Here is a 72,089-nt window from a genome sequence, read left to right on the forward strand (position 1 = left end):
GAACAATTCTAAAAGTGCAACAAACCCTAAGGAAATCTTTTACAACTCATACATCCTAAACCATCGCGGTTAGGTTAAGCTCGGGACGATTGCATCTCATACTATGCATTATAGCATCTTTGCCAGTTCTTTAAACATTGTCCTTACCGGACGATGATGGTATTTCAGAATTTGGAGTTATCACGTATCGAAGCTTTTGCCTGCATAATCTTGCAGTCAAGAAAGGCAAGTTCATCGCTTGCTCATGTCATTTGATTATTTGTATCAAACTATATGCAAAGTACTATACTTATCACTCATGCATTGAAAAGCAAAGTATTATTTTACAATTATGAATATGACTATGTGGTGGGCAATGGAACCATGGTATGTGTTGATATGGTGGAGGTTCCATTGCATGGGTTATATCACCCTAGGATTAATTACCAATGCCGTCCAGTGATTCTAGCGCCGTACAAACCGCGTTGACCATGAGATCTATAATGGCTCTGGGGAAGCCAGCCGTATCTTTTCCCTTCTGCACGCCAACGGATCGGAGAGCCGGTGGGGTGCTGGAGGCACTGCCGCAATAGGTTGGGATAGCCTTTTAAATCCCCATCCATTAGTGATGATAAGCTCTACGATCTATGAGGGATTGTCCGGAGTACACCATGAGTAAAGCCGTATTATCGGGGGAAGTCTACTGGAGGTGTACGGTTGGACAAAAGGGTGGGTTTGCAGTCGCGGAGAAGGCGGTGTGGGCTTGGATCTTACACCTGGCCTCACACCAAAGGAAGTGTGGACGGGAAAGCTTGCACCTGGTTGGCAACAAGGATAAGGTCTCTTATGGGAAAAGTAACGCACCTCTGCAGAGGATACTGAATTGTGACTGTCACTCCCTGTTCCGGGAAGGGAACTGCGAACGCGGCAGGAAAGGAACTCCATGAAGTTCTGGTCAACCTATGAAGACTGACGGGCATAGTTTTCAGAATAAAATAAACCTTTTGAAGAAATGTTTATGAAAACTTGCATTGGCCTATGACTTTCTGGTCTATGGCTGTAGCTAGTGCATGATACACCTATTTCCTAATATGAACTTGCTGAGTAGGCTCGTACTCATTCTATCTCGTTTGAACCCCCTTCTTAGATCAAGGCACCGAAGGAGAAACTACCGTGGAACTCAAAGACAGAGGAGTCAACTGCAACAAGATGAAGAATCCAATCAAAGAAGTCAATGGAGTCAACTTCTGCATCAGCTATGATGGAAACCTAGACTAGTAATAGAAGGGAACCTTTCCCTAATCCTAGCACCTAAGTAGCCAGAATTCTATAGCAAGCCAAGTAGCTCTTAAACTTGAGTTAGCAATAAGATAGACTACGAGTCGTTCTTCTGGAGCTTTATTTGAAGTTTTACCTCACTGTAAAGTAGGAGGTTGTGTTGATCTTATGTAAACAGCTCGTGTGTACTTCTATAGACATACCTTGGACTCGCATATGTTTCTGTTGTACCACTCGAGAGATGTAATATGAGTGGAACGGTGTTTCACTTGTGTTATGTCAACGACTTGTGTACTACACCATGCAGTGGTACGCTGGGTCATCACAGCTGGTATCAGAGCAAATGCTTTGACCCTAGGATTAAAACCCTTTAAAGGAGACCTATAGGTTTGGTAGTGTCTATAGGAAGTGTTTTAGCTAAGCCAACTATGCTAAACCAACTATTCTTTTGACTTAAGATGGGTATTCACTTGAGAATAATCCTGACACACTTGAGTCAATCTTTCTTATCAATCTTTCTTAAGTGAAGTTAGTTAGTTATCTTGCTTCATTCCAAATAACTAGAACACCATTGAAGCTTAAGATAATGGGTGGTAGTAGACCACAGTTGGTATACAATACATGGTAGTCCAAAGAGAGGATACAACCATAAGGAAGATATCCTATTGGAAGAAGTATACCAATGCCAGTTATAGTTAAGTAAGAGTCATTAGAAATGTCAAATGACTGATGTTAAGTAAGGGGGATAAGTTATATAAGGTAGTAAATGTCTATGATGAGTCAATCATAGGAGGTAAGGAAGAGTGATAGGAGTTATACAAGTTTACTTTTCATGATAAAGTTGGTACTCATATATGATTCACTTGAGAATCATGGTATGATGGAGTAGAACATCATAAATACGATAACAAAAGGATGATAAGGAGTAGGATTTAGGGAATCGTTTGAAAGCTTAGGCCTTAAAATCCTAATAACTGTACCAAGTATGTTAGAACCATAGTCCCTAATTTAAAGAAGACTTATTTAGAGCAGATCACATAGAGAAATCCTAGAGTTATAGATGGTATATTCTAAACAATCATGTGTTTAGAGTAGACATGCTAGAACTAATTCTATTTTAGGAAGTAGTCCTCAATAGCACATATATATGGTATACTATTTTGTTAGTACTTCCAAAGAAAACTAGGTTAACTTTAACTATCCCAAGCCATTTTGTTTCAAGTTTGTCTCATTGCAAATGTGCAATTAAGATAAATGTTGAGACAAATAGTAGAAATTCACGTATTGTGCTAAGTATCACAACCTAAACCTATCCTATGTGGTGTTATATATTACACATCTGATCCTGATGTTTAGGGATGTCTTACCCAATTATTATATTCAGGCATATAAGGATGTGTATTATAAACACAAAGCTGAATTTTCTTGGATTTTCTTGAATCTTCATTGATTGACTAGATCCATACATGAAGTTTGACTTTGATATGCAAATGCATGTTGCAATATCAAGCTCTTACTTGATGTTATAGGTCTAGAGGGTAAAGGTATTCGTGTGAGGAAGTGACGAATTCTGAAGATTGAAGACAAGATGAAGGTTCACTAGAAGAAGGAAGTAAAGTTGTGGGAAGTAACCACAATGCTCCGAAGGAAGGACCAATTGAAACTCATTTTTATCCTTAATCAAGGAGTACTTCAATATGGAAGTACCATGAAAGTGAGAAAAATAGTGAATATGGAGCAGTAGAAGTAGAACTGTATTCATTATAGAAGAAGGGAATGCAAGTGAAGTCACTTACAATACTAATTTCATAGTATCAACAAGTGGTTTTCTTGCAAAACAAACCCTAGAAGAAGGAAAATAGACAAGTGAAGTCGTAGCTGGTATAATAAGACCGCAGCGGATATAGGATAATCATGAAGAGAAAGTATGTGAAGTGAGGTATATCTTAACTAAAACTAGGTAAGTAGCCACAGCTGGTAGGTAGATATTGACTAGAACCATAGCATAGCCACAACTGGTATCCAATAAGCCACATCTGGTACTAGATAGTCTACAGCTGGTAACATATAGCCCACAGTCTGAACATTTCTTTACCCTAAAAGAAAGGGGAATTCCGCAGCTAGTATTTCACAGCTGGTATCTCGTGGTTGGTAAATATTTAGTCGGAGGATTCATAATGGATACCCACAACTGTGTGGATACACCGCAACGAATTCTTCGTGAGACTTTAGCAAGGTACAAAATATAAACCAGGCTTAAACCAACTACCTAACCTTGGAGTTTAATGATTAGAAGAAAGGAAGTTGGAAGATCATTAGTAAACTCCAAGGGGGAGAGGAAGGCTGAATGAGAAGTATTAAGATATAATATTTGGAGTATGATGGACCAAGAAGAAGGTCTGAACTGAGAGGAAGTCCGATCCTATTTTCATAAGATTGGTGGAAGTATCCATATAATAGTACTCTCAGGAGGTTGTCAGACCAAAAGCCGAGGTTCATATCTCGAGGAAGTAAGGGTTAGACCTTAACTTGAGTAGGTAATTGTAATTACTCAAAACCAAGAGAACTTAAGTAAGTATTAGAAAATGAAGTTGGAGGAAGAAGATATTGGAGGACAATTAAAGCCTAAGGAAACAAAAAGGGTTTGACCATACCAAAACTAATTATTATTAGAAAGATTCCTTTCATGGAACCTAAAGAAACCAAAAAGAAGATAACTAACAGAAACTAGAAGCCATGATTGGATGGACTAAATGAGTCTAATCCATTCGTAGGACTAAACCACCAGGACCATGTCTATTGTAAATACCTTACGAAGTACCATTACTTTCGTTATGGTAGTAAGGGAAAAACAATACCCTACTTTGAATAAATCCTTTAGACTTAAGGTTTGAATATCGCAGCTGGTAAATCGTAGTGCCAGATTACACCGCAGCTGGTAGAACCAAGCTTTGAGTACTCAAATAGGAAGATTTCACCACAACCATTAGTAAAGGCCATTAAAACAATAAGATGTCCTAATCATTCCACTATATCTAGTGTGATCACCATGGAGTTGAAGGATGGTGATCTATTCAAGACATTTCAACATTCCGAAACATGAGAGCGTTCGAACTTCGGGACGAAGTTCAGTTTAAGGGGGAGAGGCTGTAATATCCCAGGTTTAGAGGCTATAAAATAAGAGAACACCAAAGTGTGCATTGCATTCATGCATAGAAAATCCGGGGAATTTTCGCGCTTCAAATAAAACTTACCACAGTAACTAAAGTTTCACTTGACTTGCTGGAATTGAAGTAGATCATCAAGTCAAGCGCTATAAACTTCACTGTGATCTTTGCTAAAACCTTATTTTGGGTAGAGATGATTTGATCTATGCAGTAGATCAAATGGAAATAGAATTACAACAACACATTCTTTAAGAATCGAAGCCTAACTTATTAACACTTAAAAGTTAGCAACTACCTTTGTGTGTAAATTAATTCACTTCTAAACTTATTACCAACTAAGGTAAACCACAGGGTCCAAAGTGCATAAAAGCCACACATTCTTATTTAAATCATAACTTATTAAGTATATGGAATATCATAAAACTAAATCCATTTACATTACGATTTATAGTTCAAACTATTTGAATCAAACTGACTATGAGTATTTTGAAACTCATATGATCATGCCTTGGTGAAATCAAAACCAACTATCCAAATTTGAGGAATAATCCTCAACCTTGATCTTTTGATCAATATTATAATATAAATCCAATCAATATGATATAGTGACTCATCCACAATAATAAAACCATCCACAAGATATTTAGTAACAAATGCCACTTGGCTATCCAAAGATAAATCATATAAGAGGATAAGGATCATGCCACATAGGATGAAAATATCTACATGACTTGCACTCCAAGTCTTGCCATCTCATGCTCAAAGGATTGCTATGGATGAGGGCATGACAACAAGCACCTTACTCATCAAACCAAAACAAGAGTCACCCACCTATGTGTCATGCTACTAGAGCTTGCCCAAGCCTATAAATAGAGCCACACCCTTCATCCATATGATCATCTTGTAGCATGATGCAAGGAAACCAAACACTTGAGACCTTCCATATGAATTAGCTAGGATCAAGATGAAGAAGCTAGGTGGTGGAGGCATACCACAAGAAGAAGGTTTATCTGATTTCCTGAAGAACAAGCTACAGAAAATACTAAGGTAGAATCCCTAGGCAAACCATATATTTAGAGGATCATATCATCATCTCTTGAGTAGGACATTAGGAAACCAATTCCATAATCATCAAAATTTGGTATTAATTAGAAACCCTAAGAATCTAAGTGAGTGTGATGATAGGAATGATAAAGAGTAATTAGTGAGGAATAAGTGGATATTTTCTAATGCATGATTATACCTTGTAGATATAGATGATCAGTTAAACCCATGTTATTAATAGATCTCATCTATCACATAAAATAATAAGTATATCACTAGTAGTTAATCCCAAACCAATCCTCATGCCTTGTGTAGAGGAGTAATCCTAGTCAATTAAACATAACCTAACTTATGCTCATATCCTAATCCTAGTTGTGTATCACCTTGGTAATCACTACTAAAATCCTAGACCACATTTGAGTTTCAATCCAAGTATCACTTTGGATTATAATTATAACCCTGCCATGCCTCATGCCTATTTTATACTTCAATTAGTAAAGCATCATTAAAGCTCTAAACCTTTCACATAGAATTCACTCCACATAAAATATTAAGTCCCAACTTGTGTATCATGGATCACAAGTATAAACCAATCCATATACACTTATAAACTAAATGCCATTTGGTGAGTAGAATGAAACCAATACCCTATTTTACTTTGCTATCCAAATACCTTGTTTAATGAACCAAATGAAATAGTAGTTTATAAAATAGAATCACCACAAGAGCAATTGAATTAACTATGAGGATTATAGGATTCATCCTAAATAATTTAAGTCAAAGCTTGATTGATGATTATAGAGGTTATATAACCATCTTCTTAAACCCTAGAAATAATTCTTCACATAAAATCATAAACCAATCCCATTTCCTTTACCATTTGCTAAACCCTAGCCATAATTAAAATAAATATGAACAATCAATGTTATCAAGCACATTAGCAAACCTAAACATGAGTTCACCTGCACATGTTATTAATTTTCAAACCATTTGAATATATTTGGTTTCTAAATGAAAGTATTTGAGACAAACACTTAACCCATATCTACTTGAAATTGAGAATACTTCTCACAACAACACAAATTTGATCTAAGGTTAAATATTTGTTTGAACACAACAACACAGTGAGTATTATCATAAAATGATATTGATATTCAAATAGTTTTGAACCTGCAAAACAAAATAGAAATCAGATCTGAATTCAAATAGAAATATCAAACATAAAATAAAAACAGAAAATAGAAATTTGAAATAAGAAAGAGAGGGAACTTACCTGTCCAGGCCGTAGACAGTCCAGCAGCAGCCCAAGACCCACTCCAACTCCACGGCCCAGTCCAGCCCATGGCCTCGTACCGCTTCGTCGCTGGCGTGAAACAAAACGATGGCGTCGTCTTCCTCCACGGCGTCGACAGCGCACCGAGACGCCCTGGCCACCTCACCGTTGGAGATAGGGATGACCCTGGACATCGCAGACCATCTCAGAGCCACGCCCAACTCTTCTCGCATCCGAGCATATCCAGAAGCAAAAGATCGTCGCCCATATAAACCCTCCAGGCACCGCCACCTCCCGACCGTCGTCGTCGTCGTGTCGAGGCCTCAGAGCTTCCCTCGGCCTATAAATAGGGAGGGAAGAACCTCCGTGATGTCCTTGTTCATCTCCGCCCCTTCATTCACTCTCGGGCCCTCTCTATCTCTCGATTCCATCTGCTCCAGTTCGCCGGTGTCGAGGAAGAACACGGCGGTACAGACCACCCCAGCCTCCGGCGCATGGTCCAGGAGGAGCGCCTGGACTCAAGGAGCACCCTGGAGGAGCAGAGCATCAAGGGGAGCAAGGAAGCGGCTCAATTTCGGCGTTCCCTTCTACGGCACATCGCCGGGAAATCGCCAATCGCCGTCATCTCCGACCACCTCAAGCCCCGTCGAGGGTCTCGTCGTCTTCCTGGTGAGCACACGCATCTCCAGCATCTACTCTTGCTTCCTAGAACCCTCTGTAGCTCGAGATTCATCATTCACCGGAGTGCGCCGCCGCAGCACATGGATGCCGGTGATGCTCCGGTGAGCTATTCGAGTAGACGACCTCACCATCGGGCTCAGTAGGTCATGGGGGTCCAGAAACATATAGTAGATCATCCCGGGGAGCCCTAAATCGGCGTCGCCGTCGCGTTCTGCCTCGCCGGCGTCAAGCCGCCGGTGATGTCGATGTGGTAGTGGGACCGTTGACCACTTTGACTCGGTCAACTGCCAACGAGGCAGCTGACCTGGACCAGACCCCACATGTCTGTCTCTCAGACTAGAAACGAATCGGTATGTTTAGCCTTTTTGTTTAATTTCAAATTCCAGAAAATTACTGAAACTTTGCAAAATCATAGAAATTTCATTTCAACTCAGAAAAATGCAAATAATATATCAAAATGCTCACAAAAATAAACTCTACTCAAATAAAATATAAAACAAAAAGGTGTGTCAAAATAAAAATTTATTTATTTTTAACCTTATAAATTATGTCATTTCAATTATTTAAAATACAATTTGCATTCAATAATTAGTGAAGTTATACAAATTAAATTTTAACTATTCAGTAACTAAGTAAAATGTCAAAATTAATTTTATTTACCATAATTGCATTAACTTAAATACTAGTGGTAATTCATAAACCCTAATTTGCAAGTTACCATTTACCATTTTCTTTAAATAGCAATAAAGCAAGAAAATATTAAAAGCCAATATCATTTTGGTAGCTCAACAATTATTTACTTAAACATTCTTTAGTTAACAAGTTAATTATTTTAAATCCTAATAACAATTATTAAACCCTGATTCTTAATTAAACTTAAATAAGAATTACCCTAATTATTAATTCTTGTGGAAAATTAATAAAATGTTAAACCATTACTAATTTTGATTCAAAGTAATTAGTAACCACAATTCTATTACCAATTATCATTTTAGGAGTTGTACCATAACTTAGAAACCCTAGTTTCAATTTAGTAAGACTTTGATTCCATTATTTCATGTGATTATCTCAAAATTGTTACACTTCCAAAACCCTAAAGATTTAAGCCATGTGATCCTAGTCACTTCAACTTTACTTGTAGAACCTTGATAAGTAACCAATGAATGCATAATCATGATCCATCAACATAAAACCAATTCACATGAGATTATCATTTCATGTTCCTATTCTTAATTAAAACCTATATGATTCACTAGTATCACCTAGGTATAAACTCTAGCCTGTTAATTGGATTAGTACCATTGATCACCACTCCATTATACCACACCATTAGGATTAACCTCAACCATCAAACCCTAGTAGAACTATAATGATAAACCCTAGTACCAACCTTGTGTAGCAATTCACATCACATGCTCCTATTCAACTAAACCCTACTTAGTAATTGATAAGCAACTTAGCTTAGAAGCAATTAGATACTACTTAGTAAAGCAATTGTGAAACCATAGTAAACCCTAATAGCTAATTTATAGAACCATCTTAAATAACCATCCTTTGATATGATGTATATGGGAAACCATAGTTATAACCTTACCAATACTTGGTGTATAGAAACCCATTCTATTTAAGGACCCAATTAGTTTCTATTAGTATAACTAAATGAACTCAATAGTAAACCCTAGAGTTACATAGCACCTATATATAGTAGTTCATATTCTTATTTAACCTGTTCTTCAAAAGTTATTCTTTTGAAGTACAAATGTCAATCAAACCATAAAAGCCATAATTCTTATTTGAAATACTTATTAGTTCTTAAACAACATGTTCTTCAAAAGTTATTCTTTTGAAGTATAATATAAGTAATCATCAACCATGTCCTGTAGAACTTAAAATTGACAACTGTTCATTACATATTATTCCACCACTATTCTTTATGAGTATGATTGTTATGATGTCTTATATCACTTGGTTATGATGCTAATATAACCCAACTCTAATAAGAACCTTGTTTGAGAACAATTCTAAAAGTGCAACAAACCCTAAGGAAATCTTTTACAACTCATACATCCTAAACCATCGCGGTTAGGTTAAGCTCGGGACGATTGCATCTCATACTATGCATTATAGCATCTTTGCCAGTTCTTTAAACATTGTCCTTACCGGACGATGATGGTATTTCAGAATTTGGAGTTATCACGTATCGAAGCTTTTGCCTGCATAATCTTGCAGTCAAGAAAGGCAAGTTCATCGCTTGCTCATGTCATTTGATTATTTGTATCAAACTATATGCAAAGTACTATACTTATCACTCATGCATTGAAAAGCAAAGTATTATTTTACAATTATGAATATGACTATGTGGTGGGCAATGGAACCATGGTATGTGTTGATATGGTGGAGGTTCCATTGCATGGGTTATATCACCCTAGGATTAATTACCAATGCCGTCCAGTGATTCTAGCGCCGTACAAACCGCGTTGACCATGAGATCTATAATGGCTCTGGGGAAGCCAGCCGTATCTTTTCCCTTCTGCACGCCAACGGATCGGAGAGCCGGTGGGGTGCTGGAGGCACTGCCGCAATAGGTTGGGATAGCCTTTTAAATCCCCATCCATTAGTGATGATAAGCTCTACGATCTATGAGGGATTGTCCGGAGTACACCATGAGTAAAGCCGTATTATCGGGGGAAGTCTACTGGAGGTGTACGGTTGGACAAAAGGGTGGGTTTGCAGTCGCGGAGAAGGCGGTGTGGGCTTGGATCTTACACCTGGCCTCACACCAAAGGAAGTGTGGACGGGAAAGCTTGCACCTGGTTGGCAACAAGGATAAGGTCTCTTATGGGAAAAGTAACGCACCTCTGCAGAGGATACTGAATTGTGACTGTCACTCCCTGTTCCGGGAAGGGAACTGCGAACGCGGCAGGAAAGGAACTCCATGAAGTTCTGGTCAACCTGTGAAGACTGATGGGCATAGTTTTCAGAATAAAATAAACCTTTTGAAGAAATGTTTATGAAAACTTGCATTGGCCTATGACTTTCTGGTCTATGGCTGTAGCTAGTGCATGATACACCTATTTCCTAATATGAACTTGTTGAGTACGCTCGTACTCATTCTATCTCGTTTGAACCCCCTTCTTAGATCAAGGCACCGAAGGAGAAACTACCGTGGAACTCAAAGACAGAGGAGTCAACTGCAACAAGATGAAGAATCCAATCAAAGAAGTCAATGGAGTCAACTTCTGCATCAGCTATGATGGAAACCTAGACTAGTAATAGAAGGGAACCTTTCCCTAATCCTAGCACCTAAGTAGCCAGAATTCTATAGCAAGCCAAGTAGCTCTTAAACTTGAGTTAGCAATAAGATAGACTACGAGTCGTTCTTCTGGAGCTTTATTTGAAGTTTTACCTCACTGTAAAGTAGGAGGTTGTGTTGATCTTATGTAAACAGCTCGTGTGTACTTCTATAGACATACCTTGGACTCGCATATGTTTCTGTTGTACCACTCTGAGAGATGTAATATGAGTGGAACGGTGTTTCACTTGTGTTATGTCAACGACTTGTGTACTACACCATGCAGTGGTACGCTGGGTCATCACAGATCTGCTCAGCGTAAGGCAGTTCGGGAGTCCTCTATTGTCGTGGTTTATAATTGTCACGGTTCCCAAAGTTGTTCTGATTACCGTCATGTCGATCATCTCGCCTGTCATCATACTGATCGTCCTGCCGATCAGAATACCCTGCGGCTACCAAGTTGTTGTCATCATAGCTGCAGTTCTTCCTCCTCTTGTTGCGATCCCTTCGACCACCCGAGTCATGCTTCGGCTGGTGATACGCGTACAGCACGCGTCCGTTGGGAACCCCAAGAGGAAGGTGTGATGCGTACAACGGCAAGTTTTCCCTCAGTATGAAACCAAGGTTTAATCGAACCAGTAGGAGCCAAGAAGCACGTTGAAGGTTGATGGCGGCGAGATGTAGTGCGGCGCAACACCAGGGATTCCGGCGCCAACGTGGAACCTGCACAACACAAACCAAGTACTTTGCCCCAACGAAACAGCGAGGTTGTCAATCTCACCGGCTTGCTGTAACAAAGGATTAGATGTATAGTGTGGATGATGATTGTTTGCGAGAAAACGGTAGAAAAGTATTGCGATGATTGTATTTCAGTAAAGAGAATTGGACCGGGGTCCACAGTTCACTAGAGGTGTCTCTCCCATAAGATAAACAGCATGTTGGGTGAACAAATTACAGTTGGGCAATTGACAAATAAAGAGGGCATGACCATGCACATACATATTATGATGAGTATAGTGAGATTTAATTGGGCATTACGACAAAGTACATAGACCGCTATCCAGCATGCATCTATGCCTAAAAAGTCCACCTTCAGGTTATCATCCGAACCCCCTCCAGTATTAAGTTGCTAACAACAGACAATTGCATTAAGTATTGCGCGTAATGTAATCAGTAACTACATCCTCGAACATAGCACCAATGTTTTATCCCTAGTGGCAACAGCATATCCATAATCTTAGAGATTTCTGTCACTTCCCCAGATTCACGGAGACATGAACCCACTATCGAGCATAAATACTCCCTCTTGGAGTTACAAGCATCTACTTGGCCAGAGCATCAACTAGTAACGGAGAGCATGCAAGATCATAAACAACACATAGATATAGATTGATAATCAGCATAACAAGTATTCTCTATTCATCGGATCCCAACAAACGCAACATATAGAATTACAGATAGATGATCTTGATCATGTTAGGCAGCTCACAAGACCCGACAATTAAGCACAATGGGGAGAAGACAACCATCTAGCTACTGCTATGGACCCATAGTCCAGGGGTAGACTACTCACACATCACTCCGGAGGCGACCATGGCGGCGTAGAGTCCTCCGGGAGATGATTCCCCTCTCCGGCAGGGTGCCGGAGGCGATCTCCTGAATCCCCCGAGATGGGATTGGCGACGGCGGCGTCTCTGTAAGGTTTTCCGTATCATCGCTCTCGGTACTGGGGATTTCGCGACGAAGGCTATTTGTAGGCGGAAGGGCAGGTCAGGGGCCACACGAGGGGCCCACACTATAGGCCGGCGCGGCCAGGGCTTGGGTCGCGCCGCCCTATAGTCTGGCCACCTCGTGGCCCCACTTCGTCTCCTCTTCGGTCTTCTGGAAGCTTCGTGGCAAAATAGGACCCTGGGCGTTGATTTCGTCCAATTCCGAGAATATTTCTTTACTAGGATTTCTGAAACCAAAAACAGCAGAAAACTGCAACTGGCACTTCGGCATCTTGTTAATAGGTTAGTTCCAGAAAATGCACGAATATGACATAAAGTGTGCATAAAACATGTAGATATCATCAATAATGTGGCATGGAACATAAGAAATTATCGATACGTCGGAGACGTATCAGCATCCCCAAGCTTAGTTCCTGCTCGTCCCGAGCAGGTAAACGATAAACAAAGATAATTTCTGGAGTGACATGCCATCATAACCTTGATCATACTATTTGTAAGCATATGTAGTGAATGCAGCGATCAAAACAATGTATATGACATGAGTAAACAAATGAATCATATAGCAAAGACTTTTCATGAATAGTACTTTCAAGACAAGCATCAATAAGTCTTGCATAAGAGTTAACTCATAAAGCAATAAATTCATAGTAAAGGCATTGAAGCAACACAAAGGAAGATTAAGTTTCGGCGGTTGCTTTCAACTTGTAACATGTATATCTCATGAATATTGTCAACATAGAGTAATATAACAAGTGCAATATGCAAGTATGTAGGAATCAATGCACAGTTCACACAAGTGTTTGCTTCTTGAGGTGGAGAGAAATAGGTGAACTGACTCAACATAAAAGTAAAAGAATGGTCCTTCGAAGAGGAAAGCATCGATTGCTATATTTGTGCTAGAGCTTTGATTTTGAAAACAAGAAACAATTTTGTCAACGGTAGTAATAAAGCATATGTATCATGTAAATTATATCTTACAAGTTGCAAGCCTCATGCATAGTATACTAATAGTGCCCGCACCTTGTCCTAATTAGCTTGGACTACCGGGATCATCGCAATGCACATGTTTTAACCAAGTGTCACAAAGGGGTACCTCTATGCCGCCTGTACAAAGGTCTAAGGAGAAAGCTCGCATCGGATTTCTCGCTATTGATTATTCTCAACTTAGACATCCATACCGGGACAACATAGACAACAGATAATGGACTCCTCTTTTATGCATAAGCATGTAGCAACAATTAATTTTCTCATTTGAGATTGAGGATATATGTCCAAAACTGAAACTTCCACCATGGATCATGGCTTTAGTTAGCGGCCCAATGTTCTTCTCTAACAATATGCATGCTCTAACCATAAGGTGGTAGATCTCCCTTACTTCAGACAAGACGAACATGCATAGCAACTCACATGATATTCAACAAAGAGTAGTTGATGGCGTCCCCAGTGAACATGGTTATCGCACAACAAGCAACTTAATAAGAGATAAAGTGCATAAGTACATATTCAATACCACAATAGTTTTTAAGCTATTTTTCCCATGAGCTATATATTGTAAAGGTGGAGAATGGAAATTTAAAGGTAGCACTCAAGCAATTTACTTTGGAATGGCGGAGAAATACCATGTAGTAGGTAGGTATGGTGGACACAAATGGCATAGTGGTTGGCTCAAGTATTTGGATGCATGAGAAGTATTCCCTCTCGATACAAGGTTTAGGCTAGCAAGGCTATTTGAAACAAACACAAGGATGAACCGGTGCAGAAAAACTCACATAAAAGACATATTGAAAGCATTATAAGACTCTACACCGTCTTCCTTGTTGTTCAAACTCAATACTAGAAATTATCTAGACCTTAGAGAGACCAATTATGCAAACCAAATTTTAGCATGCTCTATGTATTTCTTCATTAATGGGTGCAAAGTATATGATGCAAGAGCTTAGACATGAGCACAACAATTGCCAAGTATCACATTATCCAAGACATTTTAGCAAATTACTACATGTATCATTTTCCAATTCCAACCATATAACAATTTAACGAAGAAGAAACTTCGCCATGAATATTATGAGTAAAGCCTAAGGACATACTTGTCCATATGCTACAGCGGAGCGTGTCTCTCTCCCACACAAAGAATGCTAGGATCCAACTTTATTCAAACAAAAAACAAAAATAAAAACAAACAGACGCTCCAAGCAAAGCACATAAGATGTGATGGAATAAAAATATAGTTTCAGGGGAGGAACCTGATAATGTTGTCGATGAAGAAGGGGATGCCTTGGGCATCCCCAAGCTTAGACGCTTGAGTCTTCTTGATATATGCAGGGGTGAACCACCGGGGCATCCCCAAGCTTAGAGCTTTCACTCTCCTTGATCATGTTGTATCATCTCCCTCTCTTGATCCTTGAAAACTTCCTCCACACCAAACTTAGAACAACTCATTAGAGGGTTAGTGCACAATCAAAATATACTTGTTCAGAGGTGACATAATCATTCTTAACACTTCTGGACATTGCACAAAGCTACTGAAAGTCAATGGAATCGAAATATCCATCGAACATAATAAAACTGGCAATGCGAAATAAAAGGCAGAATCTGTCAAAACAGAACAGTTCGTATTGACGAATTTTATCGAGGCACCATACTTGCTCAAATGAAAATGCTCAAATTGAATGAAAGTTGCGTACATATCTGAGGATCACTCACGTAAATTGGCATAATTTTCTGAGTTACCTACAGAGAATTTTGCCCAGATTCGTGACAGCAAAGAAATCTGTTTCTGCGCAGTAATCCAAATCTAGTATGAACTTTTCTATCAACGACTTTACTTGGCACAACAAAACACTAAACTAAGATAAGGAGAGGTTGCTACAGTAGTAAACAACTTCCAAGACACAAAATAAAAACAAAGTACTGTAGTAAAAACATGGGTTGTCTCCCATAAGCGCGTTTCTTTAACGCCTTTCAGCTAGGCGCAGAAAGTGTGTATCAAGTATTATCAAGAGACGAAGTGTCAACATCATAATTTGTTATAATAATAGAATCAAAAGGTAACTTCATTCTCTTTCTAGGGAAGTGTTCCATAACTTTCTTGGGAGGAAATTGATATTTTATATTACCTTCCTTCATATCAATGATAGCACCAACAGTTCGAAGAAAAGGTCTTCCCAATATAATGGGACAAGATGCATTGCATTCAATATCTAATACAACAAAATCAACGGGGACAAGGTTATTGTTAACGGTAATGCGAACATTATCAACTTTCCCCAAAGGTTTCTTTGTAGAATGATCAGCAAGATTAACATCCAAATAACAATTTTTCAGCGGTGGCAAGTCAAGCATATTATAGATTTTCTTAGGCATAACGGAAATACTTGCACCAAGATCACATAAAGCATTACAATCAAAATCTTTAACCTTCATCTTAATGATGGGCTCACAACCATCCTCTAGCTTTCTAGGAATAGAGGCTTCGCGCTCTAATTTCTCTTCTCTAGCTTTTATGAGAGCGTTTGTAATATGTTGCGTGAAAGCCAAATTTATAGCACTAGCATTAGGACTTTTAGCAAGTTTTTGTAAGAACTTTATAACTTCAGAGATGTGGCAATCATCAAAATTCAAACCATTATAATCTAAAGCAATGGGATCATCATCCCCAATGTTGGAAAAAATTTCAGCAGTTTTATCACAGGCAATTTCAGCAGTTTTAGCAGTTTCAGGCAGTTTCTCGCGCTTTGCATTAGAAGTGGAAACATTGCTAACACCAATTCTTTTATTATTAATGGTGGGAGGTGCAGCAACATGTGCAGCATTAGCATTACTAGTGGTGGTAATAGTCCAAACTTTAGCTATATTCTCTTCTTTTTCATTTTCTTCTCTTTCCCACCTAGCACGCAATTCGGCCATCAATCTTATATTCTCATTAATTCTAACTTGGATGGCATTTGCTGTAGTAGTAATTTTATTATCTATATCCTCAGGTTTAGCAGCCATTTTATTAATTAAAGAAGATTGTGACGCAGACATGTATGAGATTCGGTTTTCAGCATTAGCAAGTTTAGTTTGCAACACAGAGATCTCCATATTCAAATTTTCAAGTTGATTTCCTATATTCTTCAACAAGGTAGATTGCTCATTCATAGTTTTAGTAAACAATTTATTTTGCTCATATTGTGATTGCATAAAGTTCTTGGTGGATCTTTCAATTTCTAACATCTTTTCCTCATTAGGTGAAGCGTATCTACCATAGGAGTTACCATTAGCAGGATATGGCCCAGAATTGTTATTTTTAATGAAATTCACATCAACATATTCTTTTTGAGCACCCAATGACGCTAACGGAACATTATTAGGATCAACATTAGGCCAACCATTCACAAGCATAGACATAATAGCATCAATCTTATCACTCAAGGAAGAGGTTTCTTCGACAGAATTTACCTTCTTACCTTGTGGAACTCTTTCCGTGTGCCATTCAGAGTAGTTGATCATCATATTATCAAGAAGCTTTGTTGCTTCACCAAGAGTGATGGACATAAAGGTACCTCCAGCAGCTGAATCCAATAGGTTCCGCGAAGAAAAATTCAGTCCTGCATAAAAGGTTTGGATGATCATCCAAGTAGTCAGTCCATGGGTTGGGCAATTTTTAACCAAAGATTTCATTCTTTCCCATGCTTGTGCAACATGCTCAGTATCCAATTGTTTAAAATTCATTATGCTACTTCTCAAAGATATAATTTTAGCAGGGGGATAATATCTACCAATAAAAGCATCCTTGCATTTAGTCCATGAATCAATACTATTCTTAGGCAGAGATAGCAACCAATCTTTAGCTCTTCCTCTTAATGAGAAAGGGAACAATTTTAATTTTATAATGTCACCATCTACATCTTTATATTTTTGCATTTCACATAGTTCAACAAAATTATTAAGATGGGCAGCAGCATCATCAGAACTAACACCAGAAAATTGCTTTCGCATAACAAGGTTCAGTAAAGCAGGTTTAATTTCAAAGAATTCTGCTGTAGTAGCAGGTGGAGCAATAGGTGTGCATAAGAAATCATTATTTGTGGTTGTGAAGTCACACAACTTAGTATTTTTAGGAGTACCCATTTTAGCAACAGTAAATAAAGCAAACTAGATAAAGTAAATGCAGGTATCTAATTTTTTTGTGTTTTTGATATAGCAAACAAGATAGCAAATAAAGTAAAACTAGCAACTAATTTTTTTCTATTTTTATTTAGTGCAGCAAACAAAGTAGTAAATAAAACTAAGCAAGACAAAAACAAAGTAAAGAGATTGGGATGTGGAGACTCCCCTTGCAGCGTGTCTTGATCTCCCCGGCAATGGCGCCAGAAAAAGTGCTTGATACGCGTACAGCACGCGTCCGTTGGGAACCCCAAGGGGAAGGTGTGATGCGTACAGCGGCAAGTTTTCCCTCAGTATGAAACCAAGGTTTAATCGAACCAGTAGGAGCCAAGAAGCACGTTGAAGGTTGATGGCGGCGAGATGTAGTGCGGCGCAACACCAGGGATTCCGGCGCCAACGTGGAACCTGCACAACACAAACCAAGTACTTTGCCCCAACGAAACAGCGAGGTTGTCAATCTCACCGGCTTGCTGTAACAAAGCATTAGATGTATAGTGTGGATGATGATTGTTTGCAGAAAACAGTAGAACAGTATTGCAGTAGATTGTATTTCAGTAAAGAGAATTGGACCGGGGTCCACAGTTCACTAGAGGTGTCTCTCCCATAAGATAAACAACATGTTGGGTGAACAAATTACAGTTGGGCAATTGACAAATAAAGAGGGCATGACCATGCACATACATATTATGATGAGTATAGTGAGATTTAATTGGGCATTACGACAAAGTACATAGACCGCTATCCAGCATGCATCTATGCCTAAAAAGTCCACCTTCAGGTTATCATCCGAACCCCCTCCAGTATTAAGTTGCTAACAACAGACAATTGCATTAAGTATTGCGCGTAATGTAATCAGTAACTACATCCTCGAACATAGCACCAATGTTTTATCCCTAGTGGCAACAGCACATCCATAATCTTAGAGATTTCTGTCACTTCCCCAGATTCACGGAGACATGAACCCACTATCGAGCATAAATACTCCCTCTTGGAGTTACAAGCATCTACTTGGCCAGAGCATCTACTAGTAACGGAGAGCATGCAAGATCATAAACAACACATAGATATAGATTGATAATCAACATAACAAGTATTCTCTATTCATCGGATCCCAACAAACGCAACATATAGAATTACAGATAGATGATCTTGATCATGTTAGGTAGCTCACAAGACCCGACAATTTAGCACAATGGGGAGAAGACAACCATCTAGCTACTGCTATGGACCCATAGTCCAGGGGTAGACTACTCACACATCACTCCGGAGGCGACCATGGCGGCGTAGAGTCCTCCGGGAGATGATTCCCCTCTCCGGCAGGGTGCCGGAGGCGATCTCCTGAATCCCCCGAGATGGGATTGGCGGCGGCGGCGTCTCTGTAAGGTTTTCCGTATCGTCGCTCTCGGTACTGGGGATTTCGCGACGAAGGCTATTTGTAGGCGGAAGGGCAGGTCAGGGGGCCACACGAGGGGCCCACACTATAGGCCGGCGCGGCCAGGGCTTGGGCCGCGCCGCCCTATAGTCTGGCCACCTCGTGGCCCCACTTCGTCTCCTCTTCGGTCTTCTGGAAGCTTCGTGGCAAAATAGGACCCTGGGCGTTGATTTCGTCCAATTCCGAGAATATTTCTTTACTAGGATTTCTAAAACCAAAAACGAGAACAAAGAATCGGCACTTCGGCATCTTGTTAATAGGTTAGTTCCAGAAAATGCACGAATATGACATAAAGTGTGTATAAAACATGTAGATATCATCAATAATGTGGAATGGAACATAAGAAATTATCGATACGTTGGAGACGTATCAGCTGGTCATCGTCTTCGTCATCACTGCGCTGTCGCGGCTTTCGAACATTGTCCTCGCCATCAGCCCAGCTGTTGGCGATTTCCATTAACTTGGTTATGATTTTTGGCTTCTTGCGTCCGAGTTCTTCTATGTAGCTTTCACGTCGGATGCCGTCACTGAAGGCGTCGATTGCTCTGTCGACAGATACGTCTTCTGCAGCGTTCAGGAGTTTGGTGAATCTCCCGATGTATGAGCGCATCGATTCCTTCTGCTTTTGCTGGCAATGCCGTAACTCTTCGATCCCGACGGGCCTTTTGTATGTTGCTTGGAAGTTGGCAACGAAAGCCTCTACTAGGTCGTCCCATGATTTGATGGAACCCTTCGGCAGACCTCTTAACCAGGCTCGTGTTGAGTCCTTTAGGTAGAGCTGCAGGCACTGCATTGCTGCTATCTGGTTCCTGATGTCTACGCACACTTCTTTTCCTGTAGACAGTGTTGGGCCTCCAAGAGCAGAGGTTTGTAGAACAGCAGCAAGTTTTCCCTTAAGTGGATCACCCAAGGTTTATCGAACTCAGGGAGGAAGAGGTCAAAGATATCCCTCTCAAGCAACCCTGCAACCACAAAGCAAGAAGTCTCTTGTGTCCCCAACACACCCAATACACTTGTCAGATGTATAGGTGCACTAGTTCGGCGAAGAGATAGTGAGATGCGAGTAATATGGATGAGTATGAGTGGTAATAGCAATCTGAATAAAATATGGTAGCGAGTAGACATGCAACAAAACAGTAAACAAACGGAGATTCGATGTGTGGAAATAAGGCATAGGGATCCTGCTTTCACTAGTGGACACTCTCAACAATGATCACATAATAGAACCACTCTACAATCTTTTGTTGGATGATGAACACCACTAATTGCGTAGGGCTACAAGAGCACCTCAATGCCGGAGTTAACAAGCTCCACAACATTCGATGTTCATATTTAAATAACCTTAGAGTGCATGATAGATCATTGCAATTACACCAAGTACTAACATAGCATGCACACTGTCACCATCACACTATGAAGGAGGCATAGATCACATCAATACTATCATAGCAATAATTAACTTCATAATCTACAAGAGATTACAATCATAACCTACGTCAAGTACTACACGATGCACACACTGTCACCATTACACCGTGGAGGAGGAATAGAGTACTTTAATAACATCACTAGAGTAGCACATAGATGATATTCAACTAGATCACATAAAGAGAGAGATGAACCACATAGCTACAGCGGAGCCCTCAGCCCCGGGGGTGAATTACTCCCTCCTCATCATGGAGACAGCGATGGCGGTGAAGATGGCGGTGGAGACGACGGTGGAGATGACTCCGGGGGCAATTCCCCGTCCCGGCAGGATGCCGGAACAGAGACTTCTGTCCCCCGAATTGGAGTTTCGCGATGGCGGCTGCTCTGGAAGGTTTTCTCGGGTTTCGTCAATCTGTGTCGAGGATTTAGGTCAGGGAGACCTAAATAGGCGAAGAGGCGGAGTCGGAGGGGCCACGGGGGACCCACACACTAGGGGGGCGCCCCCCCTTGGCCGCGCCGCCCTGTGGGGTGGGGCCCCCCAGGCTCCCCTCTGGCCCCTCTTCGGTGCTCTGGAAGCTTCCGGGCAAAATAAGATATTGGGCGTTGATTTCGTCCGATTCCGAGAATATTTCCTTTGTAGGATTTCTGAAACCAAAAACAGCAGAAAACAGCAACCGGCCCTTCGGCATCTCGTCAATAGGTTAGTTCCGGAAAACACATAAAAACGATATAAAGTGTGAACAAAACATGTAGGTATTGTCATAAAACAAGCATGGAACATCAGAAATTATAGATACGTTGGAGACGTATCAGCATCCCCAAGCTTAGTTCCTACTCGTCCTCGAGTAGGTAAACGATAAAAGATAATTTCTGAAGTGACATGCTACCAACATAATCTTGATCATACTATTGTAAAGCATATGAGATGAATGAAGTGATTCAAAGCAATGGTAAATACAATGGTTAAACAATTGAATCATATAGCAAAGACTTTTCATGAATAGTACTTTCGAGACAAGCATCAATAAGTCTTGCATAAGAGTTAACTCATAAAGCAATATTTTTAAAGTAAAGGTATTGAAGCAACACAAAGGAAGATTAAGTTTCAGCGGTTGCTTTCAACTTGTAACATGTATATCTCATGGATAGTTGTCAACATAAAGTAATATGATGAATGCAAATATGCAAGTATGTAAGAATCAATGCACAGCTAACACAAGTGTTTGCTTCTAAGACAGAAGGAGAAGGGTAAACTGACTCAACATAAAAGTAGAAGAAAGGGCCTTCGCAGAGGGAAGCATTGATTGCTATATTTGTGCTAGAGCTTTGGTTTTGAAAACAAGAAACAATTTTGTCAACGGTAGTAATAAAGCATATGTATCATGTAAATTATATCCTACAAGTTGCAAGCCTCATGCATAGTATACTAATAGTGCCCGCACCTTGTCCTAATTAGCTCGGATTACCTGGATTATCATCGCAATACATATGTTTTAACCAAGTGTCACAAAGGGGTACCTCTATGCCGCATGTACAAAGGTCTAAGGAGAAAGCTCGCATTGGATTTCTCGCTTTTGATTATTCTCAACTTAGACATCCATACCGGGACAACATAGACAACATATAATGGACTCCTCTTTAATGCATAAGCATTTAACAACAATTAATGTTCTCATATGAGATTGAGGATATTTGTCCAAAACTGAAACTTCCACCATGAATCATGGCTTTAGTTAGCGGCCCAATGTTCTTCTCTAACAGTATGCATGCTCTAACCATTCAACTCATGGTAAATCGCCCTTACTTCAGACAAGACAGACATGCATAGCAACTCACATGATATTCAACAAAGAGTTGATGGCGTCCCCAGGAACATGGTTATCGCACAACAAGCAACTTAATAAGAGATAAAGTGCATAATTACATATTCAATAGCACAATAGTTTTTAGGCTATTTGTCCCATGAGCTATATATTGGAAAGATGAAGAATGGAAATTTTAAAGGTAGCACTCAAGCAATTTACTTTGGAATGGCGGAGAAATACCATGTAGTAGATAGGTATGGTGGACACAGGTGGCATAGTGGTTGGCTCAAGGATTTTGGATGCATGAGAAGTATTCCCTCTCGATACAAGGTTTAGTCTAGCAAGGTTATTTGAAACAAACACAAGTATGAACCGGTGCAGCAAAACTCACATAAAAGACATATGGTAAATATTATAAGACTCTACACTGTCTTCCTTGTTGTTCGACCCTTACTAGAAATTATCTAGACCTTAGAGAGACCAATTATGCAAACCAAATTTTAGCAAGCTCTATGTATTTCTTCATTAATAGGTGCAAAGTATATGATGCAAGAGCTTAAACATGAGCACAAAAATTTCCAAGTATCACATTATCCAAGTTATTTTACCAATTATTACATGTAGCATTTCCCATTTCCAACCATATAACAATTTAACGAAGAAGATTCAATCTTCGCCATGAATATTATGAGTAAAGCCTATGGACATATTTATCCATATGCAACAGTGGAGCGTGTCTCTCTCCCACACAATGAATGCTAGGATCCAACTTTATTCAAACAAAACAAAAACAAAAGCAAACAGACGCTCCAAGCAAAGTACATAAGATGTGATGGAATAAAAATATAGTTTCACTAGAGGAACCTGATAATGTTGTCGATGAAGAAGGGGATGCCTTGGGCATCCCCAAGCTTAGACACTTGAGTCTTCTTGAAATATGCAGGGGTGAACCACCGGGGCATCCCCAAGCTTAGAGCTTTCACTCTCCTTGATCATATTGTATCATCCTCATCTCTTGATCCTTGAAAACTTCCTCCACATCAAACTCAAAACAACTCATTAGAGGGTTAGTGCATAATCAAAATTCACATGTTCAGAGGTGACATAATCATTCTTAACACTTCTGGACATTGCACAAAGCTACTGAAATTTAATGGAATAGAAAAACCCATCAAGCATAGCAAAACAGGCAATGCGAAATAAAAGGCAGAATCTGTCAAAACAGAACAGTTCGTAAAGATGAATTTCGAAGAGGCACCAGACTTGCTCAAATGAAAATGCTCAAATTTAATGAAAGTTGCGTAAATATCTGAGGATCACTCACGTAAATTTGCAGAATTTTCTGAGTTACCTACAGAGAATTCATCCCAGATTCGTGACAGACAGAAATCTGTTTCTGCGCAGTAATCCAAATCTAGTATCAACCTTGCTATCAAAGAATTTACTTGGCACAACAATGCAATAAAATAAAGATAAGGAGAGGTTGCTACAGTAGTAATAACTTCCAAGACTCAAATATAAAACAAGGTTGCTGTAGCAAAATAAACACATGGGTTATCTCCCAAGAAGTGCTTTCTTTATAGCCATTAAGATGGACTCAGTAATTTTAATGATGCACTCGCAAGAAATAGTATTTGAAGCAAAAGAGAGCATCGAGAAGCAAATTCAAAACACATTTAAGTCTAACCCACTTCCTATGCAAAGGAATCTTGTACACAAATGAATTCATGAAGAACAAAGTGACAATCATAGGAGGATAAAACACGAGTAACTTCAAGATTCTCAACATAAAGAGGGGAAACTTAATATTATTAGGATGCATATAACCATGTTTCCCTCTCTCATAATAACTTTCAGTAGCATCATTGATGAAATCCACAATATACCCATCACTTAAAACATTCTTATCATGGTTCATATGCATAGAAGTATCATTGATTTTGGCATAAGAAGAGTACTTCTCATTAATAGTAATTGGAGCAAGATTATTATCAAGAATTTGAACATGGTAAACAAGTTGCATATTAAGGGAATTGTTTTTGGCAATCCAATCATGACTATGACAAGTTTCATAAGGATAGTTATAACCTATATCATAGCATTCTTTATAATAATCATCAAAGGTCGGAGGCATAGTGTCATCATAAGAAATAGAATAGTTATTTTTCACAGTAGGTTCATCCGTGACCATACCATCATTGTTGCAAGAAGAAGATGTATCAAACATGTAATGATCAGTAGCAAAAGGATTTTCAAACACCTCATCCCCAAGCTTAGAGCTTTCTATATCATTATGGGAGGAAGCATGGATAGTACTGATACTATGGCAATTATTAACATCATCATTTTCAGAATTAGTTTCCCGGAGATTTGCAATATCAAAAGTAGTGTGCTCTTTCAAATCATGATCACTAATGTAGGTAAAGGGCATAGGAAGATCATTGTACTCAGATTCATTATCATAATAATCATTAGGAGCAACATACTTACGATTACCTATTGTTATCTCATTCACGCGGGGATATGCCGTTACCTCTTTCTCTTTATCCCCTTCCTCTTCTTCTTCTTCTTCTTCTTCTTCTTCTTCTTCTTCGTTCCCTTCTTCTTCTTCTCTTCCTTCTCCTCGTTCCCTTCTTTAGGAAGAAGAGGCTTGAAGGGAGGCTTCTCCACATAACCTGACTTATTTCCAGAAACAATAGAAGAAACTTGGGAGGATTCCTCCTTTTCATTAATAAGTTCAAAACACACAGCGGTCCTATCATATTTTGGCAAGGTGTCATCTTCTAAAATATTTTGTATGTAAGTATTTGTATGGCAATTATCAATGCAATAAGAAAAACACCCATGCAGGACATCATCAATATCAAGATCACTCATATGTAACAAAGAGATTTTTCTTGATAACTCTTCACACCACAAAAATAAAGTAAGTTCGTCATGCTGATTAGGAGTAATTTCATCATCACAATACAAATTTGCAGCACTCATGGGGTTCAAATTATCATCGGAGGAGCATTGAAAATTAAAATGACCCACTCTATGGCAAAGTTCACAAATAAAAGGATAGATGGCACAAACTTTTTTACCAAGATCATCTAGAGCCATAAACCACTTTCTAGTTTTTTCATTAATATGATGGATACAATATTCATCTTTGACTTGATTGATTCCACAAGGTCTATGCATTCCACAAAAATTAACATGCTTATAGGAAATAGCATTCTTAGGAGTTTGAGCATGTTTATTGCAATCATTAACAACAATTTCATTCTTCATGCAAGCCTCTTTAAAAGGTTCATGATACTTATCGAAATTATTCTTAGGCAATTCAAAATGAGAAGCAAAGGCTTTATAAAGATTTGCAGCAACTTGAGAGTCAAGACCATAAGTAGCGCTCATATTTCGAAATTTATCAGTATCCATAAAAACTTCAATGCATTCATAATCATAATTTATACCCGACTCTTTACCTTTGTCGTTCTCCCAATCTTCAGCATTCTCCTCAATCCGATCAAGAAGATCCCACCTAGTTTCAACCTCCTTGCTTGTAAAAGATCCCTCCGAACAGGCATCTTGATAGTCCTTGTGATGTCCTGAAAGCCTTGCATAAAAATCTATTATATACTAAAAGCAAAATAAGAGGTATATTATCGGAGACACCAGGTTAATCCACATAGGCTCAATATATATAAGTCATTGATCTTAATTTAAATGGTACAGATTTAAAGAAGATATATGTTACGTAAAAATTTGACACTTAGAACATACACCACCATCATACATGGATCGGTACAGCCATCCCCATGTGATTTAGAAGCACCATCGTACATGCCAAGAAAAAAAGTGAACGTGGGCCATCCCAAAGTAATCTTCTAAATCACGTAACAATATTGGGATAGATTGTCTAATTGTTGGACGTGGAGTCTAGGAAAATTAGAGTCCTTCTCACATACGATTTATCTATCAAATGACTAAATTTGCATTATATGTATAACCTAAAGAATTAGAGTCCATCTTTCACACAATTCTTTTTCAGTTCACCGTTCAAATAGTCTTTTGATGTAAAAAAAAGTCATGGTAGCTAGCCGAGCCTGTTCTGCAAGAAAACATTTATTTTTAGATCAAATAGACGCACATGCTAGATGAATCTGTTCGGAAAAAAATGACTTACACTACCTGTCAAAACAAAAATCGTATACAAGATTATCTATCTGAGATTCTAAACCTAAGCAGAAAATAAAAAGAAGGCATTTGGGTGAGTAAATTTGGTATAATTTAAATTATGTAATATAAAAAAGTATAAACCATAAATACATAGCTGAGTCTACTGTGCGTGATTGAGTACAAAAATTAATTATGAAACATCTATGAATTAATTTTATTTAAACGTTCATAAAATCTATTTTAGCAAAACATAAATAAATAAATATATATTATTCTGAAAATCGGTTTACTAAAACATTCCCCATAACACTGTAGTATCATAATCTTAGAATATGTATCTACTTATATACTAAAAGCAATATATGGGGTTTTAGAATAGAAGCGCCACGCTGATCCACATCATTTGAATTATCTTACCCCTTAATCGTGTTGCCCGAACAAATTATAAAGGTTGAGATTTACTAAATAATATATTACAATGATAGTACGTGAACATGATTTAGTGTTGATGGCCACGTCTAAAAGAGGTAGCCCTATTGAACACCAATGTATTTTGAATGGTTAGATCTAAAATTCAGGATTATGATCCTAAGTCATGTAAGAGAAGATCAATATTAGGCACGTAAAAAGAGCCAGTGTTAACTAAGATAGATAAGATTGATTGATCATGGGCACGTATTAAGAAGAAAACAGGTCTCCAATTTTTCTGTACAATCACACATTTTCTTTGAACACGGACTCAACTTCATAGAATGATACAGGGTAGGGACGTATCTCAAAAAAACTATAAAATTGAACATGTGCAAACTAAGTTATTACGAGTAATTTGCATTCAGTTGGTAAATGCATGCAACTTATGCTCAAAGGACCTGCTAGGTCGTCGCAAAAATTAAATCAACGCTTTTTATAGAATAAATTGCCAACATGTGTACACTAATGTGTGTAAAAAGATAAGGTCACAATATTTCGAAAATAAAATAAAGTCAAAGGTTTAGAAGAGTGCACAAGCATTACATCTAACGTTGTATATGATGCCCCCCATAGGGGGCCTCACAGCGTTTTGAGCCTGTGGGCCATCGGATCTTACCAGCAGGTGAATCCTAGCCGTCCATTTTTCATGGTGGAGTAGTCAGGAAACGAGGCCCTCGCGCGACCCGCTTTTTATCCATGGGTCATCTGAAGCCCGCTCGGCCCAGCCTCTCACGTCGCGCGTGCCTGCGAGCAGAGGGAAAAGGGCACCAAACCCTATCCTCGTCTCCCGCAGCCGCCTCTGGCCATCTCCCCTCCCCTCGAGCCTCCCGCAACCGCCGCCTCCCCAGCTCCCGCAGCCGCTGCCTCGCTCCCCGCCGCCGCCTCGATCCCCGCCGCCGCCTCCCCAGCCGTAGCCGTTGCCTCGCTCCCCGCCGCCGGTCTCCTCTCCAGCTAGCGCTGTGGGCCGCATCCTCCTCCTCCTCAAGGCCAAGAACTAGAGATTGGGGTTGGTGCTGAACCACAAGGGCCTCGTCGTGGCGGGCTCGGCTCTGCTGGCACGGCCATGCCGTGTTCATCGGCTTCGGCGAGGCAGGGGACGTGGGTGTTGGCCGTGGCTGTTCTCAGCGGCCTGCTGGCCGTGAAGGGATCCAAGAGGACATGGCTGGCACGGCCGCCATCTCCTTGGTGTTCATCGGCTCCGTCGAGGCAGGGACTTGGGCGCCGGCCGCCCTCGGCGGTGCGCTGGCCGGCGGCGGTGAACACGTGTAGCTGCTCTTTGAGTTCTACCACAAGATTCAGGAGGACTCGGGGCCAACCTCTCTGAACCTCCATCCTCACCGTCAAGAATATGTCCACCTACAGGTCTGTAGCACACCCCTCTACCTATCAGCACAATTTTTCTCATGTTTTTTTGACGAGGATTATTGTTTTCTGTTTTTGGTTCCCAAAGTCCTCCTCTGAAAACAGATCCGCACTATGTAAGGTCATGCATCTAGGTAAACCATCATGTTCTTATTTATAGGTTTCCATTAATAATCATCACGTCTAAAAAGTTTCCTAGATTTTTCGGATCATCATTACTCTCAGAAAAGCTAAAAGCGACTAGATTTTTTGATCATCCGGTCTAGATTTAATCTCGCTGAACATGACATTTTTGGTTTGCAGATTATATATTGTATGGACTTCCTCTTCATGTATTATTCGATGTCGAGCTCGACAAAGTGTAGCATTGAACTGGTGCATATGTGTCTATGAAATTTGGAGCAGGTACATGAATTTTACTTGGCATAAAGATTTCAGATTGCTGCAGATTGTTCCCTCTTTGTTTTTCTGCCCTTTGCTTTATATACTGAAGCTTTGGATATTTTTATAATCATAGGTTGAGTCTGTTCACGTTTTGTTTGACCTTTTGCAGGATATCAGGTAAGTATCCTCCCCACAGAAAGAAACATGTAGCTATATGATATATGAAAGAAAGCACATTACGTGCTCCCCTTTTTTACAAACATTTCTTAATAGAAAGAGTTAAGGAAATTGGTTAATCATAGTTTATTGGCTGAACCGATTAAGATGATTTGTTAAAACAATGTCCAAGCATAGAAGAATCATCCTCTCGTTGATCATGTCCTTTAACCTTTCTTACGTAATGTGGCACGCTACGAATGTCCATAGTGAGATAGCTGCTTTTTCTTAGTAGTTGCCTAGATATTTTAATTAATTACATGAAGCGAATTTTGCTTTGGTTCCCCATAAATATAGCTGATGTATCCATCTATTTGATTTTCTGCATTTTTTTGATCTTTTGGTTCAGGAGAGATAGGAAAATATCAGAATTGAGTTGTTTCCTGAAGTAAATTAGCCAGCGGGCCTCACCTGCGTTCCTGAAGTAGTTGATAGTACTTTCAAACTTGCTTAGATAGTATTTTATTGAGATTTAGATATACCTTTTGAGTCTCAGTTATCAAATGAGTGATTTATTTATTTTACTGTTCGTAAGGAATGATAACTTTGGCCTATTAAAATTTTGAAGTGTTCACCATAGATTTCTTAATTCATTCATGCTAGCATAATATATTATGTTTCTAACTATGAACACTAATTGTTCTCTGGTTTCGTCTTTACCCGTGAACGATATAACAAGACATGTCGATTCCTATGTTTTGCATCTATACCACTCTGTTTACAGTAACATTACAAAAATTGTTGGTATCCCTTTCCTATTATCACCTAACTATTGTAATAATTGGAAGTCTACTTATGTTTCTAATAGTTTTCGACAGGAAAATCAAGGCTGAGCTTTTGATTACATTTAGGTTCAAGAAAAAAAGTTCTCCCTCCGATCCATATATTGTACATAAGTACAAAGTTTCTGGCACTTATTATTGATCGGAGGGAGTAACTGATTCATTAATATGTGGAAATACACTGGAATGTATGCCTTAATATATGCAATCATTGGTATTTGTTTCTATTTTTTTATAACTTAGTAGTTCCTAGCTAGCTTTATATGGCACATGCAATAGTAGTACTGCTAACTATGCAATCATTAATATTTGTTTCTATTCTCTTATATTTTTATCATATAATTGAGAGCGTAGTTTTTGGCATGTCTCTGAATTCATTAATATTTCATCGAAGGCTTCTTCAGATGGCATGATCTCTGAATTCTGTACTGATAAAAAGTCTTTGTATTCTATGTGTTTAAATATATGCTTTGGTCTGGCTAAAGAAATGAATATGCTGGGAACTTATGAAGCTGGAATAATTATACTTGTACATGGGCTTCTACCATTTGACCAATTGCCTGCCTAATTTTTGTTCTCATATTTTGTTCAACCGAATCCTGGTGAGTAACATGGTACCTTTCTACAGACCCCTATTTCTTGATTGGATTGCAGTGAAAGAATTATTATGCAGTTCTTAGAGAATTAATGTATTATTTAAATTCAATGGACACATTTTAGTAAATTGAGCATATCTTGATCGTTGTTGTTGCAAGTGGCTTGGTGAGAAAAGATAGATAATGTAGGGCGGTTATATGCTTGCCTGACATGCACACATATGCATGGTGCAGATGCCCAAGCAGATGCACGCCAATGTGCCTCTTTCTATTGATTTTTTTATAAAATATATTTATCCTTAAAAAGGAACAAATATGGTACTTTGTTCTGTTACTTTGTTACTCTCTATTGTAGTAAATTATATATAAAAATTGCAAAAGGTTCAGTTGGCAGAAAAACTTGCATTTTATTTTTTTGAAATTAATTGAATATGAAACCAACTACTCAGATGCGTCCATTCTATATTTATTATGGGGGTCTTTCATTTTGCTTCTAATGGCTGCTTGCCAGCTAATAGAAATAATATTTTTGTTGTTGTTTTCCCATATCATGAAGTTGAGCTTTATCGAATTGTTTGCGTGCCAAATTTTCTTCTTCAGTTGTACTTGTGATTGTAGTGTGCGCACATCTTACCCGGGAATTGGGACTAATTGGTCTCGCTATAAAGAGTATACAACAGCAATTCAAATGCAATCCCTGTGATATAACAAGGTACATCACATTGCTTCTATTTTCCAGGTTTTGTTGCTTCGACCGGAAGATGTCTACCTTTTAAACGTGCATTGTGCAAAGAACTCTAGCTAGCTTGTTTATGCTTCTCAGGTAAAACACGCAATTAATGCAGCATCAAATTTTTTGTTCTTACAAGGTTTGGTCATTAACTCTTGAACTTCTTGCAAGTAGAGATTACGCTGGAGTTCAACATCAATGAGCATATACATGGTATCGATCTTTACTAGGATGTGGTGTTGTGTCGAGGTACTGGTAGCGGCGCAGGATACAGGGAACGTGAGAAGAGGCAGCACTGGGTGAGTCCTCGCTGCAACCAACCAGGGTTACTCTATCCACGGTGATCTTTGTTGGATAAGCTGAATCACCTACTGTGATCTTTGTTGGAACCACTGTCCGGTATTATGTTGGTACTCACTTTCCTATTTACTTGCATATACAGATATGCTATTGTTTATATGCTTTGCGCTAATATAGGTTTACATGCCAACGGGTCCTAGCTGTAGATAGTAAATCAAAAACATCCCTGAATAAATCTCCTTCGAGCTGGTAGTACTATTTATACAGATTTGTGTGCCCTTTGTAGTCGAGCGTTGTCATCCGTTTTTTTTTTTGTCATGAAGTGAAGATTTAGAATTCATATATGTGGCATCTAGGCTTTATTAGTACTTAGTTTTGTTCATGTATATGCTACTATGACTTCCCAGATATGCATGTTGATTTAACTAGGCAAAGAAAGCTTCGCACTTAGAGATACATCATAAAATTGGTCAATAGTTGCCATAGAGGAACAAATTTTATGTTAGTTTAGTCTTCTGTTGAAAATTGCAGTCGGTAGGACACCAATGCCATGTTTTCATTTATATATGTTTTGATATATGAACTTTTCTATTTGTAGGCTTGCGGAGGCACCGTGTGTGTTCGTCGGTCAGATCCTGGCAGCGCGTGGGAGTAGATAGACTTAGCAAAAGCAAGGAATCCACGGCAGCGTCCATATCTCGAGGTATAACAGGCCTCTCAATCTCAGCTGTGATGTGGTTCCTACATTTATCAATTGAATTTCACCAATTTGTTTTGAAGCCCTATAAGATAGGTGCTGCTCCCACCTCCCAGTTATGAAATTGGATCTAAGTTGTTGTACTTGATCAATAAGTACATAGTTGCATACTAATTTTAAATGAATAGTGGTGCTCAGATCTTATAACAGATGCTTATTGCTACGCAATTTACAAAGTTTGAGCTTGCATCAGGTTATGATGATTTAACACACATGACAAACTATGTCTAGACCCTAGAACTTTATTTATATGCCTTATTATCTTAAATTCAACCATTTTTCTACTTGATCTCTCATGTTTTCCTTCTCATGTTAGCATGTGCAAAACATGATGACAGATCTGACTTAGTTCATATGTAAAATGGTTTGTTGCCTTTCATGACAAATCTGAATTGCTAGATGTGTAGATGGCGTATTAGTTTATAGTTCAGTTGCAAGTCAAAGTATAACAATCTGACCTCTAGGAGATCCGCCTAACAAGATGTGAGAGGGCATGTGAGATGGTTCTTACTACCCCGCTCCTTGCCAAATTCTTCCCTGACATCCAATTAAGTTTTTCCGCGCATGTCCATTGTTTCTAGATAGACCCTGAATATCTGAATACAGTTTTGTCATTTCAAATATCATGAAGTAGCTCTCCCCTGTTCATATCAATATTCATAGATACATGAGCACTTGGTGATCCTCTGACTATATGGTCTGCCCTTCTAAAATTCCTTAGTATTTTTCTTCGTATTTATGTGGTTTACCTAAGGTTCTGAGTTTCCCGTGTTAATCAGTTAATCATGGTTATATTCTAAATTAATATATGGATTGTGCAACCTATTACTGAAATTCTTATACAACTGAAAGCCTGGAACAATACACTAGACAAATGTAAAGGGAAACTATATTATGTATATTTAGTGAACTAAGATTTGTCTTTTCAAGTTGTAGATCTGGATTTTCTAAACATGTCATATATTCAGTAAAGTATGTGCATAACCATGGCTATCAATTTTTTATGCATGTCGTATGTCCGTCGTCATTGATTTTATTCATGGATCGATTTGACACATCTCTTTATGTGGTTCAAGCATATCTTGCTTTATGTTACCCTTTTAGGCTCTGCTGTTTAGTCCCCCTGTTTTATTTTCATGCAGAAGTGGCATATGCAAATGCTCCTACAGCTTCATATGAGCTTCTAGATGGGCACTAAGTTATCAATACTATGTAGACACATCTTTGTTTCCATTCGTTTATTACCAATTAGATAAACCGTATGAGCTACTAGCTATGTTTCTCGAAGAGTGTATCCGCATCTTGCCCTCTTACTCCATTGTGCATGTCTCTTCAGTTCACCATACAAATGGTCATTACAAATTCGTTGTTTGCCAACTGAAATCAAACCAATATATCACACCACAAAAAACTGGAGTTTGGCAACCGCAAAGTTTCAACCCAAAATGTAATGAAATGGAAGCCCAGAGATAGAATGGGGACATCTACATGTTACAGTTCACTGGAATATACTCGTGTGCCGCATTTCGGTGGTCTTGAGTTGTAGTTTTGCAGCCTCTTCGACCATATCATGGTTCAGCTACTACAATAATTGTAGATTCTTTTCATGCCTAGACACGGTATTTCGATTTTGGATGCACAGTGCACCTATAAGATGTTGGGATGCTGAGTCCACTTTGTATTTTCTGCAATTAGGATGTGTTCGAAAGAAGGTGCCAGGCCGTCATATTGTATTTTCTGCACAACCACAAACTATCGGTTTTGTTTTCGTTCAGGTAAATAAGATTCTTCCCTGTTCCCCTTTCATGAATGTTTCTTCCTCAGAGAGAGCAAATGGTTATTTGTCATCTGTGGATGTACGTAGTACCATAAATGATTAGCTCTCATTTTTTCTAAATATTAGCCTTCCAGTTTCGTCAATGTTTTCCTTGCTTCTCATATTAGTTACCACGAAACTTTTAATTCTTTGTTTGCGGTAACTAAGTACAATAGAAGCACCGGTAAGTAATTTCTTGCTGGTTATTTTGAAACAGTCCAATTTGTAACTTTTAGGCTATAGACAGATGTTTCATCAAACAACAAAATCAGGTTATGAGGTTGGTACTTTTGGTTTTTAATAAAAAAAAATCCATGAAAAGGTAAACTCGCTGACAATAGTAAATTTAAGCTTGAACTTTGTAAAAACTATAACAAGCGATCTATTTCACACGGATACTTCCTTGTACCTTGGTCAGATTTTTGTTGAGCGCGTGCCATGAAGAAGTAGCTTATTCAACATGATACTTTACCACGATAATGTTTGCATCACCTTTGATAAAATATAAAGATATACTTATTTTGTTCAAATAACTTGTTTCAACATTCCAGTCTAATTTGAATATCATGGTACTTCGAAGTTGATACTGGACCATGTGAGCAATGGAAAGCTCAAAAAATTCTAATCATTTCCTTTCACTTATGTAGCTCAAAGCTTCATAAAGCCATTTATCTTCCTTCATGCAGCTCAATGCCTGTTCTCGCGGAAGCATACACATAATGTGGGAAGGATCGTTCCATGTAGAAACTGAAGAAAGGAGGAATTTTGACAAATTAAAAAAAAAACTAATGATGATAAGGACGGTATAAGTTGGTTCCTAAGTTCAGAAGAAGCGGGGTTTAGTACCTTTATTGTAAAATTTTAGTTAAATATGTTATGTTCGTAAGCATGGCAAAGTTAAAATAGAAACCCCACTTTTTCTGAAGTTAGTCAAAACGCTATAAGGCACTAAGTCCTGCTCCCTTAGAAGTTAGTTAAAAAATTAGTTTCTTATGTGTACATGTTTGTGAAGGAAAAATATAAGAAACGCTGATCCTTGTGAAGTTTAAACAGATGTTCTGGTCCATCATGTTTATATAAGCATTTGCTACATTGTTTATGATTTCGTGTGCTTTATCCTAATTTCATTCTACTGACTTTATTTTGTAAAACTTAAGAAACATATTATCTTTTTACACCTTATTTTATCGTTGTTATTTAAAGTGTAAATTTGTGAGATTTTTACGGGGCCGTGCGCCAAGGCGCACATCTAAATCTAGTTTCTATGATTAGGGCCATATGGTCGTCGATCGCACAATAGTCTTGGAAATGTCACTTCCAAAACATAGAGCCTAAGCTACACTTAGTCATTGAATCAGCAGCTAGAAATCTTGAATACGATCAATTGATCATCGACGTGTTAGCTAAGGGAAAAAAAGATTGTTTGCCGGGGTGAAAGCTACATAGCGCTGCCGGTGAGATGACATAGACAAAGAAGAGTAGGATGTAGTATGTTTGCTAATATTAGATTTCGTTAGAATTACCTTATATAAGTCTGAGCAACAAATCCATACACAAAATAATGGTCAAATTTGCAACGTTAGAGATCATGTCTAAAAACTACTGTATTTCATAAAAGGGGTAATAAATGAGATTAATTTAAGTGAATAATTTTAGCCTTTTGATCGTTTATCTATCGGATCATGTCAAACAATATAACTTAATTACACACCAAATAAATATTTACCCGACTATTAACTGTGGTGTTCTCCTTTTGAGAACTGGACCTTCTTATATTCATAACACACCATATTTATTATAATTGAGAAGCATATATTATATGAAGAGAAAAAGTATGTTTATTTGGAACCAATAATGAAGAGATATATAAAAAGTAGCTACACACATAGCAGGTAGATTTCCGTAACTGTATTAATCCTTTGTATATTATTTTAGTGAACATAAATAAATAGTATTCTATAACCATGTATAAACATGATCTATATATTCATTTTTTGCACCCCAAATAGTATATGAACAAGGAATTAATATTTTGTAACTTTACATTCAGATGAAAAACTAGACATCCAAATTTTAACCTTCCATAATGATTTGACATCACATATATAGTACGAAAAACATCGCGCTCTATTTCAATGTGCAAAATAGACTTATGGTCATCAATATATTGTGTTTTTGAAGTGAGATCATAATCACGTGATTAATTCTACCGCACAAATTATACTTAGCATAATTTTTATAGTGGCTCTAGAACCTTACAATTTAATATCTTAGCCTTATGAGTAACTATGATATGTAAGATTTAGCGCTTAAACGCAATACACATAATAAGGGTGACGCCCTCGCATTTGCGAGGGCCACTGTGCTAGTTATTAATAATAACAGTGCGGGGAAGCTCATGAATGGGACATTTGAGCATTAGTGACTTCAATCTCCCTCATGCTTGAGAAATACTCTCTCCATCACGAGGATAAAAGTTATAAATATAATTTCTATCAATATGCACTTCATGAGGAGGATAAAATTTAGAATAAAAGAGAGATACAATTTCCTCCCAACCAAGAGAATGACTATTCTTCAGCAATTTATACCAATGCGCCGCTTTACCAGACAGCGAAATAGAGAATAGTTTCTTCCTCACTTCATCCATAGAGATACCTGCACACTTGAATAACCCGCATAATTCATGCAAAAACAGTAAATGATCTCCAGGATGGACAGTTCCATCCCCTTCATAGCGGTTATCAATAACACGTTCAATAATTTTCATGGGTATCTCGAAAGCAGTACTTGCAGTTGGTGGATTTAAAATATCACAAGCATCATTAGAGTTATCGCATATGGGAGATAAAGTATTATCAGAGCAAATTTTCTCCCCTAAAGGTGGGAAGCTAAAAAGATCATAAAAACTAGCTTCTCCAAGCTTAGACTTCTCCATAGCGTTAGTAGTGATTGCGTTCATACTAATAACATTGCTACTAGCATGCAAATGAGGTTCCATAGGTTCTTTAATTTTCGCATCACACAATTCATGTCTTAGCTTAGGAAATAAATTAAAAAGCTCATAGTTGTTTTCCATTACGCCTTACTAGTGTAAAATAAGAAACAAAAAGATGCAATTGCAGGATCTAAAGGAAATAGCTTCGAGTACTTACAACGGCGCCGGAAAATAGCTTGGTAGCCGAGATCCAGTGTGTGAGTACCTTTTACCTTTCCTCCCCGGCAACGGCGCCAGAAAATAGCTTGATGTCTACGCACACTTCTTTTCCTGTAGACAGTGTTGGGCCTCCAAGAGCAGAGGTTTGTAGAACAGCAGCAAGTTTTCCCTTAAGTGGATCACCCAAGGTTTATCGAACTCAGGGAGGAAGAGGTCAAAGATATCCCTCTCAAGCAACCCTGCAACCACAAAGCAAGAAGTCTCTTGTGTCCCCAACACACCCAATACACTTGTCAGATGTATAGGTGCACTAGTTCGGCGAAGAGATAGTGAGATGCAAGTAATATGGATGAGTATGAGTGGTAATAGCAATCTAAATAAAATATGGCAGCGAGTAAACATGCAACAAAACAGTAAACAAACGGAGATTCGATGTGTGGAAACAAGTCCTAGGGATCCTGCTTTCACTAGTGGACACTCTCAACAGTGATCACATAATAGAACCACTCTACACTCTTTTGTTGGATGATGAACACCACTAATTGCGTAGGGCTACAAGAGCACCTCAATGCCGGAGTTAACAAGCTCCACAACATTCGATGTTCATATTTAAATAACCTTAGAGTGCATGATAGATCATTGCAATTACACCAAGTACTAACATAGCATGCACACTGTCACCATCACACTATGAAGGAGGCATAGATCACATCAATACTATCATAGCAATAATTAACTTCATAATCTACAAGAGATTACAATCATAACCTACGCCAAGTACTACACGATGCACACACTGTCACCATTACACCGTGGAGGAGGAGTAGAGTACTTTAATAACATCACTAGAGTAGCACATAGATGATATTCAACTAGATCACATAAAGAGAGAGATGAACCACATAGCTACAGCGGAGCCCTCAGCCCCAGGGGTGAATTACTCCCTCCTCATCATGGAGACAGCGATGGCGGTGAAGATGGCGGTGGAGACGGCGGTGGAGATGACTCCGGGGGCAATTCCCCGTCCCGGCAGGGTGCCGGAACAGAGATTTCTGTCCCCCCGAATTGGAGTTTCGCGATGGCGGCGGCTCTGGAAGGTTTTCTCGGGTTTCGTCAATCCGTGTCGAGGATTTAGGTCAGGGAGACCTAAATAGGTGAAGAGGCGGAGTCGGAGGGGCCACGGGGGACCCACACACTAGGGGGCGCCCCCCTTGGCCGCACCGCCCTATGGGGTGGGGCCCCCTGGCTCCCCTCTGGCCCCTCTTCGGTGCTCTGGAAGCTTCCGGGCAAAATAAGATATTGGGCGTTGATTTCGTCCGATTCCGAGAATATTTCCTTTGTAGGATTTCTGAAACCAAAAACAGACAAAGAACTGGCCCTTCGGCATCTCGTCAATAGGTTAGTTCCGGAAAACGCATAAAAACGATATAAAGTGTGAACAAAACATGTAGGTATTGTCATAAAACAAGCATGGAACATCAGAAATTATAGATACGTTGGAGACGTATCAGTGCCCCTTTTGCAGAATCACAGTCTACAGATAGTCGTTTATCCAGGACCTCGGCTCCTGCTGCCCATCGTATTTGGCAGCGTCAGTAGGGGTGGGTTTGAACTTCCTGGGTGGCATCGCCTCCCGAATTTTGTAGCTTAAACAATCGGCTCCCCTAAGCTCGCCGTCGTTCTCCTGACTCTCATCCGAAGAATCACTGTCGTGTTCCTCCCTGGCGGCGCGTCGCCGCCTTGCTTTGTCGATCCTGCTCTGGGTAATTTCATCCCGAGCATCTCTCGCATGGTGCTTTTAGCCACTAGCTTGTAACGTGGTCTTGTCCTTTCTCGGGACCAGATTGTCTCCCAATATCGCGATACTTTCTAGGGCACCTCGGTGGGCTTGAGCCATGGAACCTTCAGGGCGCTGATTGATGAGGTATGCAGCGAGATTGGCGGTCGCTCCCGCGACGGTCTTTGGCCGTGGCATGCCCGCGGTGTCTATGGTCATGAAGGACTTGGTCAGGTTTGATGTTATTTCTCTAGCATCGTCTTCCGAGAGCCTGGACATTCTTGATCGATGTTTGCCTGCCCTGTGAGTACTTCGAGAGGCGCTTCCTTGCGAGCCCCTTCGTCGCTCGCTGGATCGGTCTGCCGCAGATAGGCGTCTCTCGAGGCTGGCTTGTTCTTTGGATAGTTGCCCCCGATTTTTCTCCAATATGGAGCGGTAAGCATTGAGAGTGCCAATCGTGGTTCCTGCCGGAAGTGGCGTATTGTTAAGCACGGCTGCCTTGGCTGCTGCCCACTCCTCCTCTGCGATGGTGTGGTCGTTGTTGTTGTTGCTGGCGCTGTTCTCAAAACTAGCTCGCCTGCTGGAACGGGGGGTGCGATCTCCGTCTCCCGTGTTAGCAACATAAACTTGGTGGGGCGCCGCTCTTCGGGTGTCTTCTCGGGCGATGTTGTCGATGCTATCCTCTCCCGATGAATAATGGGCATTGGAGATGAACGGTGCGTCGCTCGATCCCAGCCTATGCCTGGTATCACAGTTCATGCAGTAGTACGAGGTTAGCTCCGAGGACGCGGGATCGTCGGATCCAACCGACATGGAGGATGCCGAACGAGGAGTCGAAGGCGCGGGCGAACTCTACGGGCTTGTCAGGCCAGCCGAAAGGTCGAGTGATGACGACGCGCTTGGGCTCGTCGATCTGGAGATGGGTGATTCCAGCAGCCGAAGGATTCCTTCCGAGTTGACGTTGTAGTGGACGCTCCCGAAGGTCATCTCCATGTTTCCTTGTAGATCAGAGAAGGTCGAGCGAGACGAATCGCTGTGCGGGGTGAATTCATAGGAGCCGAAACGAATCGGGCTTCCCAGATGAGGCGATGATGGTGTTGATGAAGCTGCTGATGACATGACGGGCTCTGCCGATGTCCGATCTTGTGCCGACAGGGTTCCCACAGATAGCGCCAATTGTCGAGGGTACTCCTCGGCAATGCCCTCCGATTGGGGCTTAGGGTTAGCGGAATCCTGCAAGCTGACACGAGACATCGGTTCACAGACAAGCGGGGAGAGCGATTTACCTAGGTTCGGGGCCCTCGATGAGGTAAAACTCTTACGTCCTGTCTGTCTGTTCTTGATTATGATGATAATGGGTTACAATGGGGTGCCGAATAGATCGGCTGAGATCTCGTCGAGAGGCTAAGTATTGCGGCGACCTAGCTCTAGATTTTCTGGTGGCTAAGGTTGCTACGATTGATTGTGTCCCTCGGCAGCCCCTCTCCTGGCCTTTATATAGGAGGCCAGGTCTCAAGAGGTCTAACCGAGTACGACTAGGTTTACAGTAGTTTTAGATCTAATCTTTCCTTGTTCGGCTGCTTCCTTGTCTTGCCCGTCAAGGATTCCTCTGGTGCACCGTCCAGGTGGCCCATCTTGCCTCCAGGTGTCTTCATGGGCCTCCAATTAGTCAATACAGGATAGGGCAATGTCGGTTACACTACTAGAAAAAGGGTTAGCCGTAAAAAGCTACCAGTGGCGCACCACTTTTCTGGTGCGCCACTGCTATATAGTAGTGGCGCACCACTTACAGGTGCTCCACTGCTAAGGAAAATACTAGTGGCGCACCATTGCATCCATGCGCCATTGCTATGTTTTTTCAAGATCCCAAACCCACCTCAAACTTACCAGTGGCGCACTACTTACAGGTGCTCCACTGCTACGGAAAATATTAGTGGCGCACCACTCCATCCATGCGCCATTGCTATATTTTTTCAGGATCCAAATCTCACCCCTATCTTACCAATAACGCATTGTATGAAGGTGCTCCACTACTATCTGAGTTAGCAGTAGAGCAATTAAGTGTGGTGCGCCACAAGCATTTCTAAAAACTGTGCAGACAGGCACATGCTGCTTGTCCCACCGTCCCATGCGCTGGCCCCACAACGTGCTCCACCAGCACAACGACCAAATGACGTGCTCCACAGCTGGCCAAAGGACGTGCTCCACACCAAGGATCGACAGCGGATACAATTTCATTCATCTTTTTTCCCCACGACCGGCCGACTGGGACTTTAATTTAATCTCTCGCCGCACCCACCGCTCCTCAGTCCTCACCCATGCGCGCAGATACACTCGCCGCACTCCACCGTTCCTCTCCCACACGCGCCGCTCCTCTCCTCTCCTCTCCAATCGAAATCCCCGCCACCAGGAGATGCTGGCTTGATGCGCCGGAGCTCCTCCTCGCCCCACCCACAGCGCCGCTTCCTCCTCATGGCGCACATCCTCTACCTCGACCTCAAGATCTAGGGCCAGTGGATGTCCTCCGGCGAGCGCCGCCTGTCCAAGGTCCCGGCGGCGCGATGGATCCAGAGCCAGAGCGTCTCCCCGCGCCTCCCTTCTCCCTGCTCAAGGGCCACGTCGCGCTCAACCTCTCCCCAAGCTCGTCCACTTCCCGGTCGCGGCCCTCGCCGCCATGTTCCTCGGCGCCGTCGTCACCAAGGCCGCCGCCGTTGTGTCCTGCGTGCTCACCGACGGCCAGGAACAGGGCGGCCTGGACCAGATCGAGGCGCGGCTCGCCGGCGTCGACCAGATCGAGGCGCAGCTCACCGGCGTCGACCAGATCGAGACGGGAGAAAATCTGGACTAGGTTGCTTTTTTATATTTATTTTTAGGATTTAGGATACTAGCTGCAAAGTTTCGAAATTTTGGTTGTAATTTTCAGTTAGGTCCTGTAATAACTCTGATTGATAATAAAATAAACGTGCTATTTAATAGCAATGCAACACAAGTCCACCGCCTGCCACAACAACAAGGCCCATGGCACCATGTGCCCTATTTTATTTTTTACTTTACAGAGTGGGCAGTGGCGTACCTTACAAATGCAGCAGTGGCCCACCATACAAATGCAGCAGTGGCGCACCCTACGTATTCAGCAGAGGCGCACCCTACTTATTCAGCAGTGGGGCATATATAGCCTACTAGTGGAGCATCCCGTAGTGCGCCATTGCTACACAGATTAGTAGTAGCGTACCTAGTGGTGCGCCACTACTAAAAGTTAGCAGTGGCGTGATTATAGTGGCGCACTACTGGTGCGCCACTGATGGGATACAGTGGTGCGCCACTGATTGCCTATTTTCTAGTAGTGTTACCCGAAGGGTAATGCCCACGTCACCTGGTGCTACTAGGATAGGTGAGGAGGTGAGTATTTCCTTCAACCCTTGAAGTGCTGCATCTGCTGCCTCGTCCCAGACAAATTTGTCTGTCTTCTTCAATAGCTTGTACAGGGGTAGCGCCTTCTCGCCAAGACGGCTAACAAAACTGTTGATTGCTGCAACACAACCAGTTAGTCGTTGCTCATCTTTGAGACAAGTTGGCCTTTTGATGCACAGGATTGCCTTGATTTTCTCCGGGTTAACTTCAATGCCCCTGTTAGAGACAATGAAGCCAAGGAGTTTTCTGGCTGGAACGCTAAAGACGCACTTCAGCGGATTCAACATCATCTTGTACCGTCGGAGATTCTCAAAGGTTTCTGTGAGGTCGCTGATCAAGTTGGATCCTTTCCGGGTCATGACCGCGATGTCGTCGACGTATGCGTGTACGTTCCGGCCAATTGGTCCTTCAGGCACCGCTGCATCGTACATTGGTAGGTGGCACCTGCGTTTTTTAAGCCAAAGGGCATAGTAACATAGCAGTAAGTGCAAAATGGGGTGATGAACGAGGTCGCCTTTTGGTCGGACTTCTTCATCCGGATCTGGTGATACCCGGAATATGCGTCAACAAAACACAGAAGTTCCGCCCCTGCCGTCGAATCAATGACTTGGTCAATGCGCGGCAGGGGAAACGGATCCTTCGGACAATGCTTGTTCAGGCCGGAGTAGTCGATGCACATTCTTAGTATTTCAGAATTCTTTTTGGGTACAAGGATGGGATTTGCGACCCAATCAGTATGGATAACTTCTATTTCAAAACCTGCCTCTAGTAACTTTGCTAATTCCATTCCTATGGCGCGGAGCTTCTTATCACCAAAGCGTCGCATAGCTTGCTTCACCGATTTAGCCCCTGGGTTTATGTTGAGGTAGTGCTCGGCGAGTTCCCTTGGTACTCCGGACATGTCAGAAGGCTGCCATACGAATATATCCATGTTAGCGCGGAGGACCTCGACGAGCGCGTCTTATTCCTATTTGGGGTCCATGTTGGCTCCGACCGAGACCTGCTTGGTAGTGTCTCCTTCCTTGAAGTTGACTTTCTTGGTCTCTATCGCGGCCTTGAAGGAATTTTTCTGTTCGGAGATATGTTTCTTGGTGGTCTGCATCTCAGTCGGATCCACCGCGGCTCTGTAGCCTTTCAGCTCCTCTCCAGATATCACAGACTCTGCGAAGGTGGCTTCGTCCAACTCGCACTCATGAGCCTTTTTGTAGTCTCCGGATACGGTAATCATACCATTGGGACCCGGAATTTTGAGCTTGTTGTAGATGTAGCACGCTGTTGCGTGGAACTTGTGGAAGGTGGGCCTGCCAAAGATGACGTGGTAGGAGCTCTTGAAGGGCACGACCTCAAACGTGATCATCTCTTTGCGGAAATTATTAACATCGCCGAAGGCCACGGGAAGTCTGATGCTGTCGAGGGAATTTGCCTTTTTACCCGGAACCACGCCATGAAACTCAGTGTTGCTGTGTTTGAGTTGTTCCTTGGTAAGGTTCATCCGCTCCAGAGTCTCCAGGTACATGATGTTCAGGCTGGCTCCACCATCCATGAGGCACTTGGAGAAGTCAAAGCCGTCGATGCGGGGACTTACAACCAAGGCGTAGCACTCTTTTGGCACAATGGTAGGATGATCCTGCCTATCAAATGTGCACGGGACTTCCGACCACCTGATATACTGCGGCACAGCCAGAACTGTGGCGTTCAGGATCCGGAAAGCTGACTTGCTGGCGCGGACTGTTGGGGTTCCGAGAAAAGTGTGGTAAGCGCATGCGCTCTTTTTGACGAAGGGGTTGGGTTTAGCTGCGGATCCTTCCTTGGGATCCGGCGAAGCGTCATCCTCATCCATCGCCTCGGAACTGTCCTCTTCTTTGTCCTTGTTCTTTCCCTTGCCTCCTTTGCCGTGTGGGCGGTGCTTCCGGGCTCGCTTGTATCCTGCCTCCGGGTCGTTTTTCAGATCATTGACCCACTTGCAGTTGCGGTTAGTGTGAGTGGACTTCCCCGTAGCCGGATCCAGATGGGCCAGGCAGGGCATGTCTCTGTACTCTTCGTAGGTTTGAGGGGCGTGGGATCCGGTAGCGGTGACTTCATCACCACGCTGCTGGCCCCTGCCAGCTCCATCTCCGCGACCGCGGCCTCTTCCACCTCCTTGACCTCCGCGTTGGAACGCCATGGCGACCATCTCGGATCCGCCACTCTTCTGGACATCAGGGGGATTTTTCCGCTTGTTGCCGCTGCTGTTACCGTTATCACGATTCTTCTTTTGCTGATGCAGAGGAATTGATGTAGCTGGGAAATCTCCACCTGCGTCGTCATCGGCGGCAGTGTGATCGCTGGCAATGGTGATCATGTCATCCAAAGTCAGTTTATTTGCGTTGACAAAGCAAGTGAGCTTGTGTCGCAGTAGTCCTCCTCTCTGCAATCCACCTATGAAGGCGTGCATGGCTATACGATTGTCGACGTTTTCGCACTCGTTCCTGCATGCCAACCATCGTGTGAGGAAGTGTCTTGAAGTTTCTCCCTTCTTCTGGATACATGCTTGCAGGTCGCTTGTTGTGGCAGGCCTTCTGTAGGTGCCCCTGAAGTGCTTTTCGAAGGCGGTCTTCAGGTCAAACCAACAAAAGATGGAGTTCTTCTCGAGGTCGCTGAGCCAGATCCGGGCTGGACCTACAAGGTACAACTGAAGCATGCGGCAGGTGATATTAGGGGTTCCTCCGGCAAAGGTTACTGCATTATAGTAATCCTCAATCCAGGTATCCGGCCTTTCCGTGCCATCATAATTCTTCAGATTTCCGGGTAGCTTGAGGTTCATCCTTGGCTTTGGTTCCTCTCGAATCATCCTGCCAAAGCACTTTGGGCCAATATAGTCAGTTTTGTATTCGTTGAGGCGTTCCCGCGCATCACGCGAACCGTTGCGGGGGGATTTTGAGCGTGAGCGCGATCTCCGGCCATCGCCTCCGCCTCCGCCTCCACCGCTAGGTGGTGGTGAGGGAGACCTGCGAGGGGGCCGATGCGACCTTTTGCTTCCGCCTTCTGATTCTCCCCGCCCTTCGCGATGCTGGCTCCGGCTTCGATGGCTGCCTTCACCTTGGTGCTGGCTGCCTTGGCCGTTCCGGCTTCTGCGAGGCTCCGGGTCGCGTTCTTCGTTCCGACTCCTCCTGGGTTCCGGCTCGCGATCATTGATCTGGCTCCGGCGAGGTTTCGGCGTTCGCTCCTTGTTCCTGTTCCTTGAGGGCAGCACGTTGTCGCAGATATTGATTCGGTCAGGCCCATCGGGTCTGGCGTTTCCGGCTGGACTACGGCGACGAGGAGGTGGAGGACGCGGATATCCGTTAGGTGGAGGTGAAGGATTGCGGTACTTGTCCTTACCAGTGTACATTGCATCCTTTCCCTTTGTCGGATCTGACGGAGGCGTCTTTGATGGTACAGGGATTGGATTTGGGTGTTCTCTGGTTTTCCTTCTGCGTTCCGAGGATCCGGTTCGCGATTTGTCATCGCGATGGCGATTTTCGTAGGCGTCCTTCTGCGCGGTGGAGATGCAATGCTCCGGGTTGGATTCCAACTTGCGCGAAGTATCTGCCTTGCTCTGCTGCTTCATTGCTGAAGCAACGAGTGTACGGACGTAGTTGATGTCGATCTCCTCGTCCTTTTTCTTCAAGATCTCCGCAGCCTTCTTCATATTGTCCTTCGGAGTGGCGTACGGCTGCTGCTCGGTCGGAGTTGCGAAGGTGATCTTACGGGGAGCTATAGTTTCTCACCGGATCTTATCGATCTCCTGTTGAGCCTCAGTGATCTTGTCCTCCCAATGATTCCGGAGTTGCTTGACTTTCACCAGTGATTCGTCCACCTCCTGCTCGCGCTTGAGAAAGTTGTCCACGAAATTCGCGGCCTCCTTCCTCTCGTCAATCATTGCGGCTGCGGTTTGGGCAAACTTTTGGGCTGTGGCCAGCATCTCCAGTCTCTTAGCTTCTAGCGCTTCTGCGTCTTTGGGAGTGATGGGTTTGTTGAGGATATCCGAGTGTGCGATTGCATCCATGCCTGCTTGCTCAACCAATTCTTCTGGGGACAAGACTTCCTTACGTGGTCGTTCCCGTGAAAGCGGAGATCCTGCATGGGATGGTTGTGGGTCGGATTGGGTGTTTTCGTCCTCTGATTTCCGTTGATCCAGCGCCGCCAAGGTTGCGAGAACCTGCTTAGGCTGGGCGGATTCAACTTCAGGCTGATCACTGTATCCGTATTCCTTCACCTTGCGATCGAACTCTTCAGTATCCATGGAGGTGGTATCCCCGGAAATTGGGCTTAGGTTACCCAGGAGTGACTCTTCACCCGGAGCACTGCTTTCTCCGACAGCCTCCTGCTGATCCAGAGCAACGCTGTTTTCCGGTGCCTCAACCTGCTCGGGACCAGCTCCAGCTTCTTGAGGGGCGGTTCCGGCGGTATGGGCCAAGAAGTGTACGAAGTGACATCTTTGCTTCTCTAACACCTGGGAGACCCAGGCGGATCTGCATTGGTCTTCCACCTTTATTTCCTGCTCAGGGGCGGATTGGGTGGGTTTTGATTTTTCCAGATCCAAGGCGGAATCTTCCTTAGGAAGCTCCAGCATCTCAGATCGAATCTTCGCGACTGCGTCCTGCTCAGCGGCGGTCGCGTCAGCGTTACTTACCAGTGGGTTTCCGTCGGAATCGACGGTTTCCCCGATGAAGATGTGTATGCCGCCAACTGGGACGATGGAGAGCTTGACGGGGTTTGTCTTAGCCGGAATCCAGCACTCATCCGGAGGGATGATCGGTAGATTTCCGGCGTAAAGGACGCGCCCCACAGTGATGGTGTCGTCGTAGCTTCCCATGGCGGAACCCTCCCGGTTTCGGCCTCCAGACGCCGCTGGCCCCATGGTGGGCGCCAACTGTCGTTGCCTATTCGACGGTGCCTCGGAGGAGGGATCCTCACGAGGGGGAGAAGAAGTAGGGGCCATAGGGCGGAGAGCACTCGGGACGGTGGTACGCGATTTACCCAGCTTCGGAACACCTGCTCGAGGACAGGGCCTACTGCTGCTTGTCTGGAATTATCTGGGCGCTTTCGCGTTGTTACAATGAGTTCTGATTGTGCCTCTAGGGCTCCCAGGATCCGGCTTATAAAGGCGCACGGATCTAGAGTTTACATGGAGAGTCCTAGCCGGATTACAGGTCGCCTAACTACGGTACAATGTCTTGCCGTGCACGTCAAGAATCCGCCTTTCTATCTACGTCGTACAGGATCCGGGTTCCTTATGGGCCTCCACGGATCCGGCTTCCTCCGAAGGTCGGTTGGGATCCGGCTTCCCTATCCTGGACTGGACTTCATCCTTCAGGATCAACAGCAACTGGGCCGCCCGATGGGCCACATGCCGCACCACCATCTATGGGTCACCCGGGCTTGCCGGATCTAGGCACTGTCGATGGTACACCCATGAAACATACCCACAACACCCGGTAACCGACGCCGCGCGGATGGCCGATCGCCCGACGTCGCCCAACTGGTCCTGCAAAACGGCGTCACTTGGACCGGGGCCACCGCCTCCGGCCTCGCCTAGACCGGCGACCCAGATTCCGGCCAAGCCTTGACCGGTGCCAGCTCACCCGGGCTCCATACGATACGAGCGTCTCTCGACGGAAATTGGTGGAAGGGCCGAAGAATTTAGCCACGGAGGGGATCGGAACAAGAGGAGTTCGGTGCGCATCGCCTTCCGCCGCCGCAGAGATCGTGGCTGCACTCCGACTCCCACCGTCGCGGAGCTCGTTGCTGCGCTCTGCCTCTTCACTAATGAAAAAATTAGAAGACGGGAATGGAGCAATCAGCAAATCGAAAAAAATTAGAAGCCAGCAATGGAGCTTCCCAGCCATCAGGAATCAGTCAGAAAAGATCATGTCCAGACTTCAGACAAACAAGGCCTACACTTTCATACTTGAGGTTAATCTCATGATAAAATCATGCTATGCTTTCTTACATTTTATTTTCTTGCTGTTTCTTTATTTCTGCTATGTGAGAGGATCTGTGTGTGAACAACATAGTAAAATGAAGTATCTGATCTTTGCAGCTAGAACAACTCCAAGTTTATTCAGAAACAATTTCGGGGGAGAGGAGTATATTGATACAACATCGGAAAACGGAGTAATCGGATTGTAATGTCAATCTCTAATCATACATTTATTCTTGCGGACCGTGTATATTTTGATTATTCTGTCATAATTGGGATTTACAGTTCTTCAGAGAACTGTGAACATTGTCGCTAGGTAAGGGCACCAAATTCAGTTGTGTTTCCTACTTACGCAAAACAGACTCTCTTAAGTGTAAATCAGGCTCATACAAATAAACACACCTGGACTCTAATGGTACATTGAGTGACAGTCACTGATTGATGAGCATGGAGAAGATTTGCCTAATCTCCTTCAGGAAAAGCTACAAACGGAACATAAAGTATCATAGTTCTGTGGTAAACTCTGTTCTACGGTACAGCCCCATATGCTCAGCTCCATCAGTTGCACATATCTAGGATTATAATAGATCGATCCAATGGCTACCTAACCAGAAGTAGCATTCCATCAACCTCATGCAGCTCCCAGCGGAAAATACTTATCCAAGAGCCTAATCGATAAAATCATCACCTACCAAGACACATCCTACTATCCTCGGAAAAACTTAATTCGATTGATTCAACACGTACAAGATACGATCGGGTACTTGTAGGAGATTGAGGACAACCGCGATCTGTGGCAATCTGACAAGCACGACCTACTAAGAAGTTTGGTACTCCCGCTGATCCATATTAATTATTTTTAATATACATATCAAGATATATTTTAGTTCTAAATATATCCATGCTACTATGCTAGCATCAACTAATATGAAAATCGGAGAGAGTAGTAAGTTTACCCTCAACTTTTTCTCTAGATGCTTGACTAATTTTCCAACTAAGCAATTTCTCTCATTAGTAATTCGTTTGTTCTGTTAACAAAATTTTACTCAAGTACCGAAATTCTCGAGGGCCTAACTTTTATAAAATAAAACTACTCGTTTAACAACAACAAAATTAATAGAAATAATTGCTTTTGTGACATAACTTTATTTTCATCTCCCGAGCATCGCACGGGCAATTTTCCTAGTCACTAATGAAAAAATTAGAAGACGGGAATGGAGCAATCAGCAAATCGAAAAAAATTAGAAGCCAGCAATGGAGCTTCCCGTCCATCAACTAGTATAATACATTAGCTCACCAGCGCAGTAGCCTCTGGCGTCTCCGACCGGGCCGTGGCGCAGAGGGAAGCCGAGGTGCACGAGCAGGGCCACAAAGAGGCGCAACCATGAATTGAAAATTCTTCATGTTACCAAATCTGGAGCTCGCCAAATCTCCAGCGCTAATTTACTAAACACCAGATACTTCAACCAAAACAAAACAAGGAAGCGCTGCGTAATCATTCAAGACTAAATCGAGTTTCTTCTCCAGAACAAATCATGACAAACGAGCTGATACAGGCCTCTATGAATCAAGACTGAGGTTGTCGATCTGTGTCTCCCATGGTCGCTACTCCAGAGGACGAGCAGCGCTCGAGCGGGACCACAAAGAGGGCGGCGCGCATCAGAGTCTAGATCAATTACAAGCGGGGCCACTGCCTCCAGCCTCGCCTAGACTGGCGAACGTGCCAGCGCCGCCGGCCTCGGCTCAGCTCGGCTCCGCGCGCGATGTTGAGGATGCGTATGGAAGCGTCGCGTCCCGTTCCCCACCATCCCACCTTCTCATAGGAGGGCGGCGCTGTCGATCCATGTCTCCCATGGTCGGAACAACGGAGCAGCTGCGAAAGAGCTCGAGGCAGGGGAGGCCGGGGGCTGAGGAGTTGCAGCCCGTAGCAGAGGACCAAGTGAGGTTGGAGAGACGGTGACCATGCCCGGCATGGTGCTGCACGGCGGCAGCAATGGGGGCGAGGATCAGGTGTGGATAAGGGCAGATTAGGTGAGACGGATAGGAGCGAGAAGATAGAAGAGGTTGGACGGCAGGATAGGGAGTCCCTCGTGGTGGGTTAGTGGGGTCGTGCGGCCATGGGGATTGAAAGATTCTACCAAACGGACAAACAGACGGGTGTTAGACACGTGTCAGATATACAAGGCGTGCTCCCGTACCCATATGATCACCGAGATTCTTCCATCAGGCAGAAGGTTGAACCCAACATTAAACGTTGATGTCCTTTTCAGAGCAGCATATATCGTGTCTAGAAGTTCTTCTAGCTTATCCACTAGCAGAAAGATAGGAATCAACTAAACATCTCAACAAAATAAATCAATGGCTTAAAAGTCTCCTTCGCATCATAGATGGTCTGCCATGTGCTTGCCAGTGTAATATTGTGTTTAATTTTTTTCGAGGAATGACGGGGGGAAGTCTCCCCACCGCTTATTATTTTTATTTCTCGAAACGACTTAGCAGTCAATCCATCATACATTGGAGTGGAGAAAGGGGTAGGGGATGGGGAGAGTACAGCAGCCGGATCATGCAATACAAGTCAGAAGGTAGGAATGGAGACTATCAAGAGGAGCCCTATCATCCTCTTTGAAGTGCCAACGCCAAAGAGAAAGGTCATCGCACGCCCGTCGAACCACCGCAGTGAGCGGCGTGTCATTGTTGCTGAATACACGGTCGTTTTGTGCCTTCCAAAGGGACCACAGGAGCACGGCAACAGCCGAACACCTAGCATCGATCGTGGTCTGCATCGGGGATGGAAGATCCCACAAGGAGAACTCGCCTGCCGGGATGGCAACCTTCAGACGTCTCCAAAGAGCCGCCGCCAGAGGGCAGTCGAAGAAGATATGTCGCCCCATCTCAATGGCAGGGCAGGCAACACACACCGTCGATGGAGCGCAGTTCTTGTAGAATAGATTCGCCCTAGTGCTCAGCCAGTCAATGTCAGCCAAATAAGCAAAGATCTTCGGCTTGGAGGGCAGCCGGAGTGCCCAAGTCGTGGAGGCCGAGACGTCCACGGGTCGGCCCGAGGAGAGCATCATGTACGCCTCCCGCGTGCTGAAGGGAGGACTGGACGGGGAATCAATGATGTGGATGTCGTCCCCCTCCATGAGGGAAATGTCGTCGATTATGCAGCGAATCGTGGAGAGATCGTCCTCCGCCTCCACTGAGAGACGGGGCTGGAGGTGTAGACCTGCCTCGACGATAGAGTCCACCGACGCGTGCGGTCACGTGAAGTGGGAAAGCAGGGGAGGGAAGTGTGTCGCAAGCGCCCCACCAGGGAGCCACTTGTCCATCCAGAAGGACGTCGATCTCCTGTCCACCACCGCCGACCTGGTGATGGCATGGTAGAGGGGGAGGCACTCCGCAACGATCCTCTCGAGGAATGAAGGAGTGGAAGAGTAGTCGCCGAGGTCTGGTCCTGAGTGAGTAAAAAACCATTCCTTCCAAGGAAGGGAGTCAGAGCAGTGTAACCTATGCACGAAACTAAGCAGCAAACACTTGTTCTGCCGGTGCAGATCCTTGATGCCGAAACCGCCCTCCTGTTTAGACAGCAACACCTTATCCCAAGCAATTAGGCAACGCGCCCCGGAACAGGAGTCCTTCCCCGTCCATAAAAAGTGTGGCATCTCTTATCAATACTTTCCAACACACCCACAGGCAACAAGTATGAGAACATGTAATAAGTAGAGAGGCTATTCAACACATCATTACACAAGACAAGTCGGCCACCAGAAGAGAGGAGGTGTGCCCGCCATCCAGAGAGACGACAGTCGAAAGAGAGAATAAGAGGGGCGTAGGCGGAGGCATGCAAATTGGTGGGGGAGAGAGGAAGCCCAAGATAGGGCTGGGGGAAGGATGCGATGGGGCAGCCAAGTGTGGAGGCCATCTCGAACGCAAAAGAGTTGTTCACATGCATGGGAATAAAGCAGGACTTGTGGAAGTTGATAGCAAGACCAGCAGACGCGAAGTCTGTTGGAGATATGCCCGAGAGGCAATAATAAAATAGTGTTCATGATAAATGTTTACACTCCGTGCTATGATTGTATTAACCGGAAACATTAATACATGTGTGTTGTGTGATACGTCCAAAACGTATCTACTTTCCCGAACACTTTTGCTATTGTTTTGCCTCTAATTTGTGTATTTTGGATACAACTAATACAGACTAACGCTGTTTTCAGCAGAATTGCCCTGGTGTCTCGTTTTTGTGCAGAAATTCAACTTTCAGGAAAATCCCCGGAATTTATGTCGAAGGGATTATTTTTCCAGAAGATTCACGGAGCCATAAGGGCAGGCCTGGGGGAGGCCCAGGGCCCCCACACACTAGGCCGGCGCGGCCTGTAGGGGGGGCGCGCCGCCCTACTGTGTGGCCGCCTCGGCCAGCCTCTGACGCCCCCCTCTGGACTATTAAAGGGTTTCGATCTAAAAACGCGAGACGAGAAGTCGAAGTCGCCAGAAACCATCCAGTACGCCGCCACCGTCGCGAAACTCCGTCTCGGGACCAGAAACTCCGTTCTGGCACTCCGCCGGGACGGGGAATTGGAGGAGATCATCGCCATCATCACCACCGATGCCTCTCCATCGACCAGCAATGTTTCCCCCATCCATATGTGAGTAACTCCCCCGCTGTAGGCTGAAGGGGATGGTAGGGATTGGATGAGATTGGTCGTGTAATAGCATAAGATTGTTAGGGTATAGTGCCTAGTGTCCGTAATTGGTACTTTGATGATATTGTTGCAACTTGTTATGCTTAATGCTTGTCACTAGGGCCCGAGTGCCATGATCTCAGATCTGAACATGTTATTGTTTCATGATGATATGCATTGTTTAATGATCTTACCTGCAAGTTGTATACACATGTCGCTGTCCGGAACCCGAGGCCCCAAAGTGACAGAAATTGGGACAACCGGAGGGGAAGGCAGTGATGTGAGAATCACATGTGTTCACGGAGTGTTAATGCTTTGCTCTGGTACTCTATTAAAAGGAGTACCTTAATTTCCAGTAGATTCCCTAGAGGCCCGGCTGCCACCGGCTGGTAGGACAAAAGATATTGTGCAAGTTTCTCATTGCGAGCACGTACGACTATATACGGAACACATGCCTATGGATTGCTTAGTACTTGGACACCGTTTTATTACTATCTGCAAATGCCCTGCTTTGATTGTTACATGAGTTTCTCTCATCCATGCAACGCCCGTCATCCATCCCTGTGCCTACAGTATTTAATCCTGTTGTTTACTATAATCACTACTGTTGTCTTTGTTACTCTGCTGCTGTTATTTCACTACTGCTACTGCTATAAAACTGTTACTACTGATAAACTCTTGCGAGCAAGTCTGTTTCCAGGTGCAGCTGAATTGACAACTCCGCTGTTAAGGCTTTCAAGTATTCTTTGGCTCCCCTTGTGTCGAATCAATAAATTGGGTTTTACTTCCCGCGAAGACTGTTGCGATCCCCTATACTTGTGGGTCATCATTGTGTAAACAACCAGAGTCCCTAGTAAGCCTCTCATTTAACTAGCTTGTTGATTAATAGATGATCATGGTTTCCTGATCATGAACATCAGATGTTATTAATAACAAGATCATATCATTAGGTGAATGATGTGATGGACACACCCATAGTAAGCATAGCATGAGATCAAGTCATTAAGTTCAAACTTGCTATAAGCTTTCGATACATAGTTACCTACTCCTTCGACCATGAGATCATGTAAATCACTTACACCGGAAGGATGCTTTGATTACATCAAACGTCATTGCGTAAATGGGTGGTTATAAAGATGGGATTAAGTATTCATAGAGTGTGATTTGAGGCATATGGATCAAGAGTGGGATTTGTCCATCCCTATGACGGATAGATATACTTTGGGCCCTCTCGGTGGAATGTCGTCTAATTAGCTTGTAAGCATGTGACTAGGTCACAAGATATGACAAACCACGGTACGAGTAAAGAATAATTGTCGGTAACGAGGTTGAACTAGGTATGGAGATACCAATGATCGAACCTCGGACAAGTAAAGTATCGTGTGACAAAGGGAATTGGTATCGTATGTGAATGGTTCTTTCGATCACGAAGTCATCATTGAATATGCGGGAGCTATTATGGATATCCAGGTCCCGCTATTAGTTATTGATCGAAGAGGAGTCTCGATCATGTCCGCATAGTTCTCGAACCGTAGGGTGACACACTTAAGGTTTGATGTCGTTTTAAGTAGATATGTAATATGGAATGGAGTTTGAATGTTGTTCGGAGTCTCGGATTGGATCCAGGACATCACGAGGAGTTCCGGAATGGTCCGAAGAATAAGATTGATATATAGGAAGTCACTTTCCAAGTTTGGAAATGATCCGGTGCATTTATGGAAGGCGCTAGAATGTTCTAGAACCTTCCGGAAGAAATCACCATGGAAGGTGGAGTCCCGGATGGACTCCACCAACCCTAGCCGGCCAGCCAAAGGCGAAGGTGGAGTCCATGGTGGACTCCACCTCCATGGCCGGCCATAGGGGAAGGAAAGGGAGCAATCCCACTTCCCCTAGGTTTCATCCATATGGAAGTTTTTGAGTTGGACTCTTATTCGGAATTTGGGCAAACCCTTGGGGGTTCCACCTATATAAATAGAGGGAGAGGGAGAGGGCTGGACACACTTTGGCCGCACCACCAAAGGGCTCCCAGGCCGGCGCCCAAGCAGCCCCCCTCTCCCAAACCCTAGCTACTCCCTCCTCCTTCTTCTCCCGCAGTGCTTACGGCGAAGCCCTGCCGGAGATGTCCACCACCATAGTCACCATGCCATTGTGCTGGCGGGATTCCGAGGAGGATCTACTACATTCGCTGCCCGCTGGAACGGGGAGAAGGACGTTGTCATCAACACCGTACGTGTGACCGAGTACGGAGGTGCTGCCCGCCTGTGGCACAGTCAAGATCTTCTACGCGCTTTTGAAAGTGGCAAGTGATCGACTACATCAACCACGAGATCTAATCTCGTAGGCTTTGGAATCTTCGAGGGTTAGTCTCACATACATCTCGTTGCTACCATCTACTAGATTAGATCTTGGCTTGTTATTCGTTCTTGCGGTAGGAAATTTTTTGTTTTCTATGTTATGAATCCCAACAGTGGTATCAGAGCCGTGTCTATGCATATATTGGTTGCACGAGTAGAACACAATGGTTTTTGTGGGTGTTGATGCTTTTGTTGTTTTTAGTTAGTGTACTTTGCATCTTGCGGGATGGTGGGATGAAACGGCCTGGGCTAACTTTACATGACCACGCTCATGAGACTTGCTCCACGCTTGACATGCAACTTGTATTGCATAAGTGGCTTTGCGGGTGTCTATCTCTCTCACCATAGTGAAGATTCAATCTACTCTTTCTATTGACAACACTACTATCACCGTTGTGGTTCATGATCGTAGGTAGATTGGATCTCACTCGAAAACCCTAAACCACGTAAAATATGCAAACCGAATTAGAGGCGTCTAACTTGTTTTTGCAGGGTTTGGTGATGTGATATGGCCATGATATGATGATGAATATGTATGAGACGATCATTATTGTATTGTGGCAACCGGCAGAAGCCTTATGGTTGTCTTTATATTTCATTTTGAGGTATTATTTCAAAGTAGTTGTAATAGTTGCTACATGGGAGAACAACCATGAAGATGGCGCCATCGACCTTGACGCTGCGCCGACGATGATGGAGATCATGCCCGTTGATGATGGAGATCATGTCCGTGCTTTGGAGATGAAGATCAAAGGCGCAAAGACTAAAGGGCCATATCATATCACATATGAATTGCATGTGATGTTAATCCTTTTATGCATCTTGTATTGCTTAGATCGCGACGGTAACATTATAAGATGATCCCTCTCACTAAATATCAAGATAATAAAGTGGCCATCCTTAGTATGCACCGTTGCTAAGACTTGTCATTTCGAAGGATCACGTGATGATCGGGTGTTATAGATTCTACATGTGCATACAACGGGTGCAAGTCAGTTTTGCACACGCGGATACTAAGGTTACCTTGACGTGCCTAGCATGTACAGACATGGTCTCGGAACACGGGATACCGAAAGGTAGAGCATGAGTCATATGAATGATATGATAAACACTTTGAGTGTTTGCCTTTGAAGCTACATCTTTTCTCGTGAAGATCGGACTTGGTGTAGTGGATTTGGTTCGTGTGATCACTAAGACAATGCGAGGGATGTTGTTTTGAGTGGGAGTTCACCTAGTTAATTTAAGAATTAATAGTAAACTCAAATTTATCCTGAATAAAGTCTAAATTGTATTTGAATTAAATTTTGTAGAATTGGCATCCGTTTTCTACTTTGCGCTAGGCTTGTAATTGAGATAGAAATACTGTTAAGTCTGACAAGTAACTTTACGGACTGGTACCGTATCGTTAAACAATCAAGAAATGATTAAGTCCTATAACAAACTTTTGGTAATCCTCAAATTTCTGATTCGAAAACAATGGTTTCAATTAGTATCAAATTATCTTGTCTCCGTGAAACTTGATGTTCAAATCCGTTTGAAAAGTAAGGAGCTGAAAAGTTTGTTTTAAGAATAAGCAAGGTGTGAGATATATGTGATATCTGAGACCTTAATACAAGATAATAGAATATAATTTATTGAGACTACATAAACTCATAAGTTTTATGGGAATGTACGAAGGTTGAAGACGCTAGGCATCCCGATCCTCCAACTAGTTGGGCACTAACGTTATTCGTATATCCATGTAAGCCATAGTAGCTTCATCATGAAGTTGTCATGATTTGATGGATAAAATTATGAGTGAAATTGTTCATCACATTAAAAAATTACTAATAGTGAAATCTGGAACACATGTCATGTGATGATCAACTTCAAAGTGTGAACCTCAAGGTTATTGGTATTTGACCAACAAGCTTAGAAGTTATTGATGTTGAAGTGTTTTCAGAAATACGAGGAAAGTCGAAAGAGAAACTACAAAAATATTTTGGCAGAAAGAAAGAAAAGACTAGAAAGTCTAGCTCAGGTGTATATAGATGATATACATGTTATGAATGTATTCTTTGATTGGTCACACAATGAAGTTCTTTGGTATTTGTACCAGATTGGTTGGTATGAGATGTCATACAATACAACGCAATACAAGAATACAATGGCCTAGGTGACTGATAAGGAATATGGTAATAATGCACGTCTGGAACATAATAAAGTGTTATTATGTTTGTCGTTGGCATTTGATACGTCTCAAAGGTATCTATAATTTCTTATGTTCCATGCTACTTTATTGATGATACTCACATGTTTTATACATACTTTATGTCATATTTATGCATTTTTCGGCACTAACCTATTAACGAGATGCCGAAGAGCCAGTTGTTGTTTTCTGCTGTTTTTGGTTTCAGAAATCCTAGTAAGGAAATATTCTCGGAATTGGACGAAATCAACGCCCAGGGGCCTATTTTTCCACGAAGCTTCCAGAACACCGAAAGGGAACCGAAGTGGGGCGACGAGGCACCGCCACACTAGGGCGGCGCGGCCCAAGGGGGGCCCGCGCGGCCCTAGCGTGTGGCCCCCTCGTCAGCCCTCCGACTCCGCCCTTCCGCCTACTTAAATTCTTCATCGCGAATACCCCAGTACCGAGAGCCACGATACGGAAAACCTTCCAGAGACGCCGCCGCCAATCCCATCTCGGGGGATTCAGGAGATCGCCTCCGGCACCCTGCCGGAGAGGGGAATCATCTCCCGGAGGACTCTTCACCGCCATGGTCGCCTCCGAAGTGATGTGTGAGTAGTTCACCCCTGGACTATGGGTCCATAGCAGTAGCTAGATGGTTGTCTTCTCCTAATTGTGCTATCATTGTTGGATCTTGTGAGCTGCCTAACATGATCAAGATCATCTATTTGTAATGCTACATGTTGCGTTTGTTGGGATCTGATGAATATGGAATACTATGCTATGTTGATTATCAATCTATCTATGTGTTGTTTATGATCTTGCATGCTCTCCGTTATTAGTAGAGGCTCTGGCCAAGTCGTTACTTGTAACTCCAAGAGGGAGTATTTATGCTCGATAGTGGGTTCATGCCTCCATTAAATCTGGGACAGTGAAAGAAAGTTCTAAGGTTGTGGATGTGCTGTTGCCACTAGGGATAAAACATCAATGCTATGTCTAAGGATGTATTTGTTGATTACATTACGCACCATACTTAATGCAATTGTATGTTGTTTGCAACTTAATACTGGAGGGGGTTCGGATGATAACCTGAAGGTGGACTTTTTAGGCATAGATGCATGCTGGATAGCGGTCTATGTACTTTGTCGTAATGCCCAATTAAATCTCACACTACTCATCATAACATGTATGTGCATGGTCATGCCCTCTTTATTTGTCAATTGCCCAACTATAATTTGTTCACCCAACATGCTATTTATCTTATGGGAGAGACACCACTAGTGAACTGTGGACCCCGGTCCATTCTTTTACATCGAATACAATCTACTGCAATACTCATTCTACTGTTTTCTGCAAACATCATCATCCACACTATACATCTAATCCTTTGTTACAGCAAGCCGGTGAGATTGACAACCTCACTGTTAAGTTGGGGCAAAGTATCTTGGTTGTGTTGTGCAGGTTCCACGTTGGCGCCGGAATCCCTGGTGTTGCGCCGCACTACACACCGCCGCCATCAACCTTCAACGTGCTTCTTGGCACCTACTGGTTCGATAACCTTGGTTTCTTACTGAGGGAAAAACTGGCCGATGTACGCATCATACCTTCCTCTTGGGGTTCCCAACGGACGTGTGCTTTACCGTCACAAGCAGCAGCATTCTACCTAGCCCTTTAGATTTATAATAAAGAACTTAATAATTGTTATTTTGCTCTGGTCAAATGAAAACAATGAGTTGTTCAAATTATGACCTTACTCCATGTACGATGGATAAGTTATTATAAATATTAATGGTGAAACACACATACATAACACTGACGCTAAAATGCCATAAGCCAAACGATTTGAATTCCATTTATTTGTGGAACCGCCATTTAGGTCATGTTAGAAAGGAACACATGAAGAAACTCCATGCAAATGGATTTTTGGAGTCATTTGATTTTTTGAATCATTTGACACTTTCAAATCTTTTCTAAAGAAAATGACTGAAATACCGTTCATAGGCCAAGAGTTGAATGTGCAACTAACTTAATGGAAACATACATGATGATATATGTGGTTCACTGGGCATAGTTGTGTGCGAAAGATTCTTCTACTTCATGAAAACTTCCAACAATGAATTGAATGTATATATATGGATATATTTATTCGATAAGGAAGAAGTTTGAAACATTTGAATAGATTCAAATAAATTTCAGCATGAAGTGGAAATCATCGTAATAGAAAAGTCAAATATCTATGATTGGATCATGCATGGTGGAAATATTTGAATTACGATTTTTAGCGAACATCTAAGAGAGTTACGAAATTGTTTATCAACTCACGTTTTTCGGAACACCATAGTTATGATGGAGTATTCGAGAGACGTATCCAGACCTTGTTGGATTAATGATGATATAAAATGATGCCATTATATTTTTGTAGATTATGCTTTAGAGGCTACCGCTTTTACACTAAATAGAGCGTCATCATAATCCGTTGAAATCACACCATATGAGTTATGACATGGGTATAAACCCTAATAGTCCTTTCTTGAAGTTTGGTATGCATAGCATAAGTAAATGAGTTTACAACCAAAATCGGATGAATGTCTTTGTTGGTTATCCCATAGAACAAATTGAGATTTCTTTCCACTATGAAGTCAATGACAAAAGTGTTTATCGATGTGTCTTGCTTATTTCCAAGAAATTGTTTCTAGCGAAGTATTTGAGTGGGAGGACAATGGAACTTGATAAGGTTGATGAACCTGAGCAAGATGATCAGAGTAGCGCAGCATTGGAAATGGTTCTAGAAGCAGCCACGACGATTATGTCTCCCATGTCTACAAAGTGTTATAGTCATGGAGATCGAAGTACCTATTGAACCTTGTAGGTATGGTTTACTTTATGATCAAATAAATGATTTATGAACAAAGCATTGATTTTGAACAATGATAAACCAACTACATACAAAGAAGTTATGATGGGCCCTGACTCCGTTAAAATGGCTAAGAGCCATGAAATCCAAGATAGTATCTATAATCAAGCTTGGAGCTTGATAAACCTTTTGAAGGAATAAATACTTTTTGAAAGTAAATAGATCTATAAAATTAATAGACTTGGATATAATATCCTTAAACAAGCTTAACTTGTCGAAAGCTTGTTTACGACAAAGTTTAAAGAGTTGACTGCTATAAGATTAGATCTTTCGCAGCGATGCTTGTAGTCTATACGGATTGTTCTAGTAATCGCTACATATTTATTTTATGAGATATGTTAGTAGGATGGCAGAATTACATTCCTTATCAGAAATATGTATTAAAGGTGTGTACAAGATACGATTGAGAGTTTTGCTAGTCCGTAGAATGCTAGAAAGGTATACAAACTTCACTGGATGAAGTAAGTATCACGGTGTTGGAATCTTCACCGGATGAAATAATCAAAGAGTTATGATTTCATCATAAACGATGAAGAAGCTTGCATTTGCAAGAAATTAAGTGGGAGCGCTGAGACATATTTATAATACTTTATGTAGATGACATATCGTTGATTATAAATAATGTAATCATGTACTTGATATGATTAAAAGGTTTCGTTGAGAATTAACCTCAATGAAAGGATATGGACTAAAACATATTTAGTGTCAAGATCTATGAAGATAGATTGAAACACATAATAACTTTAAGTTAAAGTACATAGAATGAATATTGAAGTAGTTCAATATAAAAATATTAAGAAGGTGTTCTTTTCCATGTGAAGGTTTAACAAGACTTGAGTGTATTTGACACTCGATGAGTAAAAACACATGAGTTATTTTAGATCACGAATAATATGTAAAAAAATCAGATGTCCTGTGCTCTAAAGTGTTAAGAACATATACTAGAATGATTCATGTAATGATTATTGGACAACAGTAAGAATATCCCTGAGTGCTTTAGAAGAACCAATTATATATATATAGTTTTGTATGGGTAATAACAAACAAATCGATGTAAGGTGTTGCACCGATATTAGTTTGGTCACATATAAAAAAATAAAATTTCAATCTCAATTAGGCTAAGTGTTCTTTAAAAGTTAGCACAATGAGCTAGAAGAAGTCTATGCTAAATTTAGATGAGTTCTAAATATTGTGACGAATTCTACAAACGAAGGCAAAGTATGTCATTGTTTTAACAATGAATGAGGAGTTTTAAGTCGAGGAGTTCTTTGAGAACTTGGTGTAGTTCTGATAGTGTCAGAACATTGAAGTTATATTGTGTGTGATAATATTAGTTACATATTTAAGACCGCGGAATTAAGGTTCCACTAGAAGACTGAACATATATCATTAATGCCGACTCATTTGGAAAATGAGTGATGCGTTGAGACGCAAATGAATTGCAAAATACATACGTTTCTGAGCGTGTCAGATCCGTTGACTGAAACCTCTCCCATGAGCAAAACATGATAAGCACCAGAAGGCCAAGGTGTTATATCTTTACAAATGTAAAGTAGATTATTGACTCTAGTGTAAGTGGAAGACTGTTGGAGATATGCCCGAGAGGCAATAATAAAATAGTTATTGTTATATCTTAGTGTTCATGATAAATGTTTACGCTCCATGCTATAATTGTATTAACCGGAAATATTAATACGTGTGTGTTGTGTAAACAACCAGAGTCCCTAGTAAGCCTCTCATTTAACTAGCTTGTTGATTAATAGATGATCATGATTTCCTGATCATGAACATCGGATGTTATTAATAACAAGATCATATCATTAGGTGAATGATGTGATGGACACACCCATAGTAAGCATAGCATGAGATCAAGTCATTAAGTTCAAACTTGCTATAAGCTTTCGATACATAGTTACCTACTCCTTCGACCATGAGATCATGTAAATCACTTACACCGGAAGGATGCTTTGATTACATCAAACCCCATTGCGTAAATGGGTGATTATAAAGTTGGGATTAAGTATTCAGAAAGTGTGAGTTGAGGCATATGGATCAAGAGTGGGATTTGTCCATCTCGATGACGGATAGATAAACTCTGGGCCCTCTCGGTGGAATGTCGTCTAATTAGCTTGCAAGCATGTGACTAGGTCACAAGATATGACATACCACGGTACGAGTAAAGAGTACTTGTCGGTAACGAGGTTGAACTAGGTATGGAGATACCGATGATCGAACCTCGGACAAGTAAAGTATCGCGTGACAAAGGGAATTGGTATTGTATGTGAATGGTTCTTTCGATCACGAAGTCATCGTTGAATATGTGGGAGCCATTATGGATATCCAGGTCCCGCTATTAGTTATTGATCGGAGAGGAGTCTCGATCATGTCCGCATAGTTCTCGAACCGTAGGGTGACACACTTAAGGTTTGATGTCATTTTAAGTAGATATGGAATATGGAATGGAGTTCTGATACATCCAAAACGTATCTACTTTCCCGGACACTTTTGCTATTTTTTTGCCTCTAATTTGTGTACTTTGGATACAACTAACACGGACTAACGTTGTTTTCAGCAGAATTGCTCTGGTGTCTCGTTTTTGTGCAGAAATTCAACTTTCAGGAAAATCCCCGGAATTAATGTCAAAGGGCCTATTTTCCCGGAAGATTCACGGAGCCAGAAGGGCAGGCCTGGGGGAGGCCCAGGGCCCCCACACCATAGGCCAGCGCGGCCTGCGGGGGCGCGCCGCCCTATGGTGAGGCCGCCTTGGCCAACCTCTGACGCCCCACTCTGGACTATTTAAGGGTTTCGATCTAAAAACGCGAGATGGAAAGTCGAAGTCGCCAGAAACCATCCAGAACGCCGCCACCATCGCGAAACTCCGTCTCTGGACCAGAAACTCCGTTCTGGCACTCCGCCGGGACGGGGAATTGGAGGAGATCATTGCCATCATCACCACCGACGCCTCTCCATCGACCAGCAATGTTTCTCCCATCCATGTGTGAGTAATTCCCTCGCTGTAGGCTGAAGGGGATGGTAGGGATTGGATGAGATTAGTCCATAGTTAGGGCATAGTGCCTAGTGTCCGTAATTGGTACTTTGATTATATTGTTGCAACTTGTTATGCTTAATGCTTGTCACTAGGGCCCGAGTGCCATGATCTCAGATCTGAACATGTTATTGTTTCATGATTATATTCATTGTTTTATGATCTTACCTGCAAGTTGTATACATATGTCGCTGTCCGGAACCCGAGGCCCCAAAGTGACAGAAATTGGGACAACCGGAGGGGAAGGCGGTGATGTGAGGATCACATGTGTTCACGGAGTGTTAATGCTTTGCTCCGGTGCTCTATTAAAAGGAGTACCTTAATTTCCAGTAGATTCCCTAGAGGCCCGGCTGCCACCGGCTGGTAGGACAAAAGATGTTGTGCAAGTTTCTCATTGCGAGCACGTACGACTATATACGGAACACATGCCTATGGATTGCTTAGTACTTGGACACCGTTTTATTACTATCTGCAAATGCCCTGCTTTGATTGTTACATGAGTTTCTCTCATCCATGCAACGCCCGTCATCCATCCCTGTGCCTACAGTATTTTAATCCTGCTGTTTACTATAATCACTACTGCTGTCTTTGTTACACTTCTGCTGATATTTCACTACTGCTGCTGCTATAAAACTGTTACTACTGATAAACTCTTGCGAGCAAGTCTGTTTCCAGGTGCAGCTGAATTGACAACTCCGCTGTTAAGGCTTTCAAGTATTCTTTGTCTCCCCTTGTGTCGAATCAGTAAATTGGGTTTTACTTCCCGCGAAGACTGTTGTGATCTCCTATACTTGTGGGTCATCAAGACTATTTTCTGGCGCCGTTGCCGGGGAGGATAGCTTTATTTGGAAGTTCACTTGGATTGATATTGTTCGCTGCAAATTCTCCATCATGGGTAAATCTCGCGATCCTAAAGTCGCCATATTACCATCCACTACAAGAAAAGGTACAACTCTGAGTACCTCCGCTGCTCTTGATTCACCATCTGTGATAAGTCAACTTGTTTCACCACCACAAGCTTCACTTGCTGGTACTTCTGCTGAATCTGAAAACTCTTATAGTTTTGATGATGCTTCTGCTGTGCTTGATGATAGTGGTTCATAGGGATCTTTTCTAGATGCTACAATTGCTAGGTCTAGACAAATTGAAAATACTGAAAGTCCTAATGAAAATACTGCTACACCTGTTAATTCGCCTGAGTCCGTTGAATACTCTAGTGATGATCCTGATGAGGATTATGTGGAACTTGATGATGATTTTATTGATAAATGCAATGCTACTACTGATGCAAGAAAAATTAAAAAGTTTCTTGCACAACATACGGTTAGATATAAGCTATCTCCTGATCCTAAATTTGCCACATCTCCTATAAGCATTAAGGATAAGGATTATGATTTTTCTCTTGATCTATCTCATATAGCTATTGTTGAGAAAACACCCTTTTGTGGTACTGAAAAAGAAAGTGTTGTAGAACACATGAATGAACTTTCTACTTTGAATAGCTTGTTTTCTGATGATGTCAAGATGCGTACTTATTTTGTTGCTAATTTTTTTCCTTTCTCATTAAAGGATGATGCTAAAACTTGGTATAATAGTTTGCCTCCTAGTTCTATTGATAGTCCAAGTGGTTTGCTTGATGTTTTCTTTCGAAAATACTTTCCTGCTAGTGCTCAACATATTGCTTTACAGAAAATTTATAGTTTTGACCAGGAAGATGGAGAGAAATTGCCTGAAGCATGGGCAAGATTTTGTTCTCTTATCAGAGCTCGACCTGGACATGATCTGGAAAAGCATGATTTACTTGATATATTTTATAGTGGACTAACCATTGAGTCTAGAGCATACTTGGATAGTTGTGCTGGTTGTGTTTTCAGGAAAAGAACTCCAGACGAAGCTAAAGAATTATTGGCTAAAATAGGCCGGAATCATGATGATTGGGCTACACCTGAACCAACTCCGACGCCAATATTGAAGAAGAGGGGCTTAATTAAATTAAATGATGAAGATATGAGGGAAGCCAAGAAATCTCTTAAGGAGAAAGGTATTAAATCTGAAGATGTGAAGAATTTACCTCCCATAGAAGATTTATGCAAGATAATTCCCCCTTCATCCATGATTGAGGTAAATTCTCTTCAACGCTTTACTAGGGAAGATATTCCGTATTTAAAACCTCCTGCTCAATGCTTAGATGAGTTTGATAATTATATTGTTAGGCAAGAAAATTTTAATATGAGAGTAGAGAATCATTTAATGGAAAATTCTCAAGCTATTAGTAATTTGCATGATATTGTGGAGAGAACCTCCAATGATGTTAAGATGCTTGTTAAACATTTTCATATGGTTCAAACTCAAATTGATCAACTCACTAAAGTGCAAAATGACTTGTTAAAAAATAGTTCTAAAGAAAAACATGCTTATGAAGTAACAACTAGAGGCGATGTTTCTACTCAGGATCCTCTATATCCTGAGGGGCATCCCAAAAGAGTTGAACAAGATTCTCAACGAATTGAACCTAGTGCTCCTTCTAAGAAAAAGAAGAAGAAACATAAAAATGTTGTAGAATCCTCTGAGCCTGTTAATGATCCTAATAGTATTTCCATTTCTGATGCTGAAACTGAAAGTGGTAATGAACATGATAATGATAAGAATGATTCTTCTGATAAAGAAGAGGTTCAAAATGAACCTGAAAAGCATCCTGAAAATAAAAAGTATACTGAAGAAGATTTTATTGCTAAGAAACATGGTAATGAAAGGGAACCGTGGGTTCAAAAGCAAATGCCTTTTCCTGCTAAGAAACTAAAATCAAAGAAGAAGAACATTATAATAAATTTTACGATTGGATGAAACCTTTATTCTTGCAAATCCCTTTGACTGATGCTATTAAATTGCCTCCTTATTCAAAGTATATGAAAGATATTGTCTCTAACAAAAGGAAAATTCCTAATGAGGAGATTTCCACTATGCTTGCTAATTACTCTTTCAATGGCAAAGTTCCAAAGAAGTTGGGCGACCCAGGTATACCGACTATTCCTTGTTCTATCAAGAATAATTATGTTAGAACTGCTCTATGTGATTTGGGAGCGGGTGTTAGTGTTATGTCTTTTTCTCTTTACAAGAGACTTTATTTAGATAAGTTGATACCAACTGATATATATTTGCAAATGGCTGATAAATCTACTGCTATTCCTGTTGGTATATGTGAGGATGTTCCTGTTCAAGTTACTAATAACTACTTGATATTAACTGATTTTGTTGTGTTGGAAATGCCTGAAGATGATAATATGTCTATTATTCTTGGGAGACCTTTTCTTAACACCGCAGGGGCTGTTATTCATTGCAATAAAGGAAAAGTTACTTTAAATGTTGATGATAAGGAGCATACCGTTTATTTCCCCAAGAGGATTGATAAGGAATGTGGAGTTAACACAATTTCTAATGTGAGAACTATCAAAGTGGGAGCTATTGATTGTCCTATATATGAGCCTAAAGAAGGATATCAAAATATTATGATTGGATCCATATCAATACAATTCAAGGTAACATGATTGATTTGAGGTTTATTTCTTCTTATGCTATGTAAAATTTATTTGGTGGCAAGACTTGATCAACCTTGTTAACAAATACATTTTATATGCATAGAGGAGCTAAACAACATTTCTTTCTTCCTCCACTTGTTCTACTTGCTGTAGCACTTATTGTTTTACAAAGTTCTTTAGCTAATTAGAGATTTCAAAATCTTTTTCTGCCCAGTAATAATAAATTTAATACCCAGAAATGTGCATTTTTCAAAGTTTTCAAAAATTCACAAAAATTATACCGTTGGTCTTATTTTTCGAAGAGGCACCTGGGAGCACCTGGGGATGACCAGGGTGGCACCCCACCAGCCGGCGCGACCAAGGAGGGGGGCACGCCACCCTATGGTGTGGGCCCCTCCTTGCCCCACTACTTCATCTCTTTCTCCCATCTCATTCTCTCTCCCGAAAAAACTCGCACCAGCTTTCTCTCACTCGCGTTTCTGCTCAAGAGCTCAAGATTTCTCGATCTCTTTGCTCAGCCCAGATTTCTGTCTGAAATTTGGCACATTTGCTCTCCGGTATGTGACTCCTCCGATTATCCAAGTAGAATTTTGTTTGGTTGAGTATATATTGAATATTTTTGCTGCTGTAGGTAACATGTTTAGTGAGCTTGCATGCTTGTTCTAAGGTGTAAGAATTAGTTTTGATGCATGTTTAGTACTCTAGCAAGTTCCTATAGTAGTTTCCCTCAATTATATGTCACCAAATCAAATTTTATAATGTTTGTTGAAAAATTTCAGAAAAGGGAGATGGATAACTATAACTTTGGAGAAGTGTTTGAAAGAGAGACGACAAGCACGGGGAGGCCCTCTAGGACTGCCACTCGGTTCAGGTGATCCTATAATGAGGACGTCATCGCACTGAGCTTCGAAGCCAAAGAGGACAATGGAGTCCCTAACGCTTCATCTTTTCCATGTTATAACTTTTTGAGTAATGCAGGGTTGCTGGATGATTTCTTGGTCCTCGTCGGTAATGTGGGTTTAACCACCTATATGGAAGATGAGAGGGATCAATACTACATGCTAACTAAAATCTTTGTTGAGAGCTTTCAATTCAACAACAAGCACTATCAACCGTCAGTTGCATTCAGGATTTATGGTAATCCTATTACTATGAAGTTGAAGGATTTTTGTACTGCATTGGATATTGCCCCTGTAGGTACAGCGAAGAAGATCGAGAATGATCCCAAGGCTTTGCTGGAGCTCTATCGAGATATCACCAATGACGATAGCCGCACCATTCAGCGCGGCAAGATAAGAAACATTCAACTCCCTGCCATTAGATATTTCGCTTATTATCTTGCTACTAGCATTCTTAGTAGGGAGAACACTAGCAATATTTCTAGTTATCATCTTGCTTTCCTAGTTGCTGCACTCACTGGAGAGACACCTTATCATCTTGGTGCTCTTGTTGCTCGCCGTTTGTCTACCAAGGGGCCTATTTTTGGAGGAATTGTTGCATCACGCATTTTAGCATATCTAGATCTTCCTCTTGACCCTACTGATGTGAAATTAACTCCTATAAGGCTTGATATTGCTGCTATGAAGAGTCACCAATTTGTTACAACTGACTCTAGTTTAGATAATATTGTCTATAGAATGTTGTTTACTGATGGGGATGAGAGGGAAATCCCTTTGCCGCAGCCCGGATTGTTTGATATTCACAGGAAACCGTGGTCGCGCTCTAAGGAGGAGGTGGATAAGCAACTGAAGATACATGGCTTCCACCAGCAGCATAACTCTGAGGACGCCGAGCCCTCCTACGACTACATCGTCACGTATCCTGGTGCTTCTTCTAGCACATACCCAGAACAGGATCCATCTTCGTCGTACAACGGAGGTGCTACTTCATGGGCACCATGGGATTGAACTCCACTTAGGCCAAAAGCCTAAGCTTGGGGGGAGGTATACCAGCATCACTCATTCTTTGCATATTATAGTTGCTGGATACTTGTACATACTTGTTTAGTTTCTTAAAGTGGTTTTCTAATAAGAGGGAGATGATATTTGGGGAAGTGCTGCCTGAAAACAGATTCTGGACTGATACCAAAAAAATTCTCAAAAACAGCCAAAACGTTATTTTGCGAAGCCAATTTTTGTGCATGTTCCCCAGGTTCTTATCTAACTTTCATTAGTTGAACACTTTTCGATTTGAGCAGCGGAAGAATTTCTTAAACATCTATTACTGTACTGCTGTCAAGTTTGACGAATTCCTGCTGCTTTGTGTTTATGTGACTCTTTTAGTTTTCATTTTCTTGTTTTTGCTTTGTTTCTTTCCTAAAACACAAAAAGACCAAAAATATTTCTGTTGTTTCTCTTCATCATTTGTTTATTTTGGTTTCTTGCTTTTATTTTGCTTTATTTGCTATCGTTGGTTTGCTGTAAGAAAATCCAAAAAGATTTTACTTTGTTTGCTTGTTTCCTTTTGTTCTTGTTTCCAATTCGAAAACACCAAAAATATTTGCTGTTCTTCTTTGGTTTATTAAAGTTTATTATGGAGTTCAATGGTCTTCGGTGGCTGGCGCATGGTTTTCATTTCATATTATTCAAGCTACACAAGTGAAAGGCAATAATGACGATCTACGGCAATTCGACTGTGGTGAGAGGCTGGTATGAACTCTATTTATTTTCATTTTTGTACATATACTCATCCATGTGAGCAGACTTAGTTGGTTCATGTGAGGTATATGTCATTTAAGAAATTCTAGTAGTTTATGATCTCTCATGTTTAGCTCTAGTTTATTAATATGAGTAGCATGTCATGGATGTTTGCTTGCATTGTTTTATTCATAAATAGGTATGACATTGTGGTATCCTCCTCTGAATAATTCATTCGAATCGACTTGGCACATGCTCACGCATGCATATGACTGAACAAAAGTCAATTAAGCCTCGATGATTTACTTTGCCTCAGAGTTCTTGTATCACTTTTATGCCTCCGTTAATTTATTTTGCCGCAAGCATGATTATGACAATGACTGCTCTCTTGATTGCCGCTCCCCAGTCTATTGCTAGCCTTCACTTGTACTGAGAGGGAACGCTGCTCGTGCTTCCAAACCCCTGAAAACCAAGTTATTCCAAAGTGTCTGATACGTCCAAAACGTATCTACTTTCCCGAACACTTTTGCTATTGTTTTGCCTCTAATTTGTGTATTTTGGATACAACTAACACGGATTAACGCTGTTTTCAGCAGAACTGTTCTGGTGTCTCGTTTTTGTGCAGAAATCCAACTTTCGGGAAAATCCTCGGAATTTATGCAGAAGGCCCTATTTTCCAAGAATACTGACGGAGCCAGAAGGACAAGTAAGGTGGAGGCCCGAGGGCCCCACACCATAAGGCGGCGCGGCCTAGGGGGGGCCCGCGCGGCCCTATGGTGTGGCTCCCTCGGCCGGCCTCCGATGCCCTCCTTAGGACTATAAATTGCCTTCGACCTAAAAATGCACGGAGAGAAGTCGAAATCGCCAGAAAGTCTCCAGAACGCCGCCACATCGCAAAACTCCGTCGCAGGAGCCAGAAGTCTCCGTTCTGGCACTCCGCCGGGACGGGGAATTGGAGGAGATCATCGCCATCATCACCGCCAACGCCTCTCCATCAACCAGCCATGCTTCCCCCATCCATGTGTGAGTAATTCCCCCGCTGTAGGCCGAAGGGGATGGTAGGGATTGCATGAGATTGGTCATGTAATAGCATAAGATTGTTAGGGCATAGTGCCTAGTGTCCGTAATTGGTACTTTGATGATATTGTTGCAACTTGTTATGCTTATTGCTTGTCACTAGGGCCCGAGTGCCATGATCTCAGATCTGAACATGTTATTGTTTCATCATGATATTCATTGTTTATTGATCTTACCTGCAAGTTGTATACACATGTCGCTGTCCGGAACCGATGGCCCCGAAGTGACAGAAATCGGGACAACCGGAGGGAATGGTAGTGATGTGAGGATCACATGTGTTCACGGAGTGTTAATGCTTTGCTCCGGTACTCTATTAAAAGGAGTACCTTAATATCCAGTAGTTTCCCTTGAGGCCCGGCTGCCACCGGCTGGTAGGACAAAAGATGTTGTGCAAGTTTCTCATTGCGAGCACGTACGACTATAATTGGAACACATGCCTATTGATTGCTTTGTACTTGGACACCGTTTTATTATTATCTGCAAATGCCCCGTTATGATTATTACATGAGTTTCTCTCATCCATGCAACGCCCGTCATCCGTCCCCGTGCCTACAGTATTTTAATCCTGCTGTTTACTAAAATCACTACTGCTGTCTTTGTTACTCTGCTGCTGTTATTTCACTACTGCTACTACTATAAAACTGTTACTACTGATAAACTCTTGCGAGCTAGTCTGTTTCCAGGTCCAGCTGAATTGACAACTCCGTTGTTAAGGCTTCCAAGTGTTCTTTGTCTCCCCTTGTGTCGAATCAATAAATTGGGTTATACTACCCTCGAAGACTGCTGCGATCCCCTATACTTGTGGGTTATCAAGACCGTTTTCTGGCGCCGTTGCCGGGGAGCATAGCTTTATTTGGAAGTTCACTTGGATTAATATTGTTCGCTGCAAATTCTCCAACATGGGTAAACCTCGCGATTCTAAAGTCGCCATATTACCATCCACTACAAGAAAAGGTACAATTCTGAGTACCTCTGCTACACTTGATTCACCATCTGTGATAAGTCAACTTGTTTCACCGCCACAAGCTGGTACGTCTGCTGAATCTGAAAACTCTCATAATATTTCTGCTGTGCTTGATGATAGTGGTTCATTGGGATCTTTTCTAGATGCTACAATTGCTAGGTCTAGACAAATTGAAAATGTTGAAACTCCTAATGAAAATGCCACTACACCTGTTAGTTCACCTGAACTTGATTATTCTAGTGATGATCCTGATGAAGATTATGTGGAGCTTAATGATGATTTTATTGATAAATGCAATTCTATTACTGATGCAAGAAACATTAAAAAGTTTCTCGCACAATATACTGTTAGACATAAGCTGTCTCCTGATCCTGAATTTGCCACATCTCCTATATGCATTAAGGATAAAGATTATGATTTTTCTCTTGATCTATCTCATATAGCTATTGTAGAGAAAACACCCTTTTGTGGCACTGAAAAAGAAAGTGTTGTAGAACACATGATTGAACTTTCTTCTATGAGTAGCTTGTTTTCTGATGATGTCAAGATGCGTACTTACTTTGTCGCTAAAATTTTTCCTTTCTCATTA

General features: G+C 41.9%; 1 protein-coding gene and 1 long non-coding RNA gene across 6 annotated transcripts; one reads left to right on the forward strand and one right to left on the reverse strand.

Moving 5' to 3' along the window:
- Nucleotides 1–29,056: 29,056 nt before the first annotated feature.
- On the forward strand, nucleotides 29,057–34,925 carry LOC127326248 (uncharacterized). Of its 5 annotated transcripts, none has more exons than XR_007867739.2 (5): nucleotides 29,057–31,055; nucleotides 31,137–31,361; nucleotides 31,861–31,965; nucleotides 33,715–33,794; nucleotides 34,522–34,925. It is a non-coding gene; the product is annotated as an uncharacterized lncRNA (long non-coding RNA). The 5 variants fall into 5 exon arrangements; XR_007867740.2 differs by having other exon boundaries at nucleotides 29,063–31,055; nucleotides 31,137–31,261; XR_011748874.1 differs by lacking the exon at nucleotides 29,057–31,055 and having other exon boundaries at nucleotides 31,283–31,372.
- A 15,760-nt stretch (nucleotides 34,926–50,685) lies between these two features.
- LOC139833789 (uncharacterized) lies at nucleotides 50,686–51,267 on the reverse strand. Its single transcript, XM_071824135.1, has one exon. The coding sequence runs from the start codon at nucleotides 51,265–51,267 to the stop codon at nucleotides 50,686–50,688; it is 582 nt and encodes a 193-aa protein (XP_071680236.1).
- Nucleotides 51,268–72,089: the final 20,822 nt, after the last annotated feature.

The sequence above is a fragment of the Lolium perenne genome, chromosome 7, assembly GCF_019359855.2.
Source record: "Lolium perenne isolate Kyuss_39 chromosome 7, Kyuss_2.0, whole genome shotgun sequence".
NCBI classification, from domain to species: domain Eukaryota; kingdom Viridiplantae; phylum Streptophyta; class Magnoliopsida; order Poales; family Poaceae; genus Lolium; species Lolium perenne.

Coding starts and splice junctions, on each gene's coding strand:
- LOC139833789 (XM_071824135.1), bottom strand. CDS start 51,267: ATGGAGGGGGACGACATCCACATCATTGATTCCCCGTCCAGTCCTCCC.